Raw genomic sequence first — 72089 nt, forward strand, 5'->3', positions numbered from 1 at the left:
TATAAAACAGAGCGTTTAGAATTTATTCCTTAAACAACTTTAGGATTTAGAGAATAATTTCTGTAAGATTTCAAATCATAGTTTGAGCATGACTTTCAATTTCAGGGAGGCTGCTTTCTACACATTTTATTCACCACATTCCCAAGCTGTCATTCAGTCTGTGCCTGAAAACCAACAATAAAAAGTGATAAAAGTAGTCAGTTCCACATATGGCAACTCTGACTGCCTGAAAGTTCTTTCTCTTCCTTTCTTTCATAGAATTTTTCCAAATTATACGTTTACCTTTTTTTTACTTTTTGTAAAATTGCCTTATTACAATATTTGTTCTTAAAATTTTTTCTTAATGTTTATTTTTGAGAGAGAGAGAGAGAGAGAATCTGAAGCAGGCCCCAGGCTCTGAGCTGTCAGCATAGAGCCCGATGTGGGGCTCAAACTCACCAACTGTGAGATCATGACCTGAGCCAAAGTCGGACACTCAACCCACTGAGCCACCCATGTGCCCCTGAAATATTTATTCTTTTATTTTAGGAAGTCAGGGCCATTATAGTTAAGCTTACACTACATCCTTGATGCCTAGCACAGTGTCAGATACTGATTAGAAATTCAGTAAATGATCTATGAAATGACATTTAATTACTTGTAAAAGCACCAGTTAGTCCTACTTTGATCCTTGGTAACTTTCAAAACAACCCTACCTATCATGGTAGCAACTTGGATGAAGTTACAATGAAAGAGACAGATGATTTGTTTTTCTCTGTATGTTTTTGGAATTACGTTTTTCTTTGACAGAAAACTTAAAATAACAGTAGCATAAAAGAGACAGAAGTCGATTTCTCTCTCATGAAGAAATTTCTCTCTCTAGTCTGGAAGTAGACAATTATGGACTGACTACTGGAGTCCCATAGTTCTGTCTTTGTGTCTCATAGAAGATATCATGGTAGCCTTCTATTCTTAAATTTCACTTATGGACAAATTTATTTATTCAAGCTTCCGCCATCCTGTTTACATTCTAGCCACCAGAAAAGAGAAAAAGAAAAAAATATATGTATAGGTGTGTCTGGCTGGCTCAGTCAGTTAAGTGTCCGACTTCAGCTCAGGTCATGATCTCACAGTCCGTGAGTTCGAGCCCTGTGTTGGGCTCTGTACTGACAGCTCAGAGCCTGGAGCCTGTTTCGGATTCTGTGTCTCCCTCTCTCTGACCCTCCCCTATTCACGCTCTGTCTCTCTCTCTCTCTCAAAAGTAAATAAACATTAAAAAAAAAGAAAAAAATATATATCATTTTCTCCCAGATGTTCCATGCATCTCTTCTTCATATATTTCATTGCCTAGAACTTAGCTATATGGACAAAACTAGCTGAGTAATATTCCACAGTTGTCATTCGTACTCGAGTAGTATTCTATTCCTCAAACTTTAGGTAGAATCCTGTGGGTGACAAGAATAGAAATTCTATTCCCAGGCATCCCTTGGTGCTAGGTGTGCACACATGATGAGGTTTTGGCCAATGAGATGTACGTGGTGGTGGTTTGTGCAATTCTAGGAATTTTCCTAAACAGAGAGTCACATTCTTCTTTTTCCTTTCCTTATTCTGCTGGTTGGAATGATGACTTGAAGGCGGGAGCTGATACAACCTTTTGGTTTATGTGGTTGCTTGACAAAGAGAACTGAGTGACTGACCAGCAAGAAAGAGGCTTGGTTCCATAGAGGGTACCAGTACTAGAACCACCATCTCCAGAATTTCCCATGAGAGAAAAATAAAATCAAATTCTTTATTATTTACAGCACTCTGAGTTGTTCTCTTTCCTTCAGCCAAACATAATTTAAACTAGTAACTTGGCATGTTCCTAGATCTCTCATTCCTCCTTGTTAAGCACCCACCATTTTTGAAATGCCTCATTTCCTCTGAAAACTCACGTTCATAGAAGAATCTGTAGATAGATGTTAGTATCAGCCTTATTCATATTCACTAAAAACTAGAACTTTGGAAAATGATGTTTTGGCTGGAAATTTTAAGGGTAAGGCAGAAGGAATTGTTCATAAGCACTGGGCTCAAGTTGGGAAATTTATTTCTCATGGTGGTGTAGGTTAATTCAGAAACTCCTTTACATGCATGTGGGAGATGAACAGTAAATGAATTGATAGTAGATGGGAGCCAGGGTTTCTCACTGTCAGAGAGAGAAATTACAAATGAGCAAGAAGGGAAGATAAGAATAAATCCTGTTTTTCCATTTTGGTACATGAATCATCCCTAAGGTGGTTGACATAATGATGTGTTTGTATCTGATGTTATCCTTGAGATTTTAACCCATTTTCCACTCCTCCCAAAAAGATGTTTGTTTATTATTGGTCTTGATTAAATGAGTAGTTATCAAAAAAAAGATGACATTTATGTGCATTTTAACAAATGTTCCTCCAATTTTGACAGGTTTGGTTTGTTGATCATGTCACTACAATGAGCCATGGGTATGTATCAGAAGTATCAGTTTAAACATCTTGTAGTTAATTTCTAATTCTTTTTCTACTTTGAAACAAAAGTTCTCCAAAGGAAAACTCTCATTGAGAAATCTAATCACATTTTTTCTTTGATGAAATGGTCTCACCACATCCAAAATCCTTACCCATTATTCAGAACTGTTGCTGTATCAGAACAAACTTTTCTTTATGTCTTATTGTATTTCTGCATGGACTTGACACACTGTTAAAATTTCCCAAATATATACCCTACCTTCTGTGTCACAGTCTCTACTTTAGTCGCACTTTTCATAGACACTCATGTAGTGTCCTGTTATCACTCTCTCCCATTAAGGCTGAGGTTGTATGCCACACATTTCATGAGTATACATCTATTCTGATATTTTTAGCAAGAACTGATCATCCCGTTGTCTGAACTCATAAGGCAGTATATCTACTTCCTAAGGAATTTATCCCATTCTACTTGACAACATAGATGGCTGTGTGTATATGTGTATGTGTGCATGTATTTATGTTCTATTTAAATTTTGGAAGTTATTCTGCACAACTCCAGTAGAGTGCCTTGTATAGCATATACACTGAATATATATTTTTGGACAAGATAAGGCTACTTAATCTTATAACACTCTGACGAATACTCTGTCATTTGGTGCATTCCCTTAAATCTTATGGATTAATTCTGTACTCTATTGACTTGTTCAGTTGCTATATATCCTGGTAACAGATTTGAAGTTACTTACTTACTGTTTTTCAGTAAGCAAGTACTGGGTCTTCCCCTATGAACTCATAAGGGATATTTTTGGAAAGACTGTGCACGCTCAGAACAAATATTATTCTTTCATGATGACATATCTGCTTAACCCACAGACTTCCTAAGGGAAACTTCCTTGAACTTGATGAAAAGGCAAGCTGAGGTGACAAATTGTTTTTAATCACATTATGAAAAACACGTCCAAATTTGTAGACAAATGAATGTGTGCCTATATTAGAATTTCTTTTTTAAAAATTTTTTTTAATGTTTATTTATTTTTGAGAGACAGAGAGAGAGAGAGAGAGAGAGTGAGACAGAACACAAGCAGGGGAGGGGCAGAGACAGACAGAGAAACACACACAGAATCCGAAACAGGCTTCAGACCCTGAACTGTCAGCCCAGACCCCGACATGGGGCTCGAACTAGGGAATGTTGAGATCATGACCTGAGCCAAAATCAGATGCTTAACCAACTGAGCCACCCAGGTGCCCCTAGAATTTCTTATCCTATAAGCATATCTGTCTAACGTCCTTTTTTTTTTAAACCCAAGTTTATTTTTAAAAATATTTATTGGGGCGCCTGGGTGGCGCAGTCGGTTAAGCGTCCGACTTCAGCCAGGTCACGATCTCTCGGTCCGTGAGTTCGAGCCCCGCGTCAGGCTCTGGGCTGATGGCTCAGAGCCTGGAGCCTGTTTCCGATTCTGTGTCTCCCTCTCTCTCTGCCCCTCCCCCGTTCATGCTCTGTCTCTCTCTGTCCTAAAAAGAAATAAACGTTGAAAAAAAAAATATTTATTGAGCGAGATACTGGTGATCTATGTGTGAGCAAGGCAGCTGTGGTCCTTGGCCTCAAAGAATTTGTTGTCTTTGTGGGTAGAGTCTACTAAGTAAGCAATTACAGTATTATAGGTATTTGGTGGAGGAGCTCCTGAGTGTTGGTTCCATGAGAGTTAGGGAAAGCAGATGGTCCCAGCTAGAGAGATCAAGGAAGGCTTCCTGAAGGGTGTGTTTAGGTTAGGATCCAAGGAGTTTCCCATATGCTGATGAAAGTGAGAATGGCCAATTAGAGGAATGAAAAGAAGTGAGTATAAACAGAACTTATTTTGTAATAAGGAGCAGTGGAAAGAAAAGAGGTGGGAAAAGTAACCAGGTGTCAGTGAATAGTTTCAGAAAGACTAATACAAAGTTTAAGAGGTATAATAAATTATTGTGATTTTTTTGTTGTTTGCTTTTGTAAAAGCACTATCTTAGTTAATATTTTATTTAAAAATTTGCTTAAATTATTTTCAAAAATATGTTACTAAACCCTTGAGAGGACAGCATTTTCCACCTTTGAAAATGTTACATACACTTCAAGGAAGTAATAATTATCCCAGTGTAGTGATTATTTATATCATTTCTACTTTAATAAGTATGGATTTTTCATAATAATGATTATATAATAATTCATAATAATATGATTGATTCATGATCATTTGCTCAATGTTTCCCAAAACTGATTTTGTAGATTAATTATGTGTCTAAGAACAGTGTTCTCATATGCTCTAATCTCAAAAAAAGCAGCTATCACACAAAATACTTGAATTTTTGAGTCCTTTCTAATACAAATAATCTCTTGACTTCCTGATCCTACTCTCCTGCTCATGGCTTCAATATATATATGAATTTGTCTTCTTTCTCTTAGTTTATAATCACCTTTCTTTTTTCATTTATTATCACTTTTGCTTTTGCACTTCCTCTTTTTTTCTTTGCATTTTCATGACACTTAGTAATCTTATTAGTCAAACTAATCTGTTCTTAATTAGACAATATTCATTGAGCATTAACTATGTTCCAGACACTTTACATATATTATTTCATATAATTATCACAATATTCCTATGAAAGATTATGACTGGTACTTAGCAGATGAAGCAAACCATTTCAGGGAAGTTAAATGGTTTTCCTAAAATCCTCTCAGCTAGTAAGTTATCAGGAATCACATTCATGTTTCCATGATTCAGATTTTTTTTTTCTTCTTTCATACATGGACTCCTAAAGCACTTTAAGATCAACATCAACTGTTACTGTTGATATCCTAGCAATCAAGGGGAAAACAAAACAAAACAAAACAAAAAACATCACACAAGCTTGGGCAGAACTGTAGAGAGAGTGTGATAGATTGCCAGAATTCATTCAGAACAGAGCCATAAAAATTTTTTCCCTTTCCCTGTCCCCAAACAGCTACCATTACAAGGAAAGGTTCAGGGAGATACTTGGATAACACAGCAGGAGTTATAATATTAGAGAAGAAACTTTGCAATAGATAGTTAGGGTCTGCAGGCAAGGGAGTTCTCTAGCAGCTGAGCTGACAATGATATAGTCTTGAATATAGGATTGATATAAATTTAGAAAAGAAATAAATCACATTATATTATTTTTATTGCAGCCTAAAACCTCTATTTACTTATGTAGGCTTTAGTATGGCTTTAGTATGGCTTGTAGGACTATCCTTTAATCCGACATCTTCATTAAATTGAACTTGAATGCTGAAACTTAAGAGAGAGGATGATCAAAGGAGACATTGAAATGCTAGAAAACTGCCTAAAAGGAAATATTTTCATTGGAAAGATCTTGGAGAATCAGGTAGTACCATGGCTATCAAAGCTGAAGATTATCTCAGAAGTGCAATATGTTTGAGTAGGCTGACTTAAAAATTTTTTTTTAATGTTTACTTATTTTTGAGACAGAGGGAGACAGAGCGCAAGTGGGGGAGGCACAGAGAGAGAGGGAGAGGGAGAGAGAGAGAGAGAGAGAGAGAGACAGAATCTGAAACAGGCTCCAGGCTCTGAGCTGTCAGCACAGAACCGATGTGGGTCTCGAACCCATGAACCATGAGATCATGACCTGAGCCGAAGTCAGATCCTTAACTGACTGAGCCACCCAGGCGCCCCTGAGTGGGCTGACTTTAATGTTTACTATCATTGGGGTGCCTGGGGCAGGTACCAGTTAAGCATCCACCTCTGGATTTTAGCTCAGGTTATGAGCTCATGGTTCATGGGTTTGAGCCCTGCATCAGGCTATGCTCTGACAGTGTGGAGCCTGCTTAGGATTCTCTCTCTCTCTCTCTCTCTCTCTCTCTCTGCCCCTCCCCTGCTTGTACTGTCTCTCATTTTCAAAATAAATAAATACACTTAAAAAAATTAAGTGTACAATCACTTATTTATCCAAGTAGCATTTCATGAGCTGACACCACATCCCAGGCGCCATTTGAGGTGCTGTGGATATACAGTGGAGAAAACAGACTGTAACTCTCATGGAGCTTATATTCTTAGGCAAGAACAATCAGAAGTAAATGAATACATAATATGCAGTACTGATACATGCTCTGAAGGATAGTAAAGTCAAACCAGGAAATCCAAAGTGAGAAATAATGCTACTTGTCATATGGCAGTAGCCGAAGCCTTCACTAATGTGGTGATATTTGAAGATAGACTAGAATTACACAGGGATGGGAGGGAGTAAACTATGAGGATAAATGACTGAATATTATTCTAGACAGAGAGCAAAGAATGGAAACACCATAAAGTGAGAGTGTGCTTGGTGTACTGAAGATCTACAAGAAAACCAGTGTCATTGGAGGGAGAAAAAGGTGGGAGAGGAAGTTAGAGGAATAGGTGGGAGTGGAGTAAGTAGGGGAGTGTTAGTATTAAGGTAATAGTACTAACAAAGGGGACAATTCCCACTAAAAGTGTTTAGATACCTACATTTCTGTTGCTGCCCAGTCCTAACCACCCCCCAGACTCTCCCCCCCACCCAAAAGGTATCTCTGTCCTTTGCCCTTATAAAGTGTAAAACTTAGTCATGTATATTAAATATATTTGTGAGCATATTACTCGTTTTAAGTGTCAAACATGAAACTTTTAAAGAAGGTTTGGGGCACTTTATCATAAGACATCTGTTAGAATTCCTAGAGAGGAAGATTTTTTTTAAATGTTTGTTTTTGAGAGAGAGAGCAAAGTGTGAGTGGGGAATGGGCAGAGAGAGAGGGAGACACAGAATCCTAAGCAGGCTCCAGGCTCTGAGCTGTCAGCACAGAGTCTGACATGGGGCTTGAACTCGCAAACTGTGAGATTGTGACCTGAGAGCTGAGGTCAGATGCTTAACCAACTGAGCCACCCAGGTGCCCCTAGAGAGGAAGATTTTTAAGTACACGTGGTTAGCAAATTTAATCTACTTCCACAAAAGAGTAAATAACTTAAATATGGTCCTCTAGAATTAGTAATATATCAAACTACATTTCAATTCCAGTTGATGTCCCATGGAATGATGGGAAAATGCTGCGTATAATAGCTCTCTTTTATGTTTATTTTACTAAATTGCAACTTAGTACATCTTTATGTTAGTATAATGATGTTCATTATAATCAATGCTGAATTAAAGAAAACCTCCCAGTCAATGCTCCTACTTCTCTACCCTGTTCACTCATGGAAGTGGCTTGATTGTACTGCATCTCAGTGGTATATCCTCATCGTATTTGCTTCCCTCCAGATTAATAATCAGCACCCGCATAGCAAGATCACCCTTTCTGTGATGGACACTGGGAAGCCAGATCTCTTTCTTATACCATTCATGCCCACAAATTTGAGCTGAGTTTTTAGTGATAGTATGTGTATATACTTAGTGACTAAAGAGGCACAATTTATGCATTTAATATTTGTGCATTTTGATATTTGTTACGGCATTGAGCTTCCCCGCCAGTGACTCTAACTTGAGCAAGAATCAGAAAAATGTATTTACTATATTCTCAAAACATGCATTTTATATTTTATCAGAAGATTGGTTTTCTGCTTTTAATAAAATGAGTTGTTGGTTTATTAAATTTGGAAATTGTCTGCCCTAAGTGCAGCAATTTTCTTCCAAAGAAACAGTAAGAACTGAACCATTTTTATTAGATTCAATTGAACAACTATTTCTTGAATGCTTACTCTGTGCCACACAGTGTCCTAGGCCCTTGGGATGGGGCAATGAGCAAAAGAAATGGAAATAGATGCCCTTTGGAGTTCATTTTCCATCAATGTAATTGCCACTTAATAAGGCAGTGGCATGATGTTTCTAGAGTAGTGTACAAAAAAGCAGTTTCCAGAAGTGAGTTAGGGTATTGGCTTTATGTAGTTTTTTCAAATTAGATTTTCTGAGTTCTTCTTCAGTCTGACAAATACTGTCCCATCAACTTTTCACTCTCACCAACAAAGATGCTATGCCAGGTCAGTCTGACCATGTGCTAGAAATAGATGTAGTAAATACAATCTAATCTGCCAGCAGTAGTTCAGAAACTCACTGATAGAAGATAGCGGGTGTCATTAGCAAGTGTTAAAATAGCTTCCTAACTGGTGAATAAAATGTACTAAATATCTGACATAAAGCCTTCACATGGTTTTGTGGGAGTGCAGGAATAACCATAATCACCTAAATTAGAGTTGGATAATCTAGGCTAATTTGACTCTTCTGCTCTATTCTTAATGCAAACTTATACATCAATCATCGGCAGCACGAGGTGTCAAACAGCCCAGAAACAAATACAGTATTAGAACTACAGGAGGCTTCAGAGGATTTAAAGTGCAATCTCAAAAATTTTATAGTTGAGGAACGTGAGATCCAGAGTGATTATATGATAATCTTGCAGACCCAGACTATTCATTAGCAAATCTTAGGTAAACTTTTCAAATTCTGACCCCCACGTTTTGTTCTTTCCAGTGTTACACAACTTGCCTACAACTCTGTAGTAAAAATACTGATCAGAAAATAAAACCTGTAGTATTGTGATGTTTATTTTATATGTGAACTTGTTGCTTATATGTCTGTAACCTAGTTTACAATTCTAGAGTGCAACTCTCAAGCAGGGTATCGGTTGGAATTCAGGAAGAAGGTAGAGCTTCGTGAGATTTTTTTTTTTTTTTTTAGCTTTGTATTGGCTGGAATTTATGTTGGATGGCCTTAATAGAGAACCAAATAATAGTGGCCTAATCAGTTGAGGGACTGTTATTCTCACATAACAAGGGAAAAAAGGGAGTCTAGTGCCAATACCATCAGTGATTGATATGTCCACTCTTGGCATGTGGCTTTGTCCTCATGCTTATCACCTAATGGCTACAAGTAGTTGTTCCATTTCCCACATTGAATATTTACTATAGGCGAGATGCAGTAAAAAATAAAAAGATGTATTGTTCCTTCCCTGTTTTAAAGAGATTTTATGAGAGTTCCTTCTGGCCATTATGTTTCATTGTTTAGGACTTGATTGCATGAACATCCCAAGGATAGTTGGAAATAATTTCTTCAAACGTTGTTCTGTAGAAGAGTATGAGAATATTGACGGTGATATTCTGCCGCTAAGGAAAATGATTTGTATTTTGAATATATTTGAATTTGAATTTATTTGAATTTCTATATTTAAATGTATTTGAATTTATACTATGAAATTTCTTTTGCTGGCCTCCGTTTTAAGGACAAATTAATAAGTGAGTAAAACATAATTCTCATGGAGAAAATTAAAGGCAAAAAGAAGAGTTGAGAAATAAAGTTGCAATTTTAAATAGAGTAGTTCAGGAAAACTTCATTGAAAAGTGATTTTAGGGGCTCTTGGATAGCTCAGTCAGTTAAACATCGGCTTCTTGATCTTAGCTCAGGTCATGATGTTATGGTTTGTGAGATTGAGCCCCATGTTGCGCTCTGTGTTGACAGCATGGAGCCTGCTTGGGATTCTCTCTCTCTCTCTCTCTCTCTCTCTCTTTCTCCCTGTCCCTCCCCTGCTCACCCATTCTCTCTCTCTCTCTCTCTCTCTCTCTCTCTCTCTCTCAAAATAAATAAACTTAGGGGAAAAAAAAGAAAAATGATATTTATATACAGGACTGAAGTAAGTGAAGGAGTCATGCAGGCATACGTTTGAGGAAGGGAACTGTGGGTAGAGAGACAGCAAGGGCCGTAATAGCATACATGAGAAATTTAGACAACCAAGGGAAGACTAGAAAATTAAATTAAATCTTTTCACTAAAGCAAAATATAGTTTGCTTCACTATATTTCTGTAGTTTTATTTCTTAAAAATCACCTATCATTGTGAATTATAATTATATATATTATAAAATACATGGTACAAAATATATTTTTTAGTGAGGAAAGAGGAATAATGAATCAAACTCTAAACATGTAACATTTTATTCTCTTTAGTAGGAATTTCAGCAATAAATTTGTGGCGTTAACATTTTTGGAAATGCAACTGAATTACAGAATCCTCCTAAGCAAGGATTGCTACAAAATAAAGGAATTAGCAGTGTCTTGGTAAAATACTTTTTTTTCCTTCTGACTAAAGTGAAAAACGGTTATTTATGAGATCATTTGATAAGTGTATTTTTATTTATTTTTATTTTTTATTATTTATTCATTTTTTATTTAGAGAAGGAAACTTTAATTTCTATAAATGAACTCAAGTTGATCTGACCAGTTCTGCAGTCTGAAGAGAATAGTAAAGTTAAATTTTGTGGGAATGGCAAGAACTTGCTCGGCTTGAAGATCAAACCGCAGTGGTGTTGGATAATACAATTGTGTTTTATAAGCAGGTGATAGAAGTGTTTGAAATGTTCTAGTTAATCCTAGAGGTGATCATAAAGGGCTTAGACTGTTGGAACTGACCACTGAGCAAAAGAAAAGCTCTTGGGTTAGAGAGATACAAACACTTGTACAGTTCACATAGATCAAAATAGTCTATAACCAGGACAGCAGCTAAGATCAGTTCATAGTCTGACTGCATAAAGGGCGGAAATCATAAGGCTAGAATTAGAGAAGAAATCAGCTGGACATCAGTCTGGAAAAAGTCATCATACAGATTCAGGCAGACAAAGATCAATTTCTTAAGCATATTTACACAAAGTATGTTTAAAGCCAAGTCATACTTTTTCCACCAGTGATGTGCAGCTGTGGCAGTGCCAGATCCCTGATATCACAGGCGTGTGGCTGCTGATCATGAATTGCTACTCACTTGTAGAAGCAGGAAGGGTCCAACTTGGACCTAGTTTCTCAGTCACACCTGCCTGTGGAGCTGCAGTATGTTGGGCTGATTGACCACAACCTCAGGGGAGGCTTCTGAAAGAAAAATAAATAGGGAACAACACTCTAACCGTCCTGGGCATGTAAGCATGCTTCAACCTGAAAGATGAGTTTTTCTTTGCAGAGGAGCAAACTCATGTTCAGGAAGGGTGCTATGCGGGTGTTGCTGTGGTGTTCCAAGAGATCCACATTTGCTGAAGAATTCTCATCCAGAGGAGTAATTTTCAGGGATGCCAGTGGATCCTGACACTTTATGGATCAACACTCCCTACCTCTCACCAGAGACGAAGGGGATTTTGTTATGACTTTCAGTGCAGGCATTTGAGGGAAGAATGGAAAAAAAAAGATTTCACATTATTCCTATTAAAGAACGGACAAAGTATGAAAGCTGTTGACCCAATTAAAACTGATGAAAAGACAGGAAGAGTTTTGAGTTCTTAGAATCTAAAAGATCTTTCTTTTTACCATTGTCTCTGGTTTCTGCCCTTTTCCAATTCACTGTGCCATATGGGTAGCCATCATGCTGGGTATACCAGAGATATATCTGGAGACAGAGTCTGGGTGCTTTTGATATCCACCAGTGACTCACTCACATAATCACACATGTCACAGGCCTGAAACCAGATGATTTAGTGCACACCTTGGAACATGTCACATTTCCTAAAGCATAACTCCTAGAATTCAGCTTGAGAGCAATAAAACTTTTTCCCAGCATAAAATCCTGTACAAAGTTGAGATAATTCAAAGGTTTCCAAGATGGAGATCTAGAAATTGAGGGCTTCAATTTTTTTTCTGTTTCTTAGAGTGGAAATGATTATCCAAAAGAAATTCTGTCTCAAAGAAATCATTGGTAGATATGGTAAGTCTGGTGCCCAGGTAAAAAACTTTTTATACCAAAAAATAAAAAGTAAGTAGGCCTAAAACATTATCTCTTACTATTCATACTTAAGAATAGGTTCCAATCAGGGATTTCCAGTAGGATACATAGCAAATAACACTAATTTTTATAGCCGTTAAAAACCTTGAACATGATTAAATAACTCATTGGGGATGTACATAAATGCCGAAATTATGAACAAAGGAAAAAAAAACAAAGCCTATAAACTTTTATCAAACATATGTGCATGTATTTCATACCTGCCTCTTTATGAAGAAGGTCCATGAATTCTGAAAGTTATGTACACTGATCTTGAGCAAAGCTAATTAATACCATTAGTGTCTATCTCTCTCCTAGTATATGTATGTATGTGTGTATGCATGTACACCTGAAGTATGTATGCGTGTATATGTGTGCACACACATATAAAGTGTGATCATGGATAATTAGAGATAATCTATGTGTTTTATACTGCTTAAGATGTAATAAAGCTGTGTTCTCTATTATGAATAATCACCAGCTAAAACTGAAGTGTAAATGTTATTTATCAGAATTTCATTTCCTAACATTATGGGATTATAAAATTAATAAAGAGTAAAAATTATATATATATATTTCCCATTCTTGCCCAAGAGCTGTGTTGGAATTTACACAAAAGTCTGTGCCTTGGTGGCTCAGTCTGTGAAGCGTCTGACTTCAGTTCAGGTCATGATGTCACAGTTCGTGGGTTTAAGTCCCACGTTGCACTTTGTGCTGATAGCTCTGAGCCTGGAGCATGCTTTGGATTATGTGTCTCCCTCTCCTTTGACCCTCCCCCGTTTGTGCTCTCTCTCTCTTTATCTCTTTCTCAAAAATAAATAAACATTAAGCAACCAAACAAAGTTTCCTTTCCCCAACAGTTGAAGGATTTATTCTGAGAGTTGGCCTTTGCAAATTCCAAACTGCGTAAAATGGCAATCTGGGTGTTTCAAGTTATAATGACCGAAAAGGGCCAAGTCAGGGCCTGTGTAATCCAATCATGGCCCACTAGCCCTGGTCTGGGCCCACTTGCCTGCATCTACTTTTAGAGGACACTTATTACTATTTTTCAAAATCATTATGAGGATTAGTTGGGTAGTGGTTGACCTCAGGAAATCATTAATTTTAATTTCTAAGGAACCGCTTCCCCTATTTTGCATTTAAAAATGACTCTGGTTATACAGTCAGTGGTATTGTAACAGTGTTGTGTGGTAACAGATGGTAGCTGTACTTGTGAGTATAGTAAAATGTATAGAGTTGTCAAATCACCATGTTGTACACCTGAAACTAATATTTTGTGTGTCACCTATACTTCAATTTAAAAAAATAACTGGGTAGTCCAGATAAACCCACAAACAGATTTATACATTGGGACTTTCAAACGTAAGTCAGAATACAGGGATTAGCATTTGTTAAGAGAAATTTGCACACTGCATCCAAGAAGGTTAAAGTCATGTCTTTTTGAAGAAGTAAACCTATGAAAGAGCCTATATTTATGATGTTTGACACTTAAGTGCAAGGACTTTATGCTCAAATATTACAGATACTTTCTTAGCTAGTTTCTATATTTTAACCCATCCGTCTCTTTTACAGTAGATGGAAAAGGTTCAGAAAAATTATGGAGTCATGATTATTTTGTGAGTGCCAAAAACAAACAGCTAAACTGAAATTTAACCATTTTTTATTATAGCATTTTTTACTATTCATTTTGAATCTTGGGCAAGTGTTCTTCATCTAGATCAAATACACTTGAGCTCAAGTCAACTAACTATTAGACCAACTAACTAGCATTAGACCATCATCACCAAATGGCCTAATTCTTGGAGTAACATGAGTATCTGGTTGCAAACTCTATTAATACTCTTATTTTACTTTTTTCGTTAGGATAGCCTGACCTTTCCTTAACTGGAAAACTTAACTAGAAAAAAAACCCAAACAAAAAAATCATTATTATGTATAATCTGCATGACAAGATGACCACCAGAAATTTCACAACACTGACAAAAATAGAAGGCTTGTAATTATGCTTCGAGTACAAATTTGCAAAATGTCTTAAATTTTGGATGTTTTATTCTCAGAAAATTGTGGAACTTCTTGCACTTGAATAGGTAATAGATGTACCAATAAAACACTTAGATTCTAAGAATTTGTGTTTGATACAAGGGAATATGTAGTATATAGATCAGTTGGATTTTTTTAACCAAATTAAATATGTGATAGAGACAACACATTTTATACAGTAGGATAAATGATCTTTCCTTTTGTGCTAAAACACCAACCAGTTTCCATGGAAAATCAGTGTTCTATGGAATATTTTGAGGGTTTCCTTAAAATGTGAAATAAAGTGAAAACGTTTTAGGGAATGAAATTTACATATAAATCTCACTGTAAGGTAAAACACATATCAAAGAAAATAATAAAAGTCATTTCATAAGATCATAATCTAATTGTCTAATGGGCCTTTGAATATAGTGCGGTAATTAATAGCATAGGCCAAGTTATGTGAAATATGCATATTTAAGTTTTTTGATGTTTTATTTATAGAGTGTTGCTGTGAAGATTTGAACGTAGACCTTGAAATTTTGAAAAACTTGAAAGAAATCACAGTGTTTTTGATAGCTGCTTTCAGGTGTCCCTGAACTATAGGATTGATTAAAGCAAGTTAAGTGAACTCCATTGAAAGGAAGTGAATCCACTCTCAAATAGACAGTTGTTCTATGCAAGGCCATTTTTACTAAGCTCTGAAAGTAGTTGCATCATCAACAGCACTTGTTTAGGTTTGTTTCTTTAATTAACTATGAAGAAGTTTTGGCAAATATGTATGAACTAAGGAAGGAAACATTTCAGAGTGTCTTTTTCCTTCATTCTTGATTAGCTATCTAGTTTAGGCCTCACACATTCTGAAGGACTTAATTGAACCCAGCAGAAGATAGTGTATCCATTCATTTCTTCTTGCATTGAACAAATACTCATGCTGTTCTTTGGGAAAATTTATTGGCACATTTCTCAATACACTTTTTTTTATACATCTAGTCTCTGACTGAGGGTGTTATTAATATACATAAAGAGTTAAAATAAAACATCACTTAAAACATTAGTCCACAGGGTACGATACTGATATCATCAATAATTTTAGTGAAATATAACTGTCAAAAGAAATTCAAGGATGCTTCTTGCCACTTCCCTCTCCCCCCGCCCCAAAAAAGAACACTTATGTAATTTACAAAGACACAATAGACACAGACTCATCAATTAATTAATAGGGTGGGGTCACCAGTAGTGATTGGAATTCTGAAAAAAAGAATTAAAGTTAAATGTACTTAGGGAAATTCCCTTTTCTTTCATTGGACTCTTCCTTTTTTATTAATGCAGCCTAAGAATGTGTCTCTACCTTGGAAGAACAAATAGGAAGAAGAAAGGCAACCAGAAGTAAGAAAACATGGAGGAACTTGCTCATGTTTGACTCAAATATAATCTCTTTTTCTAAAGGGTCGAAATGAGTTTACTCATGAGTCCAGCTCAATAGAGTGAGAAAACCTATATAAACTTGGAGTCGAAGTATATAATATATACACAGATACAGTGTATATGTGGCTATGTAAATGCATAGCTCCATAGTTTATTTCTTTGTGGACATGGGGAATTGGACATTCTTGGTAGCTAGCTATCTGGGTTACTTAGAATTCTCATCACAAAACTGTTGTGAATTTGGACATTGCTTTTATTTTTAATATACTAAGCTTTCTGTCATATAGACATAGCATCTTTGCATCCACTCTAGTGACTAGAAAAGCAATAGAAAGCTTTGGATTGTTACCTAAGCATCATCATGAATAAATACATTTGAAAGTAAATAAATCATTGCCAAGGTTGAACACAAAACTAAAATGTATTACAGTTTAGACAAAGACATTCCATTATTGTATAAAGCCTTTTTAAAAATTAGATTTATGTAGACATTGATTAATCCATTTCCTTTCTGAAGTCAATTTGGATTTTTTTCAGAATCTACCATTTAATTTAGGCTGTCAGGAAATGTTGCCATAGTTATCTACATCATATTAGCATGAAATGAAAGAATTTCTGAAAATTTTCCTTCCTATGCTATTATAACTGTACTGTTTATAAGGCAATTATATCTTTTGGGACTAATGTGCATTTTACTGCATGTGTATGGAGTTCATTTATAACCAACTGAGCTCCTACCAACTGTACTCTCCTACTTATAATGGGACTCCCTGCTTATTTCATACCTATGGGATACAGGATAGAAAAAGAGTGCTACAGAAATCCAGAGGATGATTTGAATTTGGCCTTTTCTTATAAGATAGGCATACACTACTCATTATTTCTTTTTCTCTATTGTCTACTTTTGCTCTGCTTATTATTTTCTGTCATTCAATTAAGTAAAGACAGGCATCTCAGACTATTAAATTTAAATGTTTCTGATCAATCCAAAGCATTTTGTTCCTTGAGCCAATCCCTAAGTCTCCTAAGTTTCAACCTCAAGGATAGATAATACCTAGAAGACTCCTTCACTGGATATGTCAAATAGCCACGGCTATTTTATGGCCTAAATCTATAGGTAAAGATGATGACTAGTAGACTCCTTTTTGATGAGCTTCAATATAAATTCTCAACATCCATGTATTTTTATACAACTTTCTCTGGAATCATTGTATTTTCACAGTTATTTACCAGATTTCTTCATATTTTAACATGGAGAGTTCTAATGAAAACATGATAATTTATATAAACTGAAAACATGATACTTCCTACCAGAGACTGATATTAAAGATCTTGCATGTTCTTTCTTTGGCAAACTCACTTTTAATCTCACTCTTCTTCTGTTTTGCCTTAGCCAATGGAATATTTCTCAGAGGCGGGGCATTGTGCATGATTCCCTTCTCTTGCATATGGCACAGTAGAGAAATAGCCCTATACAGTCAGAATTGCCGTCAAGGACAATCCTAATGAAATGTCAACTAGTAAAGTGTGCCCTATGTTCTCTCTGTTTCCTCTTTCAACAAACCAACAATACAGCTTAATATTGCTCATAAGTTTTTGTGGCATTAGTATTGTGGAGAATTGGAGGGTCTCATTCAATCCTAGAACTGACACAATAGCATAATCATTTGCATGGCAATTTATAATTCCAGCATTCATTACCTATTTTACCCTATTTGTAGGGTATACCACCTGTTACCGATTTTATAATGAGAAGCATATAGAGCAAGAGTTTTACTTATCCCCATTTACATTTATGAGAAGCAAAGACTTAGAGACAGAAAGTGATCTACTTGAGAATATATAGCTGGTAAGTATCTGACCCTATGGTAATTAACGATAAAGCTCAAGCTCTTTCTGTTGTACATTATGATCCTTCCTCTTTAGTCTGCACACTCAAGTCTATAAAAATAAATACTTGTGCTTAGGATCCAAACTAAAATACAAGGAGAAAATTTGGGTATGTCATTTTAATCCTCTGACTTTATATTAGTTTTTTTCCCCATTTAAAAATTATTTTATTTTCATAAATTATTTTTCTGGGTGAATATTAAGAAAGAAAATGTGCATTAATTCTGGTTTTATGATTCTGTATATTTCTTTATGTCAGCATCTATAGTCAGGTCTTGATCTGACCCATCACTTTTTTATTACAGGAAAAAAAAAACTCTACTTGATACTTTATTTTAAATGTCATTTGGTGTCTCCTTTAAGGCAAAAAAATCTCTTTGCCGAATTCACCTAATATAGAAAAAAGCCAGTTTGCCCCCAGAACAGTAGATGTTCAGAAGTCTCACAGGCAATTTCCTGGAATAGTCCAGCTCTGAGAGGGTAAGCACACATGATATGCCGGATGAAAACAACTGAATGGTGGCAGAGAACAACTAAACATAGCGTTAGAGTAAGTGGCTATATTAGTTACAGTCAGTGGAAATTTCCAGAAAAATAGGTCTAGGCTTTTAGTGAGTGTCTGCGATCCTAATTCTACTCAACACAAATAATTCATTTTCCAGAAACTAATTTGAAGTTTCTTACTCAAAACTCATCTACAGAAATATTTATTCTAAGCATTTTGGTGAATTTTGAAATCAGTGTAACAATGAACTGAGTTGCTTAATAAGGCTTAATATTTAAAGTGCATTTTCTGAGTATGCATTATGCTACAACTAAAACACACCATTAAAATAATGGTTCTTATCCATGTGTGTGTGTATTTATTCCAATAACATATACCAGAATTACACTTTTATTACTATTATCACAAAATTTGCCTCATAGTATACATATGTTTTATATGCTTTTTTCACATAATGAGATATAAAATCCAAATTGGAGAACATATATGCTTAATCAACAGTATGTAAGAATTCTTTTTCCCATATTGTCACTAAAATGAGACATTATGACATTTGAATTTTTTTGAAATGTGGAATATGAGCTTTATTATTTAATTTGCATTGCTGCACTCTAGAGGTGGAGAGATTGAGATTGTGATGATTTGGGGGGTCAGGAAGTCTTTTTGCAAGGAAATGCTGACTGAGCTGATATCTGAAAGGAGGCAAGGGAACTCATTCTTAAAGTGAGGATACCAGGAACACAGAATATTTTCAAGACACAGAAGGAAAGCCAGGGGGCCTGGAGCAAAAGCAGGAAGGGGCATTTTGTAGCCATACCTGGCAAGGTAGGTGAAGACTGGGCGAAACCAGAAGGTTTAGCCCTATGTAGAATTGTGCTCTTTATCCACAAACAAGGCTAAGGGTGTGGGCATGTTCAGGTTTGCTTGTTAAACACCTCATTCTTCATGCAGTGATTCATTAGAATTAATCTTAGAGGGACAGAGTAAGAGCAATTAAGGCCAATCTTGAAGTTCTTGCTATGATGAGACAGTGCTGCCCCTCCCCTGCTCTACTCACTAGCACCGCAAGAGAGAAGCTACTACAGCCTTGTACTCAGTGTTCATATTGTAGACCTCAACGTGACTTTATACCTCACAATTTATACCTCACAACTCTCACAATTCAACATCATTTCCTATTCTTTTACTTTACTTAAACTTGTGACCCCACTCCAAAATTTTTTGACATCATTAAGACTTCCAACTCAGTGAACTTACCATTTTTTCACTATTTTTAATAATCTGCCATCCCCTTTATGATTTCATATCTCTCACCCAACCCACATTCCATGGCCCAGCACTATACAGTCCCATGGCAGATTCCCCTAATTCTCCTGTTCCTTTTCCCCTCCTTCATTCATTCACACCTGGCAAAGCCGAACTTTGCTAAACTCAACAATCTATACATTATAATTGAGCTAAAGCAGTTGAGCATTGACAGAAACATACCACGAAACTCACTAGACTCACTTAAAATTTATGAACACAAATACAAATGGATATTCAATAAGGACAGAGTATTCTACTTTACTCTCCTAGTGAATTCATTTTCTTGTTCCCTAAAATGACTGTTTTACATCATGTCTTAGTCTGTTTGAGTTACTATAACAAAACACAGACTGAGTAGCTAATAAACATCAGAAATTTACTTCTCACAGCTCTGGAGGCTCTGGAGGCTGGAAGCTCAAGATCAGAATGCCAGCATGGTTGCATAAGGGCCTTCTTTTTAGTTGTAGTTTTCTTGTTGTATCCTCACATGGTGGAAGAGGCTGGAGAATTCTGTGCACATGATGTCATTATATTTATATATATAATATATAATGTGATATATATATTAGTTGTTATATGTATAACAACTAATCCCATTCATAAGGGCTCCACTGTCATCACCTAATCACTTCCCAAAGGCCCCACTTCTTAAGACCATCACATTGGTATTAAGATTTCAACATAAGAATTTGGGGGGTGGGAATGTAAACATTCAGACTATAACATTCGTTAGGTTTCCTAAAAATCTCCATATTTCTCACCTTGAACTGTTGCCTTTTTCATATTTCACTAAAAAGTAACTAAAATCAGTAAAAAACAATCTCGTTTTTCTGCCACCAACTACAACACCCTACCTCTGTGTGTACAAAGTACTTTTTGTTCAAAACTGACATAACAGGGCACCTGCGTGGCTCAGTTGTGTCTCCCCCTCTCTCTGCTCCTCCCATGCTTATGCTCTGTCTCTCTCTGTCTCTCAGTAATAAATGTTTAAAAAAAAGTTAAAAAAATGACTTAACAATGGAGGATGTCTTTTCCCTAAGGCCAGTTTATTTGTGAATTGGATCATACTCATTCTCAATTTCTCTAAGACCTTGATCTTGAATTTTGTCTTCGGCATCATTCTTTTTCCATTTCTGTTGGATCGTTTTAATTAATATACAGATATACCTTAATATAAATATCTTTAAAACAATCACTTTTGAGCTCACATTTTCCTTCAGCTTCTACCCCAATATTTCTCTCCTTTTCATGAAACTAGAATTCCTAGAAAAAGTTGTCCACTTCTCTCTCTTTCCTTCCAGATTTTTCTTCAACAAATTCCCATTTGGCTTTTATCCTCACCAGGAATTCTAATCAGGGTTAGCACTGATGTATATTATGTCAAAGCTAATGATAAAATATTTGTCTTAGTCTCATGAAGTTCACAGCATTGGATACAATTTACCACGACCTTCTTTTTTTTTAAGTTTATTTTGATAGAGAGAGTGAGTGGAGGAGGGGCAGAGAGAGAGAGGGAGAGACAGGATCCCAAACAGGCTTTGTGCCATCAACACTGAGCCCCTGATGATGCAGGGCTTGAGCACACAAATGGTGAGATCTTGACTTAAGCTGAGATCAAGAGTTGGGCGCTTAACTGACTGAGCCATCCAGGCACCCCCCTTTTTAAAGCTTATTTATTTTGAGAGTTTACCACAACCTTCTTGAATACAATTTCTTCTCTGTGCTTCCATAACATTGTTTATTTGGTTTTACGTGTAAATCACTAGCCTTTCTTTCTCTTTTGTTGCCCTATAAAAACTTTAAAATTAGAGACTTAGGGGTTCTGTCCTCAACCTCTACTTTCTTTCCACCTGAGGTCTCCTATGTGACTACATTTTTGCTATTGGATTAAAATATTTCCAGAAAATTGTTTATTATCTAGTATTAATATCTAATATTATCTCAATTCAGACATCTTCCCTGAGCTGCAGACCCATATGTCTGATTGTCTGCATGGTATATCCATTTCTATGTATTATATTCCTCTCAATATAATACAGAAAAAATAACTATGTGTACTCCAGTATTTCACTCCTCAGAAAACTATCCCATCTTATTAAGTATCACTAAAATCTTATTTGATAAAGGCAAAACTGTAGAAGCCATTCCTGATTCCCTTCTGACAACCCGAAAGCAGTATCTATTTCAAAAAAGATCTGTGAACTCTGAGTATTATATATTACATAATAATATGTTATATGTGTTATAGAATGGTTGCTTCTCATCATATTCTCTGCTGCTTCTCTTGCTCATGCCACCATGATCATTTTTCCTGGATTCCGCATAATCCTAAAAACTGACCTTACTGCATTCCCTCTGGAACCTGTCCACCTATTCCACATCATGGACTAAGCCAATTTTTGTGTTTCTCTTGCTTAAAATTCTCCAAAGTCTTTGCATCACACATATACAATCAAAACTCTTTGTGGATTTTTGAAAACCCTGTAATGTGCAGTCTGCTCATCCTTCTCATTTCAAGGCCCTCACACTAACTTTGCAGTTGCTGATCTTTGTGTTGAGAGCTAACTTCTCACCTATATTCACTTGACTAAAGCCTTTTCACGATCCCAATTTCAACTACAATGGCAGCTTCTCAAAGAGGTTTTCCTCAATGAGCTGTCCGTACCTCTTGTTCTTTAACATATTACCCAATTTTGTCTTCTTTACAGTAGAAATACATACACATTTAAGAGGTTTTTTTGTTTGTTTTTTTTAGGGAGTTACATTCATAGGCAGAAATTCAATACTAAGGGAAGATGAAAAAAGATCTTTGGCTTGAGTCATGAATAAATTCAACATATTTAGTCAATGCAGAGAAACTAGCTACCAAGGAGAAAGAAGAGACAAAGGATGCAGTAGGAAAATCAGAAGACTGTAGGGACATGGAAAACATTCAAAAAGTTGAGTGTAGCTATTAGCGTTGAATGCCTCTGAGTAATCAAATAAGTAGAATTTAAAATGTTAACTGGATTTGAAGATATTACAAGCCCTTTGTAAGCTTACCCAGGAGTGTTTTAATGGAGTAGCATTGGCAGTAGTCATGTTGGAATGTATTGAACAGAGAGTAGGAAGCAGGGAAAGGTAAGAGTATATGTAAAAAATATTTTGAAGAATTTGTGTATAAAGGGGAGGAAACATTGGACTAGAGGCTGGGAAGATTATGGGCATAGGACATGGGTTTCTTTTTAAAAATTAGGGCAGAAATTTTTAGAAGATGGAGAAACATTAGTCTTGAAGGGACAAGGGTTATACTCTCGTACTCTAACATTCCCAGCAAGAGAGAGAAAAAACAGTAGTTGAGATGACAGCAAACTAGTACCTTTAGTGAGTAGTCTGGCTTCAGTTAGAATAAAGAGGGGGAGATAATCCTTCAGAGAAGATGAGGATATAAAGGGTTTGTTAATTATAACGATATAGTTCTAAAGGACCAACAGAAGGAGATATGACAAAGGGTACTGATAGGCTCAAGAAAGTTCAGATGTTATTGGGGTGATGGTATGATGGATGAACAGGGAGGAGAGGGTATGGCAGATGAGACCTATGAAAATACTTTGGGAGTCTCTTTAAGAAATATGGGAACATTGCCTAATATCCAAAGAAAATTTTGGCAAGGGGTGGCTGACTCAGAAGCTTCAGAATCTACAAACGACAGGAGCCTCCTAATCTGGCCATGTGGAAATGTCAAGATGTATAATCTTGTACTATTTTTAGCCACACCAGCTTTAATGTAAAACTAAGTAAACAATGTGAAGAAGATTACAGTTTGTTTGATACTATTATGTACGTTAAAAAAGTCTGTATTTTAAGTAAAACAATCTCTAAACACACTTCTCAAAATAATTTTCTAGTGGTGGTTATGTCCATGACAGTTGGTCACTTGCTCCAGCATAGTTAATATTTTTTTCCGCTGAAAGAAAATGGTTTTGAAGGCATGTGCTTTGCTGGATAAGAGAGGGAAAATAAGAGACTGATACTCTGCAAATAAAAACAAAAACAAAAAGCAAAAAAGTAAAAAACAACAACAAAAAACAAGCACAAGAGTTCTTTGAAATCTGACAAATATACACTATACTTGAAATGAGCAAGTAAGCCAGTTATTATGATCTCTATTATATAGTTGAAGCAATTGAGGCTTATGAAAGTTAAGGATGAATCAAACTCATAATTACTAAGTGATGGAGACTAATTTTGAGCTCATTTTTTATGAATTTTTGCCCAGTGTACTTTTCTTCTATAGCACACTGCTTCTTCATCGAGGCTTATATTGTGAACCTGATTATAACCTTTGCTGAGGACAAAATTGCAGTCATCTGAACATCTGGTGCTTCTTTTCTGTTGTACTAAGGCCTCTTTAAAGAGTTGGTAGTTGGAATACTAATTTCAATTCTGACAGTAATTAACCATCAGCAGAGATTTTCATAGTTATATTGTATAAGAAATTGCTACAGAACTAGAGATATTCTTGATTGGATTTTAATAGAACAGCCATTTCACTGTGATTTCAAAAAAAATTAAAATATTTTTTAATAGAATGAAAGTGTTAGTTTGTATCACCTTTTTTAAAAACATACCTAGGATCACATTAAGATGTGTATGATATTTTCTCTAATCCTTCATATTAGGATAAGAGATAGGTTATATTTTGTATATGTATTATAGAAACATTAGAAAATATAAAAATGTAAAGGAAAACATTTTTTAAAGATCATCTATAATTCTACTACCCCAAATCAACCTTAGTGTGGATGGCATTTTAGTATATTTCTTAGGTCTCAATATATAGTAATCTTGCATGCATACATTCATTCTATAAATGAGTCATTGGGAATCTACATTGTGGCAGACATTAATCTAGGCCTAGGTATTGAGCCTACAGACTGTACAAGATAGACAAGGTCTCTATCTTCATTAATACACTCTCTCACTATCTCTTTGTCTCTGTCTCTATCTCTTCACAAAGACGTGAATGTGATCATAGTAATATACAACAGGGTATCTTTTTATTTCTTAGAATTATACTTTGAGTGTTTCCCAATTTGTTAATAATTATTATGGTAGAGTATCAGCAATGGAATGCTCAGACCATAATAGACCATTCTTCTATCATTAGGGATTTAGATCCTCATTTCTATTATATTACCAATTATGAGTAACACTTTTACATCTTTTATTAATAATTCTTATAATCACTAAAATAACACTCATTTTATAAAATCTGGAAATTTCAGGAAATAAAACAAAAATAGTCACTTCTCCAACATCTCTAAATAATCATTTCTCATAATTTGATGAGATTCCATCTCACCTATTAACAAACTTGTCATAATGCCTTGTACTACATTTGTATGCTTTAATTAAAATTGTATCTCACACTTTTGATGTTGATTTCTAAATTGAATTCTTAAAAAAAATAGCCAGTGGTTTGAAAGTCCATCTTAATAACTCCTGATCCTGCAAATTAAATTTTGCTTGTTGATTCATTTTTTTTTTTGCATTTTATTTTTTTGTATTTTTTCACTGTTATTAAAGTGAATTTTTTTTTCATAAGTTTATTAGTCAAGGCCAGTTATTTTTCTCTGATGTGTGTGTGGATACAGATACATGTACATATATCCATTTAGACATACTTTAAAGTTAATTTGTATACATTTCATATATGTTGAACTATGACCTGGTAGTAAATAGCTTTCCTTATTGGTGCCTTATTTCTAAGGGTTTAAACAATATATTATGGTTGTAAACTCACACATGAAGCAAGCAGAGATACTATTGTTTACTTTTTTTTTTTATTTAAGTTTGTTTATTTTGAGAGAGGGAGGGAGGCAGAGAGAGGGAGAGAGAGGGAGAGAGAGAGAGTCAGCACAGAGCCCGACTCAGCACTCGACTCCATGAACCAAGAGATCGTGACCTGAGCCGAGATCAAGTCAGATGCTTAAATGACTGAGCCACCCAGGCGCCCCAGAGATACCGTTGCTTAATTCCATTGTCAATATAAAATATAATTTAGATTTTCCTTACTTTTGGGGTGAAATGACATGAAAACTGTGTACAAAATCATTTGAATTTATGTTTAATCTATTTATATAGACCATAAACAACATCCCTACTGTACTGCATCTTTGCCTATGTACTCTATCATCTCTGCTGTTATATGAATTTATGTCCTGCTATCAGGAAGGTGAAAATTAAAACAGCAAGATGCCTACATACCTATTAGAATGGCTAAGATACAAAAAGCTAACAATAGCCAAATTGAAGAAGCTAACATTACCAAACATTGGCAATAATGCAGAATAAGAAACTCTCATTAATTGCTGGTGGGAATGCGAGGTCAAACAGCTACTGTGGAAAACAATTTTGCACTTCTTGTAATATTAAAGATAGATAGCCTCACCCTATGTTCCAGCAACCATGCTCCTAAACACTTAGCCACATGATTTGAAAACTTACTCCTAAAACTGCACATGGATGTTTAGAGCAGCTTTATTCCTAATTATCGAAAATTGAATGTGACCAAAATGGTATATTAAAATGATGCACTGTATGAAATTTAAATTCACAGAGGAGTTAACCTGAGAATTTATATTCAGCTTAGTTAGCACTTAAACTTATAAGTCGAGGGACACCTGGGTGGCTCAGTTGGTTAAGCGTCTGACTTCAGCTCAGGTCATAATCTCATGATTTGTGAGTTCAAGCTCCACATGGGGCTCTGTGCTGATAGCTCCGAGCCTGGAGCCTGCTTTGGATTCTGTGTTTCCCTCTGTATCTGCCCCTCCTCTGCTCACTCTCTCTCTCTCTGTGTCTCTGTCTCTGTCTCTCAAAAATAAATAAACATTAAAAAAAATTTAAACTTATAAGTTGAGGTTTTGATTGGTATTTAATGGTTTAGCATTGTCCTTTTGGATGACTTTGGAGTTTTATCCCTGCGCACTTGTCCCTGTAGCTAACACCTCAATACTAGTTGCCTCACTAATTCATAGCCAAGCCCTGCCTAAGTGTTCAGATATCTGCTAGCTTCTTACTTAGACTTTTGACTACTATGTGTTGTACTTCCTGAACCAACTGCTTTATCCTGTATTTAGGTCCTAAATCATCTGCCTGATGTTACTGTTTCTATATAAATTTAATCTCCACATACTCTTAGAAATGGTTATAATACTGCTCAACAAGATTCAGTTCTCTTAACAATGACATTTTCTGAAACAGTTCTTGTGGAAATATACATTATAAACTTTACTTTGTCAGTTTATCAGTAGTTCAAGGGATTTCATGGACTATCCAGTGAAACTGATGACTATTAATAGTATTGTTCCTATGAATAAAAACTGTGATTTTATAAGAATTGATATACAATTTCTTCTAAAGTAATAAATGTATAGTTGGGAAGCTGCCCGTTTAGATTATAGTCCACTATTCAATAATTTTATAGAAGTTTTTTTTCTGGACTGTGTCCATAGGAATATATATCAATATTCCCATCGTTTTCTTTAATTTTTATCATTATGGTACTTTTTAATACCAATTTTAATTTTCTAGTGTGAGATGTATGTTATTGTATACAGTGTATTTATGTATCCCCCCAAACAAAAATCATAGTGTAATCACCTACAATGAAGTTCTTATCCCTTTAGTAAGTAATCAAATAATATTATATTCATAAATAGTGATAATTTTGTACTCACTGATATTTTACATGATAATACAGAATCTGTTTTATGATCTAAAGTAAATGTTTGGGGCCCCTAGGTTGGCTCATTTGGCTGAGCATACACCTCTTGGTCTCAGCTCAGGTCTTTATCTCAGGGTTGTAAGTTGAAGCCCCATATTGGGCTCCACATGCTTAAAAAAAATTAAAAATGAATGAAAATTAAAAATTAAATTTAAAACACAAAAATTAAAAAAAATAAAGTACATGATTATTGCCAGACTTGTCAGGAATGGCGTTTTAAAAAATTTTTTAATTTACATACAAATAGTTAGCATATAGTGCAACAAGAATTTCAGGAGTAGATTCCTTAATGCCCCTTACCCATTTAGCCCATCCCCCTTCCCACAACCCCTCCAGTAACCCTCTGTTTGTTCTCCATATTTAAGAGTCTCTTATGTTTTGACCCCTTCCCTGTTTTTATATTATTTTTGCTTCTCTTCCCTTATGTTCATCTGTTCTGTGTCTTAAAGTCCTCATATGGATGATGTCATATGATATTTGTCTTTCTCTGACTAATTTCGCTCAGCACAATGCCCTCTAGTTCCATCCATGTTGTTGCAAATGGCAAGATTTAATTCTCTTTGATTGCCGAGTAATACTCCATTGTATATATATGCCACCTGTTCTTTATGCATTTATTCGTCAATAGACATTTGGGCTCTTACCATACTTTGGCTATTGTTGATAGTGCTGCTATAAACATTGGGGTGCATGTGCCCCTTTGAAACAGCATACCTGTATCCCTTGGATAAATGCCTAGTAGTGCAATTGCTGGGACATAGGGTAGTTCTATTTTTAGTTCTGTGAGGAACCTCCATACTGTTTTCCAGAGTGGCTGCACCAGCTTGCATTCCCACCAACAATGCAAAAGAGATCCTCTTTCTCTGTATCCTCGCCAATACCTGTTTTTGCCTGAGTTGTTAATAGCAGCCATTCTGGCAGGTGTAAGGTGGTATGTCATTGTGGTTTTGATTTGTATTTCCCTGATGATGAGCGATGTTGAGCATTTTTTCATGTGTTGGTTGGCCATCTGGAGGTCTTCACTGGAGAAGTGTGTATTCCTGTCTTTTGCCCATTTCTTCACTGGATCATTTGTTTTTTGGGTGTTGAGTTTGATCAGTTCTTTATAGATTTTGGATACTAACGCTTTATCTGATATGTCATTTGCAAATATCTTCTCTCATTCCATTGGTTGCCTTTTAGTTTTTCTGATTGTTTCCTTCACTGTGCAGAAGGTTTTTATTTTGATGAGGTCCCAATAGTTCATTTTTGCTTTTGTTTCCCTTGCCTCTGTAGACATGTTGAGTGAGAAGTTGCTGAGGCCAAGATCAAGGAGGTTTTTGCCTGCTTTCTCCTCAAGGATTTTGAAGGTTTCCTGTCTTACATTTAGGTCTTTCATCCATTTTGAGTTTATTTTTGTGTGTGGTGTAAGAAAGTGGTCCAGGTTCATTCTTCTGCGTGTCGCTGTCCAGTTTTCCCGGCACCACTTGCTGAAGACACTGTCTTTATTCCATTGGATAGTCTTTCCTGCTTTGTCAAAGATTAGATGGCCATACATTTGTGGGTCCATTTGTGGGTTCTCTATTCTGTTCCATTGATCTGAGTGTCTGTTCTTGTGCCAGTACCATGTGGTCTTGATGATTTCAGCTTTGTAGTATAGCTTGAAGTCTGGGATTGTGATACCTCCTGCTTTGGTTTTCTTTTTCAAGATTGCTTTGGCTATTCGGAGTCTTTTCTGGTTCCATACAAAGTGTAGGATTGTTTATTATAGCTCTGTGAAGAATTCTGGTGTTATTTTGATATGGATTGCATTGAATATGTAGATTGCTTTGGGTAGTATTGACATTTTAACAATATTTGTTCTTCCTATCCAGGAGCATGGAATCTTTTTCCATTTTTTGTGTCTTCTTCAATTTCTTTCATAAGCTTTTGATAGTTTTGAGTGTATAGATTTTTCACCTCTTTGGTTAGACTTATTCCTAGGTATTTTATGTTTTTTGGTGCAATTGTAAATGGAATCGATTCCTTGATTTCTCTTTCTGTTGCTTCATTGTTGGTGTATAAGAATTCAACTGATTTCTGTGCAATGATTTTATATCCTGCCACTTTGCTGAATTCATGAGTCAGTTTTAGAAGTTTTTTGGTGGAATCTTTTGGGTTTTCCATGTAGAGTATCATGGCCTCTGCAAAGCCTGAAAGTTTGACCTACTCCTGGCTGATCTGGATGCCTTTTATTTCTTTGTGTTGTCTGATTGCAGAGGCTAAGTCTTCCAATACTATGTTGAATAACGGTAGCGAGAGTGGGCATCCCTGTGTTGTTCCTGACCTTAGGGGGAAAGCTCTCAGTTTTTTTCTCCATTGAGGATGATATTAGCGTTGGGTCGTTCATATATGGCTTTATGATCTTGAGGTATGCTCCTTCTATCCCTACTTTCTTGAGGGTTTTTATCAAGAAAGGATGCTATATTTTGTCCAAGCTTTCTCTGCATCTATTGAGAGGATCATATGGTTCTTGTCCTTTCTTTTATTGATGTGATGAATCACATTGATTGTTTTGATATTGAACCAGCCCTGCATCCTAGGTATAAATCCCACTTGGTCGTGGTGAATAATTTTTTCATGTATTGTTGGAGCCGGTTGCCTAATATCTTGTTGAGGATTTTTGCATCCATGTTCATCAGGGAGATTGGTCTACAGTTCTGCTTTTAGTGGGGTCTCTGTCTGGTTTTGGAAACAAGGTAATGCTGGCTTCATAGAAAGAGTTTGGAAGTTTTCCTTCCATTTCTATTTTTTGGAACAGCTTCAAGAGAATAGGTGTTAACTCTTTCTTACGTGTTTTGTAGAATTGCCCTGGAAATCCATCTGGCCCTGGACTCTTGTTTTTTGGCAGATTTTTAATTACTAATTCGATTTTTTTACTGGTTATGGGTCTGTTCAAATTTTCTATTTCTTCCTGTTTCAGCTTTGGTATTGTATATGTTTCTAGGAATTTGTCCATTTCTTCCACATTGCCCATTTTATTGGCATATGATTGCTCATAGTACTCTTTTATTATTGTTTTTATTTCTGCTGTGTTGGTTGTGATCTTTCCTCTTTCATTCTTAAAATTATTTATTTGGACACTTTCCTTTTTCTTTTTGATAAGACTGGCTAGTGGTTTATCAGTTTTGTTAATTCTTTCAAATAACTGGCTCCTGGTTTCATTGATCTGTTCTACTGTGGGTTTTTTTTTTTTTTTGTTTTTTTGGTTTTTTGGTTTTGATAGCATTAATTTCTGCTCTAATATTTATTATTTCCTGTCTTCTGCTGGTTTGGGGTTTTAGCTGCTGTTCTTTTTCCAACTCTTTAAGGCATAATGTTAGGTTGTGTATCTGAGACCTTTCTTCCTTCTTTAGGAAGTCCTGGTTTGCTATATACTTTCCTCTTGACCGCCTTTGATGAGTCCCAGAGGTTTTGGGTTGTGGTGTTACCACTTTCATTGGCATCCATGTACTTTTTAATTTTCTCTTTAACTTCCTGGTTAGCCCATTCATTCTTTAGTAGGATGTTCTTCAGTCTCCAAGTATTTGTTACCTTTCCAAATTTTTTCTTGTGGCTGATTTCATGTTTCATAGTGTTGTGGTCTGAAAATATGCACAGTATGATTTTGATCTTTTTGTACTTACTTAGGGCTGATTTGTGTCCCAGTATATGGTCTATTTTGGAGAACATTCCATGTGCACTGGAGAAGAATGTATCTTCTGCTGCTTTAGGATGAAATATTCTGAACGTATCTGTTGAGTCCATCTGGTCCAGTGTGTCATTCAAAGCCATTGTTTCCTTGTTGATTTTCTGATTAGATGATCTGTTCATTTTTGTAAGTGGGGTGTTCAATTCCCTACCATTATGGTATTATTATCAATGAGTTTGTTTATATTTGTGATTAATTGATTTACATATTTGGGTGTTTCATATTTGGTGCATAAATGTTGACAATTGTTATATCTTCTTGGTAGATAGACCCCTTAATTATGATATAATGCCCTTGTTCATCACTTGATACAGTCTTTATTTTAATGACTAGATTGTCTGATGTAAGTATGGCTACTCCAGCTTTCTTTTGTTGACCATTAGCATAATAGATGGTTCTCCATCCCCTTACTTTCAATCTGAAGGTGTCTTTACATCTAAAGTGGGTCTCTTGTAAACAACATGTAGATGGGTTTTGTTTTCTTATCCATTCTGTTACCCTATGTCTTTTGGTTAGAGCATTTAGTCCATTGAAGTTTAGAGTGAGTACTGAAAGATATGAATTTTTTGCCATTATGTTTCTTGTAGAGTTGGAGTTTCTGGTGGTGTGCTCTGGTCCTTTCTGGTCTTTGTTGCTTTTCGTCTTTATTTGTTTTTGTTTGTTTGTTTGTTTTGTTTTGTTTTTTCATCTTTCTTCTCTCAGAGAGTCCCCCTTAAAATTTCTTGCAAGGCTGATTTAGTGGTCACAAACTCCTTTCATTTTTGTTTATCTGGGAAACTTTTTATCTCTTCTTTTATTTTGAATGACAGTTTTGCTGGATAAAGAATTCTTAGCTGAATATTTTTCTGATTCAGCACATTGAATATATCCTGCCACTCCTTTCTGGCCTGCCAAGTTTCTGTGCATAGGTGTGTCTCACACCTGATCTATCTTCCCTTGTATGTTAAGGACTTTTTTTTCCCTTGCTGCTTTCATAACTCTTTTCTTGCCTGAGTATTTTGTGAATTTGACTATGATATGCCTTGTTGATGGTCAGTTTTTGTTAAATTTAATGAGAGTCCTCTGTACTTCCAGGATTTTAATGTCTGTGTCTTTCCTCACGTTAGGAAAGTTTTCCATTATGACTTACTCACTTAACCCTTCTACCCCTATTTCTCTCTCTTCTGCTTCTGGGACCCCTATGATTCTAATGTTGTTCCTTTTTAATGAGTCACTGATCTCTAATTCTTAAATCGTGCTCTTTTGCCTTAGTGTCCCTCTTTTTTTCTGCTTCATTATTCTTCATAAATTTGTCCTCTATATCACTGATTCTCTGTTCTGCCTCATCCATCCTTACTGCCTTGGCATCCGTTTGAGAGTGCAGCTTAGTTATAGGATTTTTTATTTCATCCTGACTAGCTTTTACTTCTTTTATCTCCGCATAAAGGTATTCCAATCTATTTTCGACTCCAGCTAGTATTCTTATTATTGTGATTCTAAATTCTGGTTCAGACATCTTTCTTGTATCTGTGTTGGTTAAGTCCCTAGCTGTTTTTCTTCCTGCCCTCTCTTTTGGGGTGAATTCCTTCGTTTCATCATTTTGAAGGGAGACAAGGAATTAATGAGGTAAAAAAATTAAAATTAAAAAAATTAAATTTAAAAAATATATTAAAATTAAAAAATTAAAAAGGAACACATACACAAAAAATCGAATAAAGGATCATAGATCCTAGGTGTGTTTTAATCTGGGTGTTGAAAGGGGCTTTATAGATTAGAGGAAAAAAGGGGAAAGAAAGAAAAAAAAAAGGAAATTGTTTGAAATTTTGACAAAATGAATACACTGAAGTAGAACAAAACGAAATGATGAAAGTAAAATAGAATTTGAAAAAATTTACACAAAAGTAAAAAAAATAGCAGAAAAAATCAAAGAAAAATATTTTTAATAAAAATTGAAAATAAAATAATTTTTCTCTCTTTCTGTTTTCAAGGAAAAAGCAAAAAAGGGAAAAAGAAAAAAGAAAATTGAATAGATGGACCTGTTAACAGACTGGAATATGACTGAAATTACTTCGTTTTCCCCTAGATGTCAAACTATGAAGCACTTTATAGTCCATAAACTAATCAGGCGAAGAGGCTCATGTTCCTGAAGAGCGAGGCGGCTCGGTTGGTTGGGGCTTAGTGTAATGGCTCCATTCTCCGCTAGATGGCATTGCTTAACTTACTGGGGGATTGTTGTGGTACTTGTAAGTGTGTATGCACATGCACGGGAATAGTTATAATGGCCTCACCCAGCTACCCAGTCTCTAGTATCGGAACTCTTTTCTCACGGATAGCAAGATCAGCAATCACCCATCAGTCCTTTGTCTCCAGCTTCCGTCCACTCCCCGCTCTTACACAGTCTGTGACCAAGCCCCAGGCGGCACCTCCCTCCTGAGTTTTATCTCAGATACAGCTGTTTTTTCTAACTCCTTATTTCTGAGGAACTGCATCTTTGAATAATTCTGCCCCTGTGTGGCAGGGTGTCACCGAGCAATGGCCGTGTGCCAGTTGCACCCAGGAACGTTCGTGGGACCGTACTGCTGCTGACGCCCAGAGATTGCTCCTGGGTACCAGCCAGCCCTAGAAAAAGTTCACGTGATCCTGTACCAGCAGCGTTTCAGGGATTATGACAAATCACAACATGCATCTGGCACCAGGCTTCACCCCCAGCGACCTTGTTCCAGCATCAGTGAATGTTGTTATTCTCCAGGGTCCACTGGTGTCTTTGCCTTTGGTGGAGTCACACAGCCTCTACCAGGTGTCCTCCCAGCAGAGCAAACGGCTCTCCTTGTGTGACCCAAAGACCTCCGGACTTCACTCTGCTTCTGGGGATTCGCCTTCTCACCAGAGCACCACCAGGTAATGCACTGCAGAGTTTCAGAATCTGCACTCCCTATTTATAGAGTCTTAATGGAATTTAAACCCTCTCCTTTCTTCTTTCTCCCTTTTTAGTTCAGTCACTGAGGCTGTTTCCTCTTTTCCACTTTCTCTCCAGCTGCTTTGTGGGGGGGGGTATTTTTCCCATACCCCCCCCACCCGTCTGCATCCTCTCTGTACACAAAAAAGCAGCTCCCTGCCCTCCGCAGCCTCTCTCTCCCCCATTTCACCTCTCCGTGCTGTGTACCTGCTGAATTCTGTGGTTCAGGTTGTACAGATTGTTCTGTTAATCCTCAGATCAGTTTTCTAGGTGTGCAAGATTGTTTAGTGTTGGTCTGGCTGTATTTCATCAGGAATGGTGTTGTTTTAATGGAAAGTGGTGACTATCATTAGTCATCATCTTTACCATCACTATCTTCTTTGTCTTAACATTCCTAAACCTTGTGGAAAACCTTGCTCTAGGTCTTAGAGACTCATTTTTTATAGTTTATTTTGCAAGTAAATCACATGGTTTTCGAAAGCACAACAAGGTCACTTTAGGTCATTACATAAAAGTAGGTTGTGAGGAACAAGAGTACAGTGAAAGTGGTCTTGACAATTCAGTGAAGGCACTTTTATAAGCGAATTACTCATCCCAGTGGAAAATTCCTGGAGATTTTGACTGACTCTGTCCCTGCTAACTCTGTGTCCACTGATTCTGTCTGTACAACTGAGTGGTATGGAATGAGACTCAGAGTTCATCCTGGATGTGCTTCTGTGACTCCATCTTAATTGTAAAATATAGTATTGTTTTTAATACTATATCTTTATAACATGCTGAAATAGTTTCAATATTTTAGTATTAAAAATAAACATACATGGAAAACTAATCTAGAAGATAATCTAGAAGATAATCTAGAAGATAGAAAACAATTTGATGTTAATTGGAGTATCATGGCAATACTAATTGTATGGTATTGATCTTGCCTCATTACTTATGCCGCAGAGCCTGAAATAGTTCAAAATGCAACATTACAATGTTAATTTATATAAGACATTTAGAGATTTTGCAATATAGTTTTAAATAAATATACTCATTTTCCATTTTATTATATTTTACTTGTATATATATCTTAAATTTTATCTTAAACATTAGTGGAGTCCCAATTTCATTTATCTTAATATTTTTAAAAAATGGAATACATGCATTGCAATAAAAATTGAATAATTGAATTCATGTGCTACAGAATTGGTTAGTTAATAATTCTGTTATTTGATAAACATATGTAGAATTTTTGACAATTGAGTTTTAGGTGTTTTGAGTTTAAGATATTTTTCCAGACTGAGAAGAACTGTTCTTTTGAGACCAAGACAGGTGGTCTCAGTGTGTACAGAGCATTTTGGAATCATACCATACAGTTAAAATAAACATGTTTTGGTAATCATTAAACAATTTATGATAATATATGTTTATGACCTTTTTTATATCAGCTCTTGGAAAATGTTAAAATTTATAATGTATACACCTAGAGGGCGTATTTCTGTTCATTTCTGAACAGAAATGAAAATTTCTGTTCATTCCTTTATATAGTGCCAAGCTTCAAACATACAAACATAGTAAAGTGTTTTAGCTAACCAGCCTCTATACTAGATACTATCTATTGGCAGTCAATATTTATTTATATCTGGCTATCAGTGGTGGGTCTGGAAATGAAGGATTGGGATTAGAAATATCTTTTCTCACTATGACTCTTAATAATCCACTCACAAAATAGTTTCTTATCAGTACCATTACTGAGGAGACCGCTGGTTCAGAAGTTTTGATTGCAAAGGAGAAAAAAAACTGTACATGCAAGTGTATACAACAGTGGTGACTCAAAACTGGGCATTGAGACTGTGGCCAGTACTCTGAGGCATAGAAGCTATTACAGTATTGGCTGAGATAACTGATCATGATTATCAGGAGAAATTAGCACTATTACACAATAAACAAAAATATGTCTGAATCCCCCAGGGGATTATCTGGAGTGCCTCCTACTACTCCCATGTCTAGTGGTCAGATTTAATGGAAAATCATGATATACAGGCAAAATGACTAGTACCTTTAAGATTGAAAGTTTAGGAGCACCTGGGTGGCTCAGTTGATTGAGTGTCCAGCTCTTGATTTCTGCTCAGGATCATGGAAGCGAGCCCCACATTGGGTTGCGCAGTGGGCATGGAGCTTGCTTAGGATTCTTTTTCTCTTTCTCTCATCCTCTGCCCCTCTCCCTTGCTCGTGCTCTCCCTTTCTTTCTAAAATACAAAACAAAACCACAATTGAAAGTTTAGATTCTCCCCACCTTCCTCCTCCTGGTTAAAGAAACTTAGCCTGCAGGAAATCAGACTAAGGACAAAGAGAGTATATAATGAGTCATGGAAAAGGAAATTATAATTACCAACCGTGGCTTCATAACCAGTTGCATATATACATATGTATGTACTAACTATTATCCTTTATTTTTCTCTCAGTCTTTTCCATATTATTTTTATAAGGTATGTTGCTTGTAGTTATAAGTAAGGTTTCCATGTGGAATAGATATCAACCAGAGATTGATACAATGGCTAATAGATTTGGGTCTCAAGTTTTTAGGCAGAAGGTGAGAATGTTTTCTTTAGAGAACAATCTTCAGGATTGTTGCAATATATGAGGTGAGAACCTGTTTTTGTTGTTAATGCTGTTTATAGTGAGAATTACAAGTTGCAATAATTAGTGAAAAAAAGTGTAAAGATATTGAGAAAAAAGGGAATAGTCGAATAGCAATTACAACAGGTATCAATTTCTACTGAGTTCTGTGTTCCCTTTCCTTCTTTCTCTAGGGACTAAAATGCTAAAATTACATATCCATGATTCTCTTCCCATTATGGTCTGGATGAATTTAAATTCTACTGTGGAAATAAATAAAGAACAACCAAATGAGCAAGCAAAGGCTATTTATTCTGAGCTTGCTATAACAAGGAAGTCAGTCACCATCACTTGCATGTGAGAAGAGACTCAAGGGCAGGTTGTTGGTGCAATGAAAGTGGAGGGAGGGTAATAAGAAGGAGTGCATTTTATGTGATTGGTCAGACATGCATGATTGACTTTCTGCTGTTGGTCCTAAATTGGGAGTGGGAACAAAACTTGGGGAAGCTGTTACTAATCAAGTCTTGGCCATTTGGGCCTGTTGTTACAGAAGTACTGTTTAGCTTCCAGGATTGTCACTGGAGATAGCAGGCTGACTTCCTACAAATCTGACTTAGAGTAGGCTGACTTCCTTGGTTGTTTATTGTAGACAAGGGGTTGGGTCCTGAGCAGGTTGTGGGTCACGGTTCTCTCATTGTAGATGCTCTGGCCTTTGTTTGTATATTCAGTCTCTCACTCCTACTATTTACGACTATAATAATAAGTGGAGGAAAATAAATTTTTATGTAGAGAAAAGTTAAATATCATTGGATGCGTGGCTAAGAATGTGGGAACTACTTTGAAAGTGTAAGTCCAAGTGTATGACAAAGAAGGTGAGTTACACGCAACATGGTAATCACAGCTGGCTGCATTATTGATCCATTAAAATTAAAAGTAACAAAAATTCTGATTTTCAATAATTTCATAGAACCCATATCATATAAATTAGTTTTATACTATGTGACTGTTCTGTAATTGGGCACTTGTTCTATAGCAGTGTTTAGAAGTTTCTATTTTTTCCTTTATAGCTTAGTGTCTCTCTGCATGTGCTCTTATCTTTTGCTGCCACCATGTGGCTATATAAAGAAATAGTAATATAAGTAGTTCTACTTTAGTTTTTAATCATCAAGGGAAATTTAGAAAAATTTGATATAGGCCACGATCCTAAAAAATATTTTTAGTATGATAAAATAATAATGAGTCATAGATAAATTTTTGTTAAAATGTACACATACACACAAATATATACATACATATATTTATAACATACATATATAGGTACAAAAATGTATCTCTACAATATGTAAATGTATATATAATAAGTACACTATATCTATATCTATATTATATATAATGTGCATATATAATACGTTTCTATATGTCTATATACTTATGCATAATAGATATATATCAAAATAATAGATATATAATATTGACATATATATTACCAATATTTATATATACAGAGAGAACTGTGTTATTTCTTCTTTGCCAGTATGAGCAATAAGCACATCCACTTATTTCTCTCCTCTTTCAAAATCTAATCACATTGCTTGTAAAAAATAGCCCAATATTTTAAACTTATAACAGTGAGAAGATCAAGACAGTTGCTCACCAATGGAAGGGTATTGTGAGTGAATTTTGGTCATGGATAGTGGTTGGGAGATTGTGGAGGGAAGAAACAATGCTGAGTATGCAGAGTTCTTACCTGGTGGGGAGAAGGCTCGAACATCTGAGTCGTGAGGGCAGCTTTCCCTGACCACCTAGGAAATGTTCCAATCAGAGAGCTGTGGGAATAAGAGTGAATAGTGGAGCCAGAAAGCGAATGGTTAGTTATGGAGTCATTCATAGAAAAGACAGCCTGCAGCTTCTCTGCTCTAGAAATGCAGTGCAACATGTAGTCACATTGCCCATATGTTCCATCTAAAAAATGGAACCGTTTATTTGAAGGGAAATTATAGATTTTAGTGTGGGTTTTGGTGACCCAGATTAAAGCTCTCCATATTTGGCACATTACAGAATGTACGTTGCCTAACTTAAATTTCCTGTGTGTGTAACTTACATTAGGCCCACATTCACTACCCACATACATGGAGATCTTATTCTGTATTTCCTTTTAGGAGAGAGATGCACTGGCAGAAATGGATTTGCTTAACAGCTAGGAAATCAGTTTATCTCTCGTCTTAAATATGAACAAAAATCCAATGTCCAGTTGAAAATAGCATAGGAAAGTAGGGCAAAGATGAAGAAGTTGAGAAATTGAACCTGGACATAGCAGATATTTGGGGATGTAGACTCTCATTTTCATGAAAAGAGGACTCATGTCAAAATTTATTAACATATCCTGAGGTCCTAGAAGAGTGTCTGGCAAATTATGGTTGATAAATAAATGTTTGCTTAATGAAGACAGTAGAATAAGAAATTAAATTGAATATTGTGTCAGAGATTTAAATAGCTCAAGAAGGAAGCAGTTAGAAAACAAGGAAGACATTTTAACTATCTTTATAAAAAGCATAGATGATGAAGCCATCAGTAGAAGGGATGTATAAGATAGTGCAGGAGGGGCGCCTGGGTGGCGCAGTCGGTTAAGCGTCGGACTTCAGCCAGGTCACGATCTCGCGGTCCGTGAGTTCGAGCCCCGCGTCGGGCTCTGGGCTGATGGCTCAGAGCCTGGAGCCTGTTTCCGATTCTGTGTCTCCCTCTCTCTCTGCCCCTCCCCCGTTCATGCTCTGTCTCTCTCTGTCCCAAAAATAAAGATAGTGCAGGAAATCTACAAAACATAAAACAAAAAGAATAAGGAAGATTAATTCATAAAGTACAAATATTTCCTATTGGAAGTCCTAAAACGTGACAACAGAGAAGACAGAGTGGGAAAAATGATTTAAAAAAACACCACAATTGTGTCAAATTTGTCAGAACTAGGGAAAAATATAAATTGTTATTTGTTATTGAAAGGGTCAACCAGTAACAACTAAATTGACAACCTCCCTTGCCCCCCCCCACCCCCAGAAAAAAATCTGAACTACAGACATACCTGTGAAGTTTCAAGTCACTAATATCAGCTTTGGAAAGCTTCTAGAGGGGGCCAGGAAAAACAAACATTACTGAGAGTAGAAAGCAGCTTTCACTGAAAAACTTACAGATTTTTCATCATCAGCATAACTTGGTAAAAGACAATAAAGCTATGTTTTCAGACTTCTAAGGAAGTTATTTGAAAATTAGAATTCTTTAAATTGTCAAGAGAATGAAAGAACAAAATAATTTTACTTAGAAGAGCAAAAAGTCGGAAAAATCGGTTTATACATCTTCTTTTGAATAAGGATATCTTTGAAGAAGAACTCGAGTAAAAACTGAATAATTATGTAATAGAGAGGATACTACAGAATCTGTAAAATACTGGAAATTTCTGAAGAGTGCAAAGAAAAATGTCTTAGTATAAATAGATGCACTGTCAATCAGAGAACATAGTGAGGAAAGGTGAAAACAGAGGGCTCAAGAAGGATGTAAAATTAAAAAGATGAGTTATGCAGTAAGGACTAAACTTAAAGGGTGTTTCTTCATGGAAATATACACTGACAAGAAGAAAAGTAAGACATTTCAAAATTTACAGTTGTATTGAAGTTGCACTTGAAAGTAATTATGCTAAATATTGATTGATATCTGTGACTAGTTATTCTAGTTTATAATGAAAGCTTAAAGATTTCAGTTGAATTAAACTAGTTTCTGGTGTTTTGAAATAATATGACCGTAATATGCCTTTTAAAATTTTATTTATTTTGATTGATTGATTGATTGATTGATTGATTGATTTAGAGCACAGGTACTCTGATGCAGGGCTCAAACTCACAAACTGTGAGATCATGACCTGAGCCAAAACCAAGAGTTGGACACTTAACTGACTGAGCCACCCAGGCACCCCAAAGTTTGAAATTTTGCATATAATCTGTTTACATTCCTATATAGAAGATGAGGATCTATACATTTTATGCCTATGTCAATCTCTTCTCTTCATACTCTCTCATTTTGGTGGAGCACATCTTCCATTTTCCTTCAGAGAAAGGGCATTGAATGTAATCTTCTTGAAACACAGTATAAGTATGATTTAAATCATATTTGAATTTGATATTGTGCTAGAATTTTAATTTAGAAATTATTTTTTTCTCACATTTTAGAACATTGCTCCATTGTTTTAAAAGATTCTAGTGTTATTTTAAAGAAGTTAAGTTCAATTTTGATTGGATAATCCTTGATATGAGGACTTTAACCCCACTCCTTTGCTTATGAAAGTTTGAATGATTTCTTTGTCCCTCATTTTCTCAAAATTTATGAATACATATCTTAAAGTCTTGTATATCCATATATTTATGTGTCTTTACTGCTTTTGAGTATCATACAAGTGGGCTCAGACTTTACATATTCTTCAACTTGCTGTTTTCACTCCATTATATTTCTGAATGTTTTTTTAAACATATTTCTAGTTTAGTAATTTTCTCTGCAAATTAACTCAAACAATTGCATTAAATTAAAATACTCAGAATTCTTAATCCATTCTCCTAGTGAAAAATATTTAGGTTGTTTCTAATTTTATTTTGCTAGGAGAATTATGCTGTGAGCATTCTTGTATATGCGTCCTTGTACATCAGTGTGAAAAATTCTGAGAGGCATGTATATAGAAGTAGAGATGCTAAATTGTAGGAGAAGTGCAACTTCATCTTTACAAGATAATGGAGAAATTGCTTTCCATTGTGATTATACTCATCAGTGTCTGTCTTTGTTTTGTGGTAAGAGTATCTTTATTGTTAGATATTCTAATTTTGTTGATCTAATGCCAATATGAGGCAAAATTTATTTTCATTTCCCTGATCCCTGGTGAGGTTGAGTATGTTTTCATATTTTGGCTATTGAGACATTCTATTCCGAGATTTTCCTTTACATGTGTCTTTTATTTATTTTCCCTTTGTTTGCCATTTTGACCGACCTGTATGATCTCTTTATAATTTATATTCTAATCTGACAGTTTTAGTTATTACAGATATTTGTTTGTGACTTGCCTTTTGATTATTAATTTTTTCCACGAAGAGCTTTTTTATTTATAATACAGTAAAGTGTATCAAACGTTTTCTGTATGCTTGTGTTTTGTATCTTGTTTAAAAAGTGTTTCTATCTTACGATAGAAATATTCTTAACCATTTTCTTGTAAGAGTTTTATAGTTTGGACTTTCACATGTGGGTCTTAATATATATAGATGTACTTTTCTCTCTCTCTCTCTCTCTCTTTTTTTTTTTTTTTACTAGCGAAGGTTGAATTCAATTTCATTCCGCCCTCCCCATGTAGGTCATCCATTCAAGAAGAAATCATTTACTTTTTCCATTGATAACTAATGCTACATACATATATCAAATTGCAGGTATATGTATAATATCTGATCTGGGTTTTAGGCTGTGTTCCATTTATTTATTTATTTTTATCCTTGTCCAAATAACTCCCTGTGAATTCCCCACAATGTGTAAGTTATTATGTTTTTCATGTCTTGATATTTGATTAAGCATTTTTTTCTCTTCTTCTCTATAGTTGTCTTGGCTATTCTAGGCAATTAGTTTTTTTTCCACATATATTTTATAATCTAGGTTTATGAAAAACTTGGCAGTGTTTATTGGAAATGAATTTAAATTATGAAATATTACAGACAGTATTTATATTTCAGTGATACTTAATTTTACAATCCTAGCTATGACATAGGTTTCCATTTAATTGCCTTTCATTCTTAATATTCATTAAACTTTTGTGATGTATTTTCTACAAAATGTATCACAGCTTTGTCAGAAGGACGTTCAGATGTCACAATTATGTTTTTTTAAATTCTATTTTTATAAAAATTCCAGATGTTCTTTTTTGCTCATAGATAGAAGCACAGTAGATTTGTATATATTGATCTTAAGTCTAGAAAACTTGCTGTACTTCCTTTTCAATTGTAACAATTTGTCTGAATTTTCCATGCCTATAATTAATATGATTAATTATTTTTTTATTTTTTAATTTGTTTAACTTTTTATGATCAACCAGTGATTGCACTGTTGCATGTATTTCATAATAAAATGGTTTCTTTAAAAAAATTTTTTTTTTTTGTTTATTTTTGAAAGAGAGAGACAGAGTATGAGCAGGGGAGGGGCAGAGAGAGAGATACAGAATCTGAATCAGGCTCCAGGCTCTGAGTTATCAGCACAGAGCCCGATGTGGGGCTCAAACTCATGAACCATGAAATATTGACTGGAACTGAAGTCAGACGCTTTAACTGACTGGACCACCCAGGCACCCCAATAAAATGGTTTTTTATATAATTCGCTTTATATTAACTTAAAACCTCTTTATTTCTAATTTACATTAATACATTTTATATATTCCACTCATGCTAGGTATTAATTTGTTGTCTCTCAGTTCCAAATTCTCCCTTCATTATATGCTCTGTGATAACAGACTGAATCCAAGGATTTCCTCTCTACAGTGAGACTAATGTTATGCTTTGTCAGTAGAGGGCGCCGAGGGCGCCATTACATGTGAAAGAAGGCTGCTGGTTTCAATGCCTATGTTTTTTTTTTTTTTTTTTTTTTTTTTTTTTTTTTTTAGTTCTGCACAATCCATTAGCAGTGCATGGATGAGACGTCTAGTGTTGTTCTGTGGACAGTCTTGGTGATGTTACATCACTCCCTGGTTACAGTGACCATCTTGCCAATTATACTACCAGATATAATCAATTGCCAATTACAGTGGCAACTTCAAGACAGACACCTTACACTCCAGGTCTCATACCACAGTGCTCTGATACTCTCTGTCTTCCTTTCCACCTGTCATGGTTCACCTATATCTCAGAGAATTGTTTCCTTCTAGAGTGGTGAATGGGAACCAGCTGTAGCCCCAGAAACCCAGAAAACTTATCAGCCATCTTGTGGGCTGCAATTACATCTTCTTCAACAAGGTCTGCACTCCAGTCTGGTGAAGATCTACTCTTCTGCATTTGTCCTTTCTCTGGTTCTCTGTTTCTGCTCTAGGGTACTTTGTAGTTATATCTGTCTATCTTTGCAGTTATTCCCTTATTCTACAGATTCAAAATTATTTATATTAATCTTCCCCTGTTTAAATTACTGTGTGGTTCTATATCTTGATCAAATCCTATTTTGATAGGATAACTCCTATTTTTTCCTTTAGAGAATGGGTTTTCAAAATTTTAGTCAGTTATGTAAAACCTACCAACTTTAAATAATCAATCTGCCAATAAGTATTAGCATTAGGATTTTTAAATCCTAAGATGTTCCTATAAATCGACAGGAAGTTAAACTAACATTACCAAGAATGATATTTATGGCAGATAAGTGAAAAAGATACACCAACGATTGTTATGCCAACACCCAGAAATAAAATACTTGTAGCTGCACTAAAAATAGTCATATATCCTTTAGACCAGCTGTGGTTGCTCTCGTTTTACGGAAATCAGACTTTTCAGTGACAATCCAGAACCATGGTTAATTATTTTGTGTGGCTAATAAACTATTCAAAGTGAATGATTTTCTAGTAACCTAAGTAGATGATGTCTCATAAAACAGACCTAATTAATATCAGCTTATCTAATAATATGAATAATACCAAGTGTAACAAACATCTAAGAATTCCATTAGTAAGAGTTATAGGATTCAAAGTAGTCATTTAGAACTTGTCCATCACTTTGGTTGGCATAGTGAGTAATACAACCCACATTCTAGGCCAGCACAAACCAGTTTGAATTACTTAAGATAAGTAGTTATGAACAATCAGATTAGTCTTGGGTTTTCTTCCTGTCACCCAAAGAGAGACTATACCATTGCCAACAATTCATGTGAACTGGAAATGTGAAATAATCTGTATGTAAGCTTAGAGAACTGAAAACTCAGCATCTTTGGGACTTTCTCTGTCAGGCAAAGAAAGTCTTAGGTCATTGTCCCAGAATCTCTTTAAAAAATGTTTTTTTAATGTTTATTTATTTTTGAGAGAGAGGGAGAGAGATACAGTGTGAGCAGGGGAGGAACAGAGAGACAGGGAGACACAGAATCTGAAGCAGCCCCAGGCTCCAAGCTGTCAGCACAGAGCCCGATGCGGGTCTCGAACCCACGAGCTGTGAGACCATGACCTGAACCGGATGCCCAACCGACCAAGCCACACAGGTGCCCCCTCCAGAATCTCTTTTATTCTCTTCTTATAACTCTAGTCATGCTTATTTGCCTTAGAATTTTTTGATGTTTGTTATGCAAACTCTCAAATACTCCTGGATAGGATTTTCTCCACAGGTGACTCAAAAAGTGATTTAAAGACAAAACCAGGATGAAATCATACTTACTGATGCTTAAACCAAAAAAATATTTATTAGCAAATAAAACCTCATTCGACAATAGTACTGATGATGTGGACAATATTTGATGGTCTCTCCTGAAGCTTTGGCTGTGTGAAAACTGAAATGAGAAACTGAGAATAACGTATTACACAGTCCTAAGGAAAGACTCATTATTCTACAGCTATTTATCAAGCAGTCACCCAAATTGGATTTTTTTTTTTTAATTTTTTTTTCAACGTTTATTTATTTTTGGGACAGAGACAGAGCATGAACAGGGGAGGGGCAGAGAGAGAGGGAGACACAGAATCGGAAACAGGCTCCAGGCTCTGAGCCATCAGCCCAGAGCCCGACGCGGGGCTCGAACTCACGGACCGCGAGATCGTGACCTGGCTGAAGTCGGACGCTTAACCGACTGCGCCACCCAGGCGCCCCCCAAATTGGATTTTAATCTACTCAACTGATTGATGACAATTTTTTTATTTTTTACAAGCAAACCAATCAGTAACAGCTTTTGACTTCAGCAAGTCAAACAAGTAGAAATGGACTTACTTGCATAAACACAGCTCAGAGTGCCAAGCAACTGACAATTTTATCATAGTAACTATATTTTGATAGCTAATGTCAAGCTACTGAAGCCTTTGGAAGTGCACCAGTCCATGACCTCCACACTTCCAAAATTTTCTACATAAATCTAGCAGTTTGCTCTTCTGAAACTACCTGAGGAGCATAGTCCTGTTAGTGGTGCTTTTATCATCCTTTGACAGTATAATTTTTCCCATGGCAGAATGGGTAATTATATGCCTTACTATGGGAGTCCTTTTCAGTGCTAGGGCAATCTTCCCCTCCTAAACCAAGAATTTTTTTTCTTTTTAAATCTCAATTCAAGATTAAGTGAAATCAAACCCAAAAACATTCCAGTAGAATTTGTTTTTCTCTTGTTTCTTCCCTAAACTTATCAGTGCCTCTTGGATATATCTGAGATTCTTTATTCCAGGCAATATAATTTAACAACTTTTCATAACACCACCTAGTCATGGCTTTTTTTCACTCGGAAAAAAAATTTGAAGAGCATAATTAAAAAGTGGCTTGACAGTAACCATTATTTTTTTTTTCTCAACACCTAAAAAGTTTTATTCTTCTTAGTTTTTTTTTTTGACATGAAACATAAATGATTACATTTGTCTTTGTCTGTATAAAATGTATTGACAGTGTAATGTACGTAAAGGAAATGTGCTCAGGGAAAAATCAGGATTCAGGGAAAATTGGCTAGGTCTTTTTTCTCAATAAATAGTTGAACCTTGAAAATTTTCTCTTGTGATAGAAAAATATTATTAAATTAAAATGAAAATAAATCTAAATATCAGTGATGACTCTAAGAGAAATATTGTAGAATAGGAATACATTGCCAGTATTATTTGTGGTGCTGCTCTGTTCTCACTGCATAAGCTGTTAGATTATGTATTACAGAATTCAAGGCCATTTTCTGCTTGTGAATGAGAATGTATACTTGTGAAAACACAACATGTAAGATGTCAGGAATACATATATTAAAACATGTTAGTTGCTAAAAAATGACAGTTTTCTCACTGAGGAAAATCGCCTTTAGATTTGACTCTGTTCAGCTCTCAGACAAAAAATATTATGCTTCTAACTTAATACAAGTGTAAAATATGATTATTTTAAAAACTGTTTAGCATTAAAGTTCATGTTTATAACACATATGTGATTTCACTGCATTATCCTTTTATTAAATTTATGGCTATATATTCAAAATCTTGTTGCTTTTAAAATTACATACACCTATATAAGCATACTCAGAAGGATTCAGTGAATACCCCATGTGTATATATATTCAGAGTTTAAGTTATGTGTAAGTTATGTAACTTAACCTTGAGAGTCAGAGAATGTTACTTTCTTTTTGAATGGCTGACTTACAAACTGGGCATTTAAAGCCAGTTTTAATGGTAGAGAAAAGAGACAGAGTATCATACGTAGATCACAATTCTATAACAATAGAATTTAGGCAAATGAAAATAATATTTTATTTTTTTAAATATGAAATTTATTGTCAAATTGGTTTCCATACAACACCCAATGCTCATCCCAACAGGTGCCCTCCTCAATACCCATCACCCACCCTCTCCTCCCTCCCACCTCCCATCAACCCTCAGTTTGTTCTCAGTTTTTAAGAGTCTCTTATGTTTTGGTTCTCTCCCTCTCTAACTTTTTTTTTTCTTATTCCCCTCCCCCATGGTCTTCTTAAGTTTCTCAGGATCCACATAAGAGTGAAAACATACATTTATCCATAACATTGTATGGGACAATTCAAATGTAACTGAGTATTCTGTGTTTTATTTGGAAACCACAGAAATGAGAGAATTAGGACAGGATGCTTCAGACAGAGGGAACAGTATAAACTAATGCCTGAGAATAGGAGAGGATGGGGCACACTTATGGAACAATATGTAATTTATTGGTTCTCAGACATTGGGTGCATGGGCAGGGTGAGAATTGGGATTAGAGCTAGAGAATACCTGCATTTTCCTAGCAGAATATACTAAACCAAACAAGGTACAGATGTCTCAGACCCACGTGTGTATCTTGTTTAGGAGAACAGGCACATATTGTATCCATGTAGTCTAGGACTGCACCGGTGGTAAATTTTGACTTAATTTAGGGTACTTAAATTATTGACATTGCCTTATAACAACCTCAATTTTTTTTTTTAAATCTCAGAGCTTAAAAAAGAAAATGAGGGAAATTCAGGGGGCAATGCAGTATTTTTAAATCTCCCCCAACTTCTCATGAAAGCTGACAAGAGTTATTAGGGTAGTGAAACAAAAGCTCCATGGACATCTACAATACAGATAAGTGATGAGCTTCCCCCAGAACCCTAGAAAGTGAGGACAGAGCACTGAGAGGTACAAGATCTGCACAATATGAGAATCCATTTGGAAGAATGCTGAGGTAAGGAATGGGGAATCTAAAAACAAGAAAGCTAAAAAACAGTCAGCAAGCATTCATCAGAATTTGTGGCAAGGCAATTTATCGTTAGCAGCTGAAACCTGGAAGACTTTTCACATGTAAATTCACAGGTAAGTATGAGATTTTGACTATATTGTGAAGAGTCTTGAGAAGCCTTCATCACATGACCTCTTATAACAAATCAACAATACTCCCTTCCTGAAGAAAGCTGCTACTGAGTAGAAACAGTGGAAATAAGAATTCACACTGAGCAGTACAAGGATAATAGGAGTTCAGAAAAGAGAAGATACATGTAGAAGTTGGGGCAGGGAGACAGCTGATTTCAGACAATAGTGACCATATTTTCTAATAGTCCTGCACGTAACAAAAGAGGAATCTTTATAGCTATGAAGCTCAAAATGTTAATCTAAAAGTCCTGCCTTTTAATATAAGATGAACATATTTTATGTAAAGATGTGTACCAAAAAAAAATTGCTCTTAAATTCCAAGTGAGATTATTATAAGAAACTCAACAAAGAAGGAGAAAAACATTCTCAAAAGAAAGAAAAATTCTGTACATCATAAATTTATGCTCCAAAACAGATAACCTAGAATCTCATTTTTTATATACATATTTTAAGTTTATTAATGTATTTTGAGAGAGAGAGACAGAACAAGTGGGGAAGGGCAGAGAGAGAGGGAGAGAGAGAATCCTAAGTGGGATCCATGCTGTCAGCACAGAGCCCGATACCGGACTCGATTTCACGAACCGTGAAATCATGACCTGAGCCTTAATCAAGAGGCAGATGCTTAACCAACTGAGCCACCCAGGTGCCCCTAGAATCTTATATTTTTAAATGAATGAAATGGAATTATGAAAACATCTGAAGATACAATATAAATTGGAATTATTATGACAAGTAAAATTGGAGGTGCTAGAACTCAGGAATTAGAAAGGGAGCGAAACAGTCCTCAAAATAAAGAGTAAAACTAGAGTAAATAACCATGACCAAAATGAGTAGATGTTCCAGGAGTCCCACTCAACCCCTTTAGCTGCTGAAGGACCTATCCTTTGTTAGGAACTCAGTTGAGCTTCGAGCTGTCAAAATAAGCAATTAACCTGGTAATAGAAACAAATGGAAGCAATAGTCAAGGCTTTCATCACTTCCTGTTAGACGGTATAAGCGAGGGTCCAAACTGGAGAACACGCAGACTCGCTTCATTCGACTTCGCCCCATGGAATGGCTTACCTGAAAGAGGGTCAGGTGGATCAGCAGGTGTGCGCTGACCTCATCTCACTTGAGGGGGCTGGAACAACAGATTCCTGCACTTCTATGGATCCTGGGCCTGAGGGGAGTGTGAGGGGAAGATCTAGGAACTGAATGTATTAAGTATCAAGTCACAATGAGGAAAAGTATCTGCAAGGTTTTCCTCTTCTCTCCTGGTAAGAGGCCTTGGCAGAGGGCCCTAAAAACCTTGGCAAAAGGCCCCAGATAGGGGACGTGGGAATGATGACTTTCTGTACCGAGAATGTTAAATATGCATAAGAGCCTGAGTCCTTTCCTGCAACTCCCTTCAGAGAGTGTAATGTACTGGCTGTCACCTTGTCTGGTGTTTGGGGAGCAACTTTCTCCCATGCGGCCTGTCAGGTACAGACTTTGTAATTGTCTATAGTCAGGCCTGAAAATCACACATGGATTTTTATACAGGAACCAGATTCCTCCTATACAGTTGACACGTTCTTTTTTTTTTTAAGATTATTTATTATTTTGAGGAGAGAGAGTGTACACGTGCATACACACACACACACACACACACACACACACACACGTGTTTCCAGGGAGGGGCAGAGAGTAAGGAAGGGAAGGAAACCTCACTGTGTGCACAGAGCCCTATGTGGGGCTCAGACTCAGGAACCGTGAGATCATGACCTGAGCTGAAATCAACAGTTGGTGGCTTAACAGTCTGAGCCCACCCTGGTGCTCTGTTGACCTTTTCCCTGGAGACTTTCCCTCAGAGAAACAGGAGCAACTCTTCCCTGGCAGCTATTTCTCTGTTCCACCCACACCACCACTTCCCCTCAGTCAGTGACTAACTGGCATGAGGTATTAAGACTCACTGTGACACTAACGCAGTGGTGCATTTCGTGTTCTGGAGTCTTAACAGTGCAATCAGACTGAAGAAAGTCTCCAGCTGGGGCCCCGTTTTTTGTCTAGCTTTGCTCCCCTAGCCTTACGCTAGTGAGAGCGCACACAAAACAAATGTACTGCATCTAGGAAATCCAACCTGAGTTTGTTACCTAGAGTGGATCACAGAAACAAACTCTAAGGATAGGATAATTAACTCAGGCACTGGCTGAATGGTACTGAAGGACTTACCACTGGTGTTAGATGTGACATACATCTTGCATGGTGTAGCAGTGATATTGCAGAGAGACGGGGAATCTCACCAGCGGAAGAATTTGTTACCCAGGGAAGACATCTTGAAAAAATGAAAGATAAATAAAAACTTTCTCATACAAACAAAAACTGCATGAAATGAAAACATAGCAATCTAGCTGGAAGTATAACTATGGTAACTTCTTTTAGCATTTCTGGTACTAGATTATCTTAGATTTCATTCCCTGAAAAGTGTCTTTATTTTTCCTTCAGTTTTGAAGGATATTTTTATTCAGCTTAGAAGTCTGGGCTGACTTTTTGTTGGTTTATCTTTTTTTCCCAGAGTAAAAAGATGTTGCTCCACTGTCTTTTGGATTTCATAATTCCTGATAAAAATTCAGTGATCATTTGAGTAGTTCTTGTCTGTATGTGAAGTGTTCCACTTCTGCGATTTCTTAGAACATCTCCTTTATACTTTGGTTTTCAATAGTTTGACACTAATGTGCCTGGTTTTCCTCATGTTTATTTACCTTTGTTGGTACTCATTCAGCTTCTTGCATCAGTACATTTATATCTGTCAATAAATTTGGAAAATGATCAGTCATTATACTTGCTCAAATATTTTTCTGACCATTTTATTTTATTTTATTTAAAGTTTATTTAAAGAACATGAGCAGGTAAGGGGCGGAGAGAGGGAGAGAATGCCAAGCAGGCTCCACATTGTCAGTGCAGAGCCTAAGGTGGGGCTTGAACCCATTAACCACAGGATTGTGACCTGAGCCAAAATCAAGAGTTAGACATTCAAATAACTGGGCCACCCAGGGGCCCCTTTTCTGCCTGTTTTAATCTTTTCCTCTGGTGACTCTAGCACTCATGTGTTAGACCTTTTAAGATTGTCCCATAGGTCCCTAAATTCTGTTAATTTCTTTTAAAGCATTTTCATTGTTCTTCCTATTGTGTAATATCTAATGATGTATCTCTCCATGTTTATTGATTTTCTTCCATCACAATCATGCTGTCAAGTAATCACATTATTCTTAATATATATTTTTTTCAATAGTAGATTTTCCATTGGTTCTTTCTATAGTTTATGCTTCTCTGCTAAGATTTCCTGTGTTTTCATTTCATTTCTAGCAAATTTTTCTTTTTTCAGTAGACACTGTTATAATAACTGCTTTAATATATTTTTCTGCTTCTGCATCATCTCTGATGTGTTCTTTCTTGATTGTCTTCTTTTAAGAATGTGTTGTGTTGTTCTGTATCTTTGTCAAACAATGTCAATTTGTATCCTAAATATTGTGAATACTGACATTTTGGGGACAGCACCCAAATACTATTTTTTTTAAAAATTCTTATCTGGGATGTTAAGTATGAATTTTAGGTCTAAGGGAAATTTTGACAGAATTTATGAATAGGATTTGGAGAATCCATCCTAGCTCACTCCTTTATAGAATTCTTTCTGCTTGTGTAGTTGCTGAGGTTATCCCTGTTCTTTGAGCCAGAAATAATCTGGTTCTCTCTATAGTCAAAGTGCCAACCACAGTCTGTTCTCAGACTAAAGGTCAAAACATTTAGAACTCCCTCGTGTCATTTCTGTTTACAAAATGTCATTTCTCCTCTACATTATGCCTTCATTTGTTCACTGTTCATTTCTTTCAGGTTTTTTTTTTTTCATTTTGTCAACATTTATACTTTCTGTGTGTGGGAGAGTCAGTCTTATATGAACTTATTTGCTCTTACCAGATACAGAACTTGAGTTACATATTTTACATTAAAATTTTATATACACACATACAGGCATGTATTTACCTATGCATGGGTTTATATCTTAAAATAAACAAAAATAAAAAAACACTGGCTACGTAAGTCAACAGACTTACCTAACAAGTGGCTACCTAACCTATTAGGAGTAGAGGAAGGCATTGTAGAGGATCCAGAGACAGAAGCTAGAATTCTTAGGACATATTTTGCTTCGTGAATTTGTCTATAGGACCATATAAGTATTTCACAGAAATATAGAGAAAAAATTTTATAAACAATTTATAAAAGTAAAAAAAAAAATGAAGCAAAAATGGGTTGGTATAGTCACATAAGAAAAATTATAAGGATTTTAAATATTTAATTTCATATCTCTAATTGAATATACCCTAATAAGAAAGAAAAAAATGTGCAGAGAAAAAAAACTGCACTAATCATATCATTGTGTTATTATGTTAGTATTTTCATTCTCAGACTGTTGTATATATAATACAAAACAAAGCAAATTAATTATTGTGTGATATTCTATGTCTCTTATCCTTAGTTTCTCTTTGAATCATGTTTAGGTATGGGACAAATGAGATTCAGATTATTATAGAAAATGGTAGTAAAGCCCCTTGAGTCCTGAATTTAATTGCAAATATGAACATATGACATATTTTGTCTGAAAGTGTATTGCTAGCTGTGTCATCTGAAAAGACCAATTCAGTGTCAGTAAACAGCTCTTTTGCTAAGGCTGGGGTCTCCAAATATAATTTACACTGTTCACATTTACTACTTGTACACCATTGGTAGGAGTGTAAACTGCTTCAGTCATTATGGAAAATAGGATACAGATGCTCCTCAAAAAATAAAAATAGAATTATTATATGATCCAGCAATCCCACTTTGGGGTATGTATATGTATATGTATATGTATATGTATATGTATATGTATATCTATATCTATATCCAAAATGCATGAAATCACTATCTCAAAGAGTTATCTACATCCCCATGTTTATTGAAGCACTATTCACAATGGTCAAGATATGGAAACAACCTAAATGTCCATCCATAGGAGAATGGATAAGAAAATATAGCGCACACACACAAACACACACACACACAAGAATATTATTCGGCCTTAAAAAAAGAAGGAAATCCTGCTATTTACAACAACTTGGATGAACCTCAAGAACATTGTGCTTAATGAAAACAGTCACAGAAAGACAAATACTGCATGATCTCACTTATATTTGGAATCTATAATAGTCAAATTCAGCGAAGCAGAGAATAGATTGCTCGTTGCCCAGAGATTAGGGGGGAGTGGAAATAAGGAGGTATTGATCAATGGATATAAAGTTTCTGTTATGAAGGATGGATAAATTCTGGGTGGATAAATTCAACCATGTGACTACAGTTAATAAATATACTGTATTTAATATCTGAAATATAGAGAAGTGGGTAGATCTTAAGTGATCTTAACACACACAGAGAAAGGTATGTATGTATGTATATAAAATTCTTATAAACCCTGAAATCACAAGGATTAATTCAGATTCTGATTATTTTTTGTTTTGTCACTGCCTAGTATATGGTAGGATAGGTGTTTAGGAAATGCCGTTTGAGCAAGTCACATTAGGGACTCTCCATTCTAGCATCTTGTTACTTAGGAATTCCAAATATTGATAACATGACTTGAGGAGATAAGAATCAATGAAAAGAATGTAGCAGATGAAGACATAATAATTCTGCCCAGTTTTCAAACTTTCTCTCTAATGCACTTTTAAGTACTTAACTTCTGGTTACTGAACTATTTCTCTTTCTATTCTCTGGACAGTGATAGAAAAATTTTGTTAACTGCATGCACTTCAGGTTTTTGGTATACTATGTAAGAGTGATATGTTCTTTTTTGTAACTCTTTTTTATCAAATAGATCTTCTCAAACAATTATATTTATATTCTGACTTCAATTAATTTTTCATACTTTTTCATTCGTTCTGATTAAAATTTTTGTTAAACTGCTCAATACCATGTTATAAGCATTCCTAGGGTAATAAACCAAAGTATTTAATTTCATCTATTATGTGCTGCTTATTTGTTTCTTTTTTTGAGGATTACCTTAACTTCCAAACTCTGTAGACACATTTATTAATACTGGAGAATTTGAATAGTAATGTCATTTTATGTCATACTTAAACATGAAGGACAGAAAATATACAACATGTGAAGAATCTGACTATTATTTACTGATGAACACTTAATCTCATAAAGTCATGTCATTAATTATCATGCATTGCCCATTAATTTAATTTATAGAGCTCTCTCAAATCTGTCACTCAAATACCATTAATGTGACCTGAGCTACTAGGAGGAATTCACTAGGCTTTATGGTTCAGAACAATACTGAAGCTTTCAATTCTTTTATCCTTTTTTTGTAGACTTGGGGAGAATATTAGAGAGTGAGGGATTTGCAGTTTACTAGGAGGGATCTGAACCAAGTGACACAAGGCAAGTTATTCTCTTGTGATTTGAAGAAACAAAGTATATCTTATTCACTAGTCCCTTATCCCTATGTGTTGACATTATGGGATTATAGTATTTAAGATAGAATGATGGTATTGTAAAGTATTCTGATAAGCCCTTTCTCTTGGGTTTACCCCCTGAGAAGGAATACATATTTTGCCATGTTTTCCCAGCATGTTTTAAAAAATATAAGGCAAGTATAAGTCTGAATTCAAAAGGCATGTTAACTAAAATGCCAATCAGTAGTTGTCCTGCCAAATATCTTGCTAGAATTCTCAGGGCTAAGATTTGTGCTTTAATGGGGATTAGCAGAAATAGGCCTATGGAGTATAGGATTACATTATTTATCCTATTATTATTCTACAAGACTTGCTTTATTGGTAACACTATTATATTCCTCTTTAATTCTCATCCAGCTCTTTAATGATCTCAGTTCCTCATTTTTGTTAATGAAGGGCAACAGGCAGGAAAATGAATTCCCCATAATCCTTTAGTGTAGCCTCTGGTGAATTGACTTTCCCTGTATTCATTGAAATGTGTTATCTCGTTTATCTAGAAATGTCAATGACTTTTAGAAGGGACTGCATCTGAATGTGACTTGGATAAACATGATCTAATAACTCAAAGTAAATGTCTTTCCCTTTGCCCTATGGGTATAATTTGTTAATATTAAATGACCTTATGTTTTGAGAACATTAGAGTGGAGGAAAACAGATGCTACATGGAACATTTAAGAGCATAGATAAAGTAAAGCTAATAACAACAAATATATTATTTTGCTTTCAGAAGAAGGTCAGGGACCAAAAAGATTGTGTGTGTGTGTGTGTGTGTGTGTGTGTGTGTGTGTGTGTGTGTGTAGGAGGAGAGGGAGGAGTGTGTGTGTGTGTGTGTTGTGTGTGTGTAGGAGGAGGAGGAGGAGTGTGTGTGTGTGTGTGTGTTGTGTGTGTGTAGGAGGAGGAGGAGGAGTGTGTGTGTGTGTGTGTGTGTGAGCGTGCGTGTATGGAGCAAACATTAGCTTTGAAGGTACTATGTGCCAGGCACTATTCCTATATAGAATGTAGTTATATTAAGTCATATCACTTTGATAAGCACCCCTTGAGGAAGTGTAGTTATAAGAAGCAAATCCTTAAAGAAAATGTAGACTTAGTTGTGGAGGCAGTGTGCAGGACAGGAAACTCTTAGTCCTTTGTAGGTATGGGGGACCTAAAGCCTTTCCTATTATCTCTCAGAATCTAGAACAGATTAACACAAAGAAGAGTAGGGTACTTGGTGGAAACCTGATGATGACTAAACATAAACATGTTAGAATTTGTTGCTCACATCATTCTGCCTTGTTAATAATACAATGTGAGGCAGAGAAATTCTAGTTCCTGGTCACCAAACCTCAGTGCTATTGGGAAAAATTATGCAATTGTTTTATCTCTGTTGCTTGAATAATTTTTTGCATTTAATCTTAGGTCGCTGAAGACAAGATACACAATTTGTGCAATTTGCAGAAATGAAGAGACAGTTCTTTATTGTCAGTTTTCCCACTAGATATTGCCCAAGAATGGGGTTCAACTACTTTGACAAATGTCAGTGTTAGCTGTAGGTTGAAATAAAATTTAGTTACAGATAGGAGTTCTTTAAGAAAGTTTACATGAGAGATGTGGAAGGAAATCAGCATCATTAGGGTACCCAATAGCAAGATGACTAGGGAGCACAGGTGTGGATGATAATGTTTAAATACAAGAAGTATATTTTCCCTTCTTTAGTCATCAGGGCTAGCCATAAGCATATAGTATTGAAGCTACAGATCACCTCATTAGATCAGGTGTACCTCATCATTCTTGGAGTTCCACAGAGAAAAATATGATTATTAGTGCACACTAACAGCATATACAGGATAATAGAGCTTGGCTCAAGTGTATCGTCAAAGGCAAAAATCAAATAAGAAAATAAATTGATTTCAATAAGACCATTAGTATAGGGATAGCACCCCAGATTTAGATATCATATTGCCTCAGCAGAGTGGATTTACTTTAGGTTTTGTGGAGAGGAGTCAAGAAGGTACAGGTTTAGAGTTGGGATTGCTTTGTAAAAAGAGGAAGTCCTAGTCAGCTGCACAGGAAATGTTTATCTCTGTGTTCAGTTAGTTTCATAGGACAAATAGTTCTAATCTCAGTTAATAATTTATTAAACAAATAACAGGGAGAGTGATGATCTGTATCTGACCTTGTCAATGGGTTCAGACAGAAGGGAAAAGGTCTGTGTTTGTCCTGTCACAGGCAAACAAGGGAGTCATTGTGAGTCTTATGGATGTCATGAGAAAGAGTGGACAGTGAGTCTTATCTAAGTCATATGGTGAAAGGTGGTTGGTTCTTTGCACTGCCATTTCCCAAATCACAAAATGGTGGTGATAGAGGGCATTGAAACACAAAACAGGTATGTTTCTTGGTTCTTTGCACTACCATGTCCCAAAACACAAAATGGTAGTGATAGAGGGGGTTGAAACACAAAACAGGTATATTTCTTAACTGTCACTGTTTTGGGACAGGGCTGTGGTAAAGGTCAATATTGTCAGTGTTTCTAAACTTAGGGCTATGAAATAGGGCCAAGAGCCACTAACCCAGGTGATTCTGGAAGTTTTTACCATTAGACTTTTAGTAGTATCTATCATGTCATTATGTTAAGGGAAATAGAGATGGGAGAATTTTTTATATAACTAGGAATCTATACCCCTGGGTCTTTAAAAATTGTTTACATTGGATTTCTCTCTCTTTCTCTCTCTGTCCCTCCCTTTTTACCTCCCTCCCCCCATTTCCTCAATGTGAAGATTCTTCTACTCCAAAGATGAAGTTTTCATGTAACATGGGATGTCAGGGCAACTTTCCAAAATTATGGGAGAAAGTCATTCTTCTGCTCTTTACTGAGTACCATTGTTCATCTGTTCTGAGATCAAGGCCATTATCAGGACAAAAATGAGCACAAATAACAATAACCAGAGGTCTTCATTAAGGAAAAATGTCAAACTTACTGATTTGGGAGCAGTCTGCCTAAAGATGACTTATGCAAAAAGAATCCCCAAACTAAATTGATAGTCAGTCCACTAAGGTGCTGTGTTATCAGAAATCTCAAAGAAGAAAAAAATTAGAGTAACTAATTTAAGTAACCGAGATTTGAGGCTAGTCTTCAAGTACCAATCAAGAGTAACTTGTAATGATACTGCATCTAAGCCCACCCTCATGGGGGAATCCTCCATTATTACCTTTTTAAGTTAAACATTAAATCACACCTGACAAGTGAAACTCTTGCAGCTCATATGAAGCAATAATAGATCAAAATTCAGTCTCAAGGCAGAAGTTTGTCTCTTTTGTTTGCTGTGGGGTACTCAATACCTAGAACAGTGTCTGGTATATGGAAAGTGCCAAATACATAATTATTGATTGAATGAATGAATGAATGAATGAATGAAAAAGTGGATGCCAAGAAACTAGCTGGTCTCCAAAGAATTCAGTCTGTAAACTGAGTCCAATGATGTTCTTTAGTCTTTTCACTTACCTAACAAATCTTTACCTTAGACAATTCACAAAGTGAAGTAGGATATATCAATGTATCTTGGGAATGTTTTTCTTTTATTTCTACTTTCTACATGTGAATATTTTGCCGTAGTCCTCTTTTTTCTTCTATCTCATATAACTTTTGTTGTTGTTGTTATTGCTGCCATTTTATGATCACAGGAGGTCTTCCATGTCCCCGTGCATTAAAATAGCCCTGAAGTTTCTCTTAATTCCATTTTTGTAATTCGGTCTATGAGTTTCCATTTTCTGGAGGAATATATTAAGTTCAGTAGGATCACCAAGTACTAAACAATTATTGGGCTATCTGTTCAATATATTAATGAATTCAGTGTGTAGATTTTTGTCTCTGGCACAATGTCTGATATATTTATAATTAATACAAATTAAATCAGACCTGTGGCTTTCATCACAACATCAGTTTCCTCTATTATTTTCATTCTGCATATACATTAATTTAAAGAACACAATAAACAACAACTAGAATAAATTAAAAGACTAGTTGTAAACATTTACCAATATACATTACAGGTACCAAAGCAGCTGGTGAACTTCAGTCACTAAATAAAATGATTGATACAATATACAGATATGACTACTATTGACTTCTGTTTATATAAAATTTCACTTATATTTATAATTTAGAATAAATTATGTCTCATGGTGAATGATCTTCACATCTCATTATAGGAAATTAAAAAAACAATCTATGATGTGAAAAATGACTATATTTGTGTCATTTGACTCTTGATGAACGTGAAGTAAACTCTTGTTAAAATTTTTCTTCATGGTTTTCAAACACAGTTTATAAGTTCAGTATAGTTGCAAGAAAATATTTGCTAATAGTCAAAATTAATTATAAACAGGAGAATGGAGTTTCCTTTGTGGATAAGTTTCTATATTATCTAACAGCAATCAAATAAAATTGCTCATTAATTGTACATTAGCAAATTATCCCAGAGTTTGGTAATTTCTTTTTGACAGATTCAGCCACATTTCCCATAAGATGAAAGAAAATGTAAGTCAACAATGAGATAATGCCAGTTGGGTTCCCATAAATTTCTTCTCAATCAACACTTTCTTACATACTTCAGTAGCTCTATCTCATCTTCAGCATTAAAGAGCAACTGTAGAAAAATAAATGTGTTGTGTTTCACTGTATGCTTGGCTTATAAAAATAAATTCTCACTTATGAGAGAGCTTTTTTTCTGTCATCTGCACAGAAAGGAATAAGTGATCAAAATATTGAGCAGGAAATACATGGATAAAAAGTACTAATGAATGCCAGGTGTTTTATGAGATTCATTTTTTCTTAAATTATGCAAGTGTCAATAGACTGCCTATAAAAAAAATGCTTTCAGTAACTTAACTATTCTGCTCAGCATGGAAATAACACACTAACCAATTATCTATAATGACTAGCCCACTGGGACAGAAAGATTTATAGACAGGAGAAGCCAGTCTAACAAAAGAATAAATTTGATCTGCCTGAGTTGGACTTAGTACTGCTTTTAGTGTCTTTATTCTAATTTTTGCAAGTGGGATATGTATGTATGTATGTATGTATGTATGTATGTATGTATGTATCTATCTATCTATCGTCTGTTGCTTTTCTATTGTGTGTTAAATCTTCTTTGTTCTTTCTGAGATATGCATTTCCTTATTATTTAACACTTAGCAACTGCTTTAAATGTGATAAGCAATGTATAGAATAAAAGAAATATAGGACATGAAACATGGGAAAAAAAACCCAGCACCTGACAGTAATTTGATATTAGTGAATATAAACATTTATTAGGTGTCACCAGAATACTTCTAAAAGGAAAAAGAATTCTGCATGAAATGTTGAGTAAGAATTGATAACTGGCTTCTATTATTTAAGACAATTGAAGCAGGGAATATAATGGGGAGCCATGAGATGTTTTTCCATTTCATTATTGTCTGAATGTTTTGTAAAAAACAGATGTCTAATATTGTTCCAATTGTTAGTGTGAACTTTACATTTTTATGTTTAAGGGTTCTCCATTAGTAATTTATAAATACCATCAGCCATAAATTATGTATTTAATTTACTCAATAGAAAAAAATCCATTAAGTAACAGTTTACAATAATGCAATTTGGCTAATAAGCTATCTCCTTATTACTCATACCCATTGCCAGCTTATCAAAATTCTGTAAAGTTTAGGGAAAAAATGCAATGCACTTCACAATAAAACCATGCTGAGAGTAATTTTGCTTTTATTAATAATTTAGAAATCAATTGTCATAAAATTAAAAATAAAATAAAATAATTTAAGGAGACTGAACTTAAAAATGTTGGCTAAAAGGAAGACTTTTTAAACATTTGACATTATAATGAATATATATTTTCCTCATATAACTAATGTGAATGAAAAATCTCATATATTAATTAGCTAATATTTACAAGTTTAGAATATATTTATTTGTGCACGTTCCAAATATAGCTCACCCTAAAATGAATAAAGCATTACTAAACAAGTCCGTAAGTTATTTAAATCACCAATAGATGGCAGTATGAGTTTACATTTGAAACTGCTTTAAGGCATTTGGCCCTCTTCTAATACTGCATTGAAATCAATATTGACTTAAAATTGTTATATTTAACTTTAATCAGCAACATTCATCAAAGTTAAGTGATGAATATATATATATATAAATATATATATATATATGCACATATGTTTGTATATATGTATATAAATCCACACACATGCATATATATATATATATATATATATATCAATATACGTATTTTTATGTTATATGTTGTATTAGATACCTGTTTTCAGTATAACAAATTACTCAGAACTTAGGAGCAAATATTTATTATTTCACATAGTTTCTGAGAGGAATCCAAGTATGGCATAGCTGGCTGATTCCAGCTCAGCATTTATCATGAGTTGCTTTCAAGTTGTCAGTCAGGGGTGTAGTGACCAGAAGGGGCCTGGCAATCACTCAACTCATTTAGAGAGCTGATTGGATGAAGCTTCAGTTCCTTGTTGTGTCCTCCATAATGCTGTTCATGTGACATGAATGTTGGCCTTTACAGAGTGAGTGAAGAAAGAGAGAATGAGAACACAAGCAAGCAAGAGGGCCCAAAAGAGAGCTCCCTTGCGTCTTTATACCTCCCTTCAGAAGTGGCATATTCTCACTTCCACTAAATCTATCGGTCACATAGACCTAGCCTCATATAATTCGAGAGAAGACTGCACCAGGGGGTGTCAATACCAGTTGGAATGGAGAGATGTATTTTGGGGGCTGGGTATATATTTATATAGAGCCTCTTCATAATTTTATTATTCTTACATCAAGTTCAATATTTATATTTCTGTAATTGCAAAACCTTGTTTTCTATCTTTCTACTCAGTAGATTTCCTTTCACCTCCTGTCATCCTTCCTTCTTCTTGACACCTGTGTGATCAAACAAAAGTGAAATGCACGCATATGCATAAATGTGTTTTAGAAAACCTGCTTTCTTGATTGGGATATTATTAAAACTTTTGGAAATAGAACATCAGAGAAAATAGTGTTTATTATTCCCTAATAAAATAATATCTTCTGATCACAGAAGGCAACATCTAGACTAATAGTCTTTCTGGATTTCTAATTTACCATTGGTCAATCCATGACAACTTTCATTTGCTAGGGAATGAAATAAGTTTTTTAATAGAGAAAAAGCAACTGTTACACATAAAATGAATACATTAGGGTAAGGAGTGTAGGAACAGAGATATAAAACTTTTAAATAGTCAATTCTATATTAAAACAGTTTTAATAATGTTTTAAAAACAAAATTATGGTGTTAATTGGATAGTAGTCAGATGGTGGTAATAAACAAAGAGTGTAAGAAGGAGAGGAAGAAAGAGAGTGCTTAACTAAAAAAAAAAATAATTGAATTTTAATGTGCTTTCTGGTTTATAGGTTATCTCCATCAGGGTTCAGTTGAGGAACCAAACCACTGTGAAACAGAAAGATTTTAACCTCAAAGTTGGTGCATACAAATTCATTGCAGTTTGTTAGGGAGAGTCTTAGTCTGCATCTCCTTAGATGGACTCTCAGAGTCCTTTAAAACTAACCAATAAAGGAGCTTCTACTTGAGACATAATTAAGAAGGTACCAGAGAGCTACCATGGAAAATTCCAAGTTAAAAAAAAAATTACTGAATTTGTAATTTATCAATATAAAATATGAGATTACTGCAGCTGTCAATACAATTGTCTCTAAACACCTGTGCAGCTAGAGATTGGACTGTTCAGTGATACTGTAGAAAATTCCCATATCCTTATAATCTAGCAAACAGAAAATATCCAAAAATAGACTTCTATTTTATTTGCACATTTTACACCTCATGTGAATGCATGAAAATGACATTTCCTAATGCATATTAAGAACCCTATCTATAAGAATATCTGTGAAATGTAATTTCATTTTCCAGAACTTGTGGACCCTAAGAGGTGTCAAGCACGGATATTAAATAGCAACAGACCATATGCAACATGGAAAGTATTTATTTCAAGTAAATGATGTTTTATCTATAGCCTTTCTCTTTCTCCTGCATAATTTCTTTTCTCTGTATTGTTCTAGTGTTTGGTAAAACATACTCCATGTTTTTGTTACCATCCTTTTGTAGTAGTATGCTCAATAAAAATAGATTTTAATATCTTCTGTTGAAAAATAATAATCTCCTTCCTTGAAGAATTATTAGCTTGCTAAAATTGGTATTGTTTAAAAATCAAATGAATCTTCCATGCATGCCCAGGACAAAGCTGGGCTCTCTGGAAAATATTCTCTCTTTAAGAATACTTACACTTGAAAATATATAAGAAAAAAATAATTGACATATATCAGTTACTGAACACTTGTGAAATTATGGTTATTAATCATTGTAATAACCATATAAAATAAATATCATTATTACCATTATAAAAGTATTATTACCATTTTACAGATGAGGACACAAAAGTATATAAATTTTAAACAACTTGCCTAAGTTTATATGGTAACCAAACTGAAGATTCACTGTCACAATCCTGTTTTCATTCTAGGGTGTAATGATCATCACTGTATGTTCTATCTGAATGTTTCCTCTCATATTGATACATTTAAATTCATCCACATGTATTAATTATAGTTCCTATTTCATATGAAATCTGAAATTTTGTTCTAAACTGAAACTACCTAATGTGATTAAACTTTCCTTGTTTCAAGGAGTGAGAAATGCAAAGGGAAGTGAGGAGAGGGAGGGATGAAAAACACAGGATTTTGTTTATTTTTCATCCCAACAATTTACTTTTAAGTTTTCTTACTGATTTAATACTTTTAAAACCTTGATTATTTTCCCCCAAACTATGTTGAGAATCATTAGTAAGTTGGTCATTGGTTTTGGATGCACTGTAACACACAACAACTTAATTAATTTGTGACATGAGTGCTTTGTTTTCCTATTGAATACTAAGTACAAGGGAAAATAGTTCAGGATTGGTATATCCATCCTTCTCTTCCATTTTTAACATAAGATTGTTTCTCCTCGCAGTTGTGATCTGGCTGCTCCCCTACTGGTCATCGCGTCTGTCCTCCAGGCAGGTAGCCAGCAAAAGGGCAAAAGATCAAGAGCAGAGCATAGGAGGTAGAGAAGTCAGCTGAACCTGTCCTCTTTTAAATAGCTAATCCAAAAATCTGACCCGGAAACTTTTTCTCATATTTCATTCACCAGGACCATATGTCATGGCTACATGTTACATGAGAAAAATACGATCAGTGAGGAAACACTTAAGGAACTTATAAATGAATGTTACTGAGTTTGGAATAGAAGATTTTGAGTAAATTAATAACAGAAATGACTATCCTAAAATGTTAAGTACCTAGCTTTCTAGGACCTTGGAAAACCGAGTATTTTAATTGAGTTTGTTTCTGCTCTGTAAATATTAAGGTTCTTGTAATCAGTAAAAAGGGAGAATGGATTTTTAGAAGGCTAATGGCACTGTCTGTAAACTCTTATAGAATTGTGATGATCCCAAAGCATTTTTATTGATTAATACTCTATTTGATAGGGTTAAAAAAATCAAGCACTATTAAAAATCCCAAATGCTCCTTCCAAATTCTTATTTTGATAGATGTTTTTTTTTTTAAATATGTATAGTTCATATTGTACTATGCTAACCCTTTGTCCATACTTTCTCTCTTCAAATAGAGGGGAACATTTTTTAATATAAGTAAACATTTATAAATATATTTTAATATAAAAATATTTAAAAAAATAAATATTTTTATTTTTTTTAATTTTTTTTAACGTTTATTTATTTTTGAGACAGAGAGAGACAGAGCATGAAGGGGGGAGGGTCAGAGAGAGAGAGGGAGAGACAGAATCTGAAACAGGCTCCGGTCTCTGAGCTGTCAGCACAGAGCACGACGCGGGGCTCAAACTCACGGACCGGGAGATCATGACCTGAGCCGAAGTTGGCCGCCTAACTGACTGAGCCACCCAGGCACCCCCAAAAATAAATATTTTTAAAGGAAACAGTTGAGCATTGGGAGTTCCATCATGGTACAATTTTCAATATTCACTGTCACTAGAAGATGGGACCACATTGACAAGTGCATTTGCCATTAAAACCTCATACCCAGAAATCAGATCCCTCACTGCTGCACATGTTTTATTGTCCGGAACAAGTCACATAGTCATGCTGAACATCAAAGAGGATACAAAAACAGATGTGGCCCTATCATAATGCATCATATATGCACCTGTTATTTTTAAAGCTACTGTGCTAGAAACTTCATGAGTGTATATAAACTAACTTTATTACAAAGTTGGAAAGTGGAGAATGCTACAAAAGGATTACAGAAGAGAGTATTGAGCAATTAGTAATTTCCTCATTAATAATCATACAATAAAAACTTGATGTATAAAATGAACCTTGTGAATCTACCAATGCTGTCTAAGTACTTTGTACAAAAGAAGTAAATAAAGTTCTCAGTACAAGGATAGAGTAAAAGGCTTCATAAACAAAACTTTATTCATTAGTTTACCAATATTATTGAAAACATTTATGTTTTAAGAACTCCATGTTTGCCATTGGATTGGTGTTGGTGGTAGAGTCAAACATAGGGAAGCAAAACCTCTGGTGTCATGGAAATTGCAGCCAACTGGGGGTAGAGTGTGGCAATATCATGACATTGGAGATGAAATTGATCAGCCATGCTTTGATAGTGAAAATAAAAGAAAAATCTAGATCTTATTTGAATAAGGTCACCAATTCCTGGGTGAGGAAACTTTTAAAATTTATATCATGTCTCTTATGTATCATTTATATTTTAGTATATATGTATACTCAGTTCTCATTTCGTAGCGCTTCAAAGAAAAGTCTCAAGTTGCTACATAAAGGTTGAGGTTAAAGGACCCTACTAGGTGTTATTTGTAATGTCCTAGTGGATTATTCATGGTTGTTATGACCTAAATGGGCAGAATTATGGAAGAAAGACACCACAAGTTGATTTTAAAGCTTATATATAGAGATGTATTACATATTACTTGCACATAGACATGCATGTTTGTGAGGACATTAGGGCTAGTGAGGAAACATTTAAATGATTTATAAAGGGGTTTTAATTAGTTCAGAAAAGGACATGGTTTTGAATAAATCAATAGCAAAAAATATTCTTTTTGTTAAAGTTTATTTATTTTGAAAGAGAGAGAGAGCGAGAGAGTGATCATGAGTGGGGGAGGGGCAGAGAGCGGGAGAGACAGAATTTGAAGCAGGCTCAGGGTCATCAGCTCAGAGCCTGATGTTGGGCTGGAACTCAGAATTGTGAGATCATGACCTGAGCTGAGATTAAAGGTCGGACATTCAACCGACCGAGCTACCCAGGCACACCAAAACAGAAACAATATTCTTAAAGTTATTAGGAACTATCTTTCCTTCATTTATATTTAACAAGGAATAAGAAATGGTCTTAATATTAGAGATTAATAACAACAGAGACAATATCCCAAGGGAAAAAATATCTGTCTTAGCAATAGAGATTTATATCCCAAGGAAAAAATACTGGCAGAACTTGGCTAAAGAATAGAATAGAACATACTATTGAGGTGTATATTGTAATTAGCAATGATAGGGCTATGCAAAATAAACCTATCTGATAAACTAAGTATTGACATGATGTGATTATGTCCAAAGAATATACACATATAAAAAAAATACATGAGCTTAAGGAAGGAGGGTTAGTGGAAAACATTTGGATTAAGATTCAAATAAGAAAAGAAGAAAATGAGAGAGAACACACAAAAATGTTAATATTTAAATATACAGAGACTAACTAGATACAAAATCATCTAATAATTTTTCTATTGTCCATTAAATTGTTTCAGAGGTGGAATAAATCATCACTATTTAGTGATGATTTGTAAACAGTCTAAAATTTAAGTATGCAAGAAGTAGATGCGTCAAATAGTTACTGATTTATCTTAATTTTTATCAATAGAGGGATCAAAAGTGAATAAAGAATTAAGTGGGGAATTAAGTGTCATAGAAATGACAATGTTTAGAAATTCAGAATGTCATTCTAGGTTGTCAAGCTTAACAAAAGAAAACAATACTAAACGTTGTTCAACCATATGCCCAAGATTTAAGATTTGAGGAAGTTCATTAATATGAAGGAAGCATTACTCACCTGCAATTGGGTAATTAAGTAGCTTTAAGTAAAGGTTAAGAGGAATATTTCATTTCATTAGAAGTTAGAGTATTTAGGCTGCTATAATTTTCAAGATTTAAATAGGTTCCTGAAAAGTAATGGACTAGATTTGTTTTTATTTTAATTTTTAAATTTTTTTAAATTTTTCTAAAGTTTATTTATTTTGAGAGAGACAGAGACAGAGTGAGTGGGGGAGGGGCAGGAGAGGGAGAGAGAGAGAATCCCAAGCAGACTCCGTGCTGTCAGTGCACAGCCCAATGTCGGGCTTGAACTCATGAAACCATAAGACCATGACCCGAGCCGAGATCAAGAGTCGGACAGTTAACCAACTGAGCCACCCAGGTGCCCTAGATACGTTTTTTTTTTGAAGTTGAATGAGAATTGGTAGAAGAAATGTGTACAAAGATTATAATTTGGTATGGGAATTGAACTAGATGACCTCAGATTATTTTTATAACTGTAAATTTTTTAAGAAAGAATGTGGCCCATGTCCTATATTACTTAAGAAATTAAAATATATTTGTGAAGGACAGAAAAATATAATAATTGCCAGAAACATTTTCCCTAAATCTATTATGAACCACTGATTTTAAGTAATGAAATCACATTTTAAAATTTAAAGGCAATGTTTTCAAATTTTTTACATTTTCCCAAAAAAACACATCTTGAGTCTGCTAATCTCTTCTATTACAGTCGACCTTTGACCAGTGCAAGGGTTAGGGGCACACCCCCCACCCCCACCCCGTGTAGTTGAAAATCTGTGTATAACCTTTGACTTCTCCAAAACTTTACTCATAGACTGTTGACTGGAATCCTTAACAACAAACAGTAGGTTAACACATATTTTATATGTTATATGTACTAGGTACTGCATTTCTATAATAAATAAGCTAGAGAAAAGAAAATGTTATTAAAATCATAACGAAGAGAAAATATGCCTACAGTACTATATTTATTGAAAAAAAGTCCATGTGTAAATGGACCCACACAACTCCAATCCGTGTTGTTCAAGGGACAATTGTACTACCCAGTTTTCACAATCTTTATCAGTTGCACTTGACACAATGCAATCATCTTCCACATTTTAGCCAGAGTATATAACTCTATACTTTACTCAAACTCTTGTCACCACCTTGACTAAAAACTGTCAGTAACCTCCCATTGTATTTGATATACAAGTATATTTTTACAAGCATTTTTACAAAATCCTAAGTTGTATGTCCCTGCCTAGCTTCTGTCATTTCTCTTTTACTTGCTAGAATGAAGTCACACTGGCCTACTTTCAGCTTCCGATGTGAAATAAGCTCTTTTCTGTGGCTGAGGCACTTTCCTCTACCTTGGAAACGACTCCTCATCTATTCTCTCACAAATCTTTATCCTACAAATGTCCTGAAGATGTACTCTGTGAAATGCAATCTAAATCATTTGCTTCTTGTATTGTCTCTCACAAATTCACTCTCCCTTTGGAAACATTTTACATTTTAAATGTATTGTTTTTATATTATTATTTGTTTGATCAAAGAATGTATATAATGAAGACTTTGGTATCACAAGTTGTATCACAGTACTTCTATTCAATAACTCAGGTTGTGGCAGGACAAGAGTTTCAGCTGTGACAGAGCTGACTAGCATTTATAGAAATAAATAAACTATGGACAAAATTTTAAAAAGTACTCCTTGAAGACACTTGAGGGTACACAAAAACTTTCAGAAACTGGAGTGAACTTACCCTTTAAGTTAGGGGCGCATACTGTGGTATTAGGCAGGTGGACAGCACTCCCCTCCAGAGCGCATTCCAATCCACAAGTGGTGAACAGAACTCAAGTGGAAGGCCTCAGCCACACTGGAGAAGGGGTCAGAAGAGGTTTGGGACAGACAGTATACATGGAAATTAAGGACATCTGAAGAGGAGGGAGAAACAGGACAGTAATCCAAAAGCTGTGTATAAACTCATCTCAAATCATAATTGAACAGTGAACTAACTGTGCCTGGGGATGAGATTTAAAGGAGTCCAGGGGAGAAACAATAAATGGAATGCTGAAAGGGAAGAGTTGCTATTTCTATGCAGAGAAGACACTATTTAGAGTTTGGTTCCCACACTAAGTTACAGGGGATTGATATAGAAGTTGTGTCTTCAGACAACCAGCAGGGCCAAACCTGGAGAGTCAAAGATTAAGGAGTTCAACCTGGGGTTAATGACACAGATGAAATAGACTCATCAAAACAAAGTTCACAAGTTCAAGGTTATCCATCAATAATTTAATTATTTGCTATAATAAAATTCAACACTCACATGAAGAATCTAACAGAAATTGATTTTTTTTAAGTTGATTTGTTTGAGAGAGAGACAGAGCACACAAGCAGGGGAGGGGCAGAGAGAGAGGGAAAGAGAGAAGGGGGGAGAGAGAAAGGGAGAGAGAGAGACAGAGAGAGAGAGAGAGAGAGAGAGAGAGAGTCCTAAGCAGGCTCTGCGCTGATGGGCCTCAACATGGAGTTTGAACTCGTGAACCATGAGATCATGACCTGAGTGGAAATCAAGAGTCGTTTGCTCAGCCAACTGAGCCACGTAGGCACCCCTAACAGAAACCATTTTTATAATGCATCTTCCATAATGTCTATATTTGTATTTACTGGAAGTTCTAGAATAAGTAAACTAATCTACAATGATAGAAATTAGTGCAATGGTTTCTTGAGTGAGGGGGATTAAACTAGAAAATAGAATAAGAGAATTTGTGATCGTGATAATGTTCTTTATATTAATTTGGATGTTGATTACATGGGTATATTCATTTATCAAAATTTATCAAGCATTACAGTTAAAATCTATGAATTCACTTTATGTAAATGATACCTAAAATGAATAAATTAATGAATGAAAGTATTTCCCCTGGCTTATAAATAATATGTAAAAAGAGTTTTATATATTCATTGCTCATTAATTAGAAAAAAATAGCTAAAATCATAATTCATATAACAATAGCCAAGATTTCTTTGGTTTGTGCTTTATCCCCTAATGTTATATGCACATAGTTCTCTAATAACCCTAAATCTTAGTTTAACAATCTTTCTTTTGCCTTCTAATTTAGAGCAATATGATCTCTGTCTTCACCCTTTGATTTGAGTGTAAGTAGCATGAAGGTGTGGCAATAAATATATTATGGATTGGTAATTCAGTGATTCTCACTCATAATACATTCTGGATCACTGAACTACTAGGCTTCAATTTCACAATAAACTGCCTTCTGCTCTCTGCTTCATTTCTCACTCTTCAGGCCCTACCTCATATACAGCAATAATAGAAATAAAATCTATTACAGAATGACACATATATAGAATATACAGAGTACATGATATATGTTATTTTCAAAGAGGAATCCTCTAGAGTTAAAATCCTGCAGTTTAAAAAGGAGAATAAAAAATATACAATTCTCTCCTCGTAAAAGAAGCAGGAAGATGTTTGCTCAGATCTAAGTAAGGACACTTCAAAATAAACCATGCACTTTAGATTTACGTATTTTACTTTGATTTGGGAACTTTAGGGCTTGAGTTTGAAGTCCAAAGAGAAATTCAAGAAGTAAATCACATAATGGAACTTACCTGTATTTTTCTTTAAGTTGAATTTATCTCTTTAATTGTACATCATAGTTTAATGCCAATACCTAATCTATATGTAGACTACTTTGATAATTTAGTTTTAATACAAAAAGCTATAAAGAATAATAAATTATTTCATCATCCTGTTTGTCTCACAAATTAAATAATGTTTACAGTGCTTTTGGTAAAAGTACACTGGAGTACGTGTATTTATAAATCTTTATCTTGACATGAATCTATTGGGATAAAACTCCAAGACAAGCATGAATGTTTTAATTTCTTAACATCCTTCTTCTCTAGAATCAAGATGCATTTAGAAGTTTTTGGTTTCACAAGATTTTCTTCTTGGTTTTGTAGATTAAAGAACTTTATAGATTTCTTTTAAACCTATTTTTTAAAGGTTATTTATTTTGAGGGGGGAGGGGCAGAGAGAGAGAGAGAGAGAGAGAGAGAGAGAATCCCAAGCAGGCTCTATGCTGTCAGCGCAAAGCCCAACGCGGGGCTCCATCTCACAAACCATGAGATCATGTCCTGAGCTGAAAACCAAGAGTTGGATGCTTAACCAACTGAGCCAGCCAGGTGCCCCAAGAACTTGTAGATTAAAGATGATTTATAGCAAAGCCTTAATTTTATAAGAAAGTGGACATTATTCCAGAGTGGTGAAGTAAACTGCCAGCTCACAGCTAAATAGTAAAATAGAGTTCAAACAGTACATTCCAATAATATACATCTTAGACTCTGAACATTTAAGCATTTTCTTGTGTTATTCTCTATGCTTCAGGTTTTGCCTTTCATATGATATGCTCTGAGCAAATCCAAGCCTCAGCATAAATCTAGAACTAATTCACTTATGTGAGTTAACATTCTGACCTGGAACACATCTTCTCAGATGAAAGAGGGGAATGATTGGCCATGGTTTATGCTAGCACAAAATTTAAATAGAGATGCATCTAGAAATATTTCCTTAGAGTCAATAAAGCTATTATAATATTATTTGTTTAAAGATTATTTTCAAATAAGAAACCCTTTTTATTTTAATCTCTCTATGCAGACCTAAAGCTATTGCCAGAGACACAGAGCTTTCAAATTACAGACTTTAGTGTTTTTAAATACACTTAGCATAGGATTTCTAAAATATTATTCAAATCACCATCACTTCATTCCCATAATACTATTCTCTGACTTTTTATCTTTTAGTTATGATTAGATAATTCTCCTATATGAAAAATATGTTCAGATAGAACATATATATATGAAATGAATTTGTATTTGAAACAAAATTGAACTCATTTTTTTTCTGTACCTTTACCAGTAAAGTGGAGATGTTTGGGGACAATATTTCCGTGTCCCTTTTAAATTTAAATTTCTTGAGATACTCTGCATGCATTTATTCTTTGAGAGTTAAGAATCAGGTCTTAGTCTGTAAGCCAGTGGACCTTCATAATTCAGTCATAATCATCAGTGTTTTCCCTAGGCTATCCAGCATGACAAATGTTTATTGCCATTAGATATGACAGTATTTTCAAGTTCAAGAAAGCAAGATATGAAGAATTTTAGATTTTTCTTTTGAGAAAATGTAAGGAAAGGAATTGAAAAAGCTGTGGAACCTTATTTTTTATATGATTTTTTTGAGTTAAGAAATTAGTGCTTTTTTCTTCATATAGTTTTTAAAACCATATTTTTACAGAAATGTAGCCACTGCTCTATGTATTTTGTCATTCATATTATGACTTCTTTCAACATTTTTTATTTCATTAAAAAACATGCTAGTAGCCACAAACCCTTCACGGAAATGTGATGGTTAATTTTATGTATCAACTAGGGTAATGGTGCCCAAATAT

Source organism: Leopardus geoffroyi, chromosome B1 (genome assembly GCF_018350155.1).
Source record: "Leopardus geoffroyi isolate Oge1 chromosome B1, O.geoffroyi_Oge1_pat1.0, whole genome shotgun sequence".
Taxonomy (NCBI): domain Eukaryota; kingdom Metazoa; phylum Chordata; class Mammalia; order Carnivora; family Felidae; genus Leopardus; species Leopardus geoffroyi.